A 60,948-nucleotide genomic window follows, 5' to 3' on the forward strand; every position below is an offset into this window, starting at 1 on the left:
CTTGAACGAGACCAGAGTCAGCAACAGATGGACAGGGGCTGCCAGAGAGCTGGCAGAGGCTGCGAGCCCTGGACCCTGGCAGGCGGGCCTGGGAGTGGTTTCCCGCCTGGTGGTATCTGCTCCTCCCAAGGACGGAGAGCCTCAGGTGGGACTCAGCCCCGGCGCTCTCAGCAGGGACCAGCGGGCCTGCCCTCACCCTTGGCAGAGTCGTCGTAGCCGATGTGCCTGACAGTGTCTCTCACCACCCGCTGGTAGTCCACCACGGCCGCGGACGCGATCTCCCCGCACAGCAGCACCATGCCCGTCTTGCACACCGTCTCTGCGGGGGAAGGGGACCAGTCAGCAAAGGGCCACGGGCCGGCAGAGGGAAGCGCCACGCCTCGACCTCTCAAGGCGCCAACAGGGAGGCTCGTGAGGAGCCATGCAAGGAAAGGACTCCAGAGAGAAGAGAATGATGCTAATAAAAAGAGTACATCTCAGCACAACTGCTATCTTCAAATGCTGCCTGGAGAGCTGTGCCTTGGAAAGAACTGGTCACGCCCGCGTTTTCATCTGGGGGCTTACTACGTGTGTGATGGTGAACTACTTATTCAGCCTCAGCGGTTAGAGGGAGATAATCCTAGGGCAGCAGTGCGGATTAAAGTGAGGCAGCAGTTGTAGAGTTATCATAGAGAACGCAGCCTACACACGCAAGACCTCGCCCGCCCCCTCGTTGCTAAACCTCCACTGCAGGCTCTAGGGAATGAGGTCCCAAACAAAGAATCAAGGGAGGCTACTTACAAAGAGGTGAGGGCAAAGCCCACCCTCAGGGACACGCATCCCTACACTGCTCAGTACAGGAGCTAGGCTGGCACTGGTGAGGGAAAGGTGGGTCTGTGCAGCGGGGAGGACAGGGGGCTGACAGTGAGGAGAGCGAGGCTCTGGTCTCCATGCTGGGTCCCTTAACCCATGATCTTGGCCAAGGCTCTGATTCGGTGTCACTCAAGACAGTCCCTCAGCCAAGTGAGGGGCTAGACCTATCACCTGTGGGGCCCTCCTGGCTCTGGAGTCCCCGACTCTCTGCTGTGCCGAGGTATTCAACACAGGCAGAGGTTTCAAGCTCAGCCCATTGAGGTCTCCAGCGGGGGGGATCAGGCGTGTCTTACCGCAGGCCACCTTGGCATTGGGGTCCTGCTTGAGGTGGGCATCCAGCACCGCGTCACTGATCTGGTCACAGATCTTATCTAGACAAGAATGTAAGAGTGGAAGAGTCACGGGAATATTAAGCCTAACAAACTGAAATGTTAAAATCATGAGATATTTTGTCAGTTTATGTATCTAATCTATCTACAAGGACACTTTTTAAATATAAGAAATCATAAAATAATTGACATTTTTATTTCTTCCCACTTCTGCCTTAATCTTGGACGATATATATTATAGTCATAGAATTCCCTAAAAAAAGAAATATATTCCAAAACCAGTTATAAGAGTCTGAAGCAACTCACAGGCAAGCACGCATGTGCACACCTGCACAAATCCTTCTAACTAAAACAGCATTTCAGGGGGAGGGTATAGCTCAGTGGTAGAGTATGTGCTTAACATGCACAAGGTCCTAGGTTCAATCCTCAGTACCTCCATTAAAACAAACCTAATTACCCCCACAAAAAACAAAAAACACCCCCCCAAAAATGTTTTTTAAAAGTTTTTTTAAAAAACGTGTATCATCCCTCAGCATATTCCCTTTAATTCTAACATGGAGAAATGACCGAGAAACCAAAGTTAAACTACTAATGATGTCGGTAAGATTAGATGCCAAGAGGTAAAATACGATGGGACAGACAGGTGCACGGTACTGCAGGTTCCACAAGACACCATGCAGAAAACACCACACCCAGTTCCGTGGCGCCACCCCTAAGAATTCCGTGAGAGTGCCTCTGTGCGTCGCTGCTGCTGCGCAGAACACTTTCACAAGCAGCTCTCACATCCTCCCCGCGGTCACTCAGCCTCCTGAAGGCCAGACGTTCTAACAGCTGGGTTTGACCTCCTCAATCAAGGTGGCATCTGATCTCATTCTTCTACTCTTAACCTGAAAGACTCCTCATAGGCTGGACGAGCACATAGACACTGGAAAAACGCACTCCTGCTTTGGGGTTGTGTGAACTGCCAATGTTCACAAATCCAGAATAAAAGTGACATTTATTTACACATAATACATCTCATTTAATGTTCAAAATACCAACAGACTCTGCTTTTAATAGATTAATAAGTTTTTTCCAGTTTTACTGAGGTATAGATACATAAAAATCTGCATATAATTAATACACACAATTTGGTGCGTTTGGATATCTGTACATACTTGTGTTACCATTACCACCACCAAGGTAATAAACATCCATCACCTCCAAAAGTTTCCCTGTGTCCCTCTAGATTTTTTTTTTAAGTTTTTAAATTAAGAATGCAGATCCATAATCAAGTGCTTGTGTGCTTGAAAGTGCATACTAAGTTCTGTAATTACAATATTAGTTAATCTAACGATGACTTCTGTCTCCTGCCAGTGGCAGATCCTGGTTATAAACCGAGATTTGTCTGAGCCCATCCATGCCTCTGCACCCTCTACCAACGAAGGCCTCCTGCTGCTCAAACACCCACTTTATCCCTGGCCACCAGGACTCCTGGAAGCCACCCAAATGCTGACCATGGATGACTCTGCTTGTTTAAAGGACACAGGCCACATGTTCCCAAGGCACACAGGGAAACTAGATAAGGGATATTAGGAATAAAGCCAGAGCTGAGCAAGGGTATCAAGATAGTTCCACAGACTAAGACAATGCCTCAGAGGGTCCTTCCTGAACTGTTTCTCCAGGCTTTTAAAATTTCTATCAGTATCACTTAGTAGCCTTAAGATAGCCAAGAGCTTTTTTCTTGGAAGTTGAAAAAGAAGTATTAATTTTATCTTTCTGATGGAGAAGAATTCAGCCCTGGAAAATGAGAAGCAGAAAGTCACCAAGGAAATGGTCTTACATAGACAGTTAATTTACAGTGGCAACTGAAAGGAGAATCAGACAAATTGGAGGGCTGTCATTAAGTAGACAAAACAGCCAACTGATTGACTGGAACTTTGGTTCTCTGTCCACCAAGCACACTGCTGTGTGTATGACTGGGCCGCGGGACACTGAGTGACAAAGCACCCACTTCCTCCAGGCAGAGATCCTATATACGGCTGTCTCCTAATCTATGTGTGGCCTTCACAAGCCATAAAGCTGTCCAGAACATGTCAGATGTAGCAATGGGTCTGAGATGATGAGTACAGTAAACCTAGAAACATCACAAGTTACGCACGGTGAAAGATGCTACTTACATTGAATTGAGCTAAGTCACATACAAAGCTCAATTTAAGCCAAGGTTTCTCAACAGCAATATTGACACTTGGGGCCAGAAAATTCTTTGTTGTGGGGGATGGTCTTGTGCATTCAGGATGTTTTAGAAGCACGCCTGGCTTCTACCCACTAAATGCCAGTATCACCCTACTCCCCCCACCCCTTGTATAGCCGTGACAACCAAAAGTGTTTCCAGACAGTATAAAATGCCCTTGGTGGGGAAAGGGGCAAAACCTTCCCTCAGCTGAGAACCAGGGGCTGAGGCATGTGGAAGGAGCAGTGTTTTGAGATGTCTAAAGCTGTGTTACATGGCATGGAAGTTAAATCTCCTTGGGAAGGAACAAGGATAAGGAAGATCGAAAAAAGGTTAGCCTTGGTGATGAGTTACCAGAAACTTCACATGATCCAAAGAATTTTATATAACTGCTTACACACATAAATCCGTGTGCCTGGCCGCTAGGGTTCTCCTAGACTAGCAGTTCTCAAAGTGTGGCTCCCACACTGGCGGTATCTGCATCTCCTGGGAACTTACTAAGACGCAAGTTCTTGAGCCTTACCCAAGACCCACTAGGTCAGAGTCTCTGGGGGTGGGGCCCGGCACTCTGTTTTAACAAGCCCGCTGGTGACGCTGATGCACCCTGACGTCTGAGAACCACTCTCCTAGAAACTGGAGGCTCCAACTGTGGTCTTCACAGCTGCCTCTCGTTTCCCCACACAGCAGTCCACCTACCTTTCAGGGACCAAAGAAATGGCTGGATTTTCTTCCAGGACCTAGAGAGCTCTCTCTCTCATCACCTGTTAGAATGCACTGCCGTTCACTTCTAAACTGCACATGCTTTTCCTGCAAAACTTAGTGACTCGTAGTCTTGTTTGAGGGAACATTGTTGACTTAAGCTGCTCATTGATAATAGATTAGAGTTTTACTCAAAAAAAAAAAAAACTTTCTATATAAAGTTTATATCTGATGAGCCATTTTCTATGCACAGTATGTCTGTCCGACGAACCGTGTGTTCCTTGTCGCAGCCCCGCCGCAAAGTGGGGCATGGGCTGCCGCAAAGACCCCTGGCTTCATTAACATACAACTTATTATTTGCTTAATGGGTGACTGTTTTACAAAATTACAAATTAATAGAATTTTAAAAATACTTCATATTGTTCCTCCCAAGATCCCTTGTAACAGTAACTGACACAAAACTGTTTTTCAGGCCATGAGGAGTGGGGACACCCCTGGTACAGGTCGCCATGGGCCCAGGACAACCTACTCACCCGGGTGTCCCTCTCCTACAGATTCCGATGTGAACATGAAGGCTCCTTCTTCAGCGAGAGAATGGCCGTACAGGCCATCCACCGGTCCGTTCATCTCTTCACACAGCTCCACTCGGCCTCTTCGAGGTAACAACTTTAATGCTGGGACTTTGCCTGAGTTTGGTTTTTTTTCCCTTCTCCTTTAAACCCAACGGGCTGGTCTTTGGCAGAATCACAGGGCTCACTTCTGCCCAAGAGCCCGCGAGCACGTGAGAGGAAGGTGAGGATGGGTGGGAAGGGAGGGACTGGAGACGGATTGGTCACTCCCTCCGACTGGTCGGAGCTTGCTCTTGAGTGAGTCCTATATATGGAAAAGTGAAAGTGCCTGGATAATCATGTGAGAAAATTGGAGGAGTCCATTTCCTGGGAGTGGGGGGGGGGGTCTTCTTACCTTGAGGAACTTCAGTCCTTAGCTCCGATCCCCAGGCCCTGAGTGTGTGGCCAGTGTGTGGTACAGAAGGCTGTGTGGAGTCCGCAGGACTGAAGCCCCCCTGGGACTCTGCTTTAGCTCTGCAGCTCATCACCACAGCGCTCCAAGGCCAACACCCCACGCTGGAGGGTGAGGGTCCATGCTTGCTCAGGGAACCAAAGAGGAAGCAGGAAACTCCTTCCCGGAGATATGGTTTAGGCTAAGCTTGCAACACAGGGTGGCCTTTGCTCGTGGCTGCCCTGCCTCCTCCCCTACACCTCGTCTCAATTGGGCTCTTCCCTCCTTCTGCCTCCTCAGAGCAAGAGCATGCACCTGTACTCTGAGTCAGCTTGGATGTTACACAACAGATTCATTTAGAGGAAAAGCTTTTGAGCCCACATTTTTTTGCTCATAGAAATCATGTAAACTGTCAACTTCTCTAAGACGCTGGCAGTCATGTTAACAAGCAAGATGTTAAAAAAGTATCTGGATGGGTTACAGAGAACAATGATTTTTGGAAAAGGACTCTTGAGAGGCAGATTCATGATGGGGAGATGCTCAGAGTCCAGTTTCCCAAAGCTTCCATACGATAAGTCAAACACCTACACATTCAGCCCTATACACTTGATAAACACCCTGCTCATGTGACTCCAGCATTATTTTTGCTTTGACTGAGAAAAGAAGCAGACAGGATTGTATCTTGAACCAATTCTGGCACTAAACTACAGCATTGCTCACTTCACCCTCTCCCACTCTAAAATCTAGCTGCATCCTCAGGTCCAAGGAACAATAGGGAATTGAGATCACAGAGAATGAGAATGGGTGGAGAAACTGGTTTCCATTAGAACACGGTAAAAAGTACTCAACTAAAACCTCACGCATCAAAAGTTGGACTGAGGGAAGCAAAAGGGAGGATGCAGTAACTCCAAGTAACAATTCTGGCAACCAAATGCCTTCTGTACTAATAAGATGAACACTTAAATTTTTTTTTCTGGTGCTCAAAATCTTGAGTTTTCCAACCAGTTAAGAGTGGCAGCACTATTCCTCCAAGGACTTAAAACTGTATTAAAGTGACCTCTTCTGGGATCAAGTAAGAGATTACACATATACATATTAAACCAGAGGCATTTCACAGAGTGAACTGGAATGCTCAGGCACAAGAGTGCTGAAAATTCAAAGAGGAAAAGGCCACTGGGAAGGGATGGCAAGATGAGGAATCAAATAGGGATTTTAGACAACATAGCCCTGTCCCTGTCAACACACAGGAATCCTCCTGTTTACATTTAAAATATTTCAACATCACAGTGCCTTTGTCAATTTCTTCTGGATACAACAGTTTCAAACCTGGAGGCAATGTGAGCTAATGTTTAATGTGAACTGTAGACCTTGGTTACCCTAGCAGTTCAGTTACAACTAAGCCATTCTGTTTTAACTTGGCTTTAAGAGCAAGATGAAGTAGCAAGTACTCATCAAGGCTCCGAGAGTGAGCAAGAAGTCAGAAAACAAAGCAGCCTAACTGCCCTCTGAATTTCAAAATGAGTAACAGCATCACGGGGTGAAGAGGCAGGAGGAGAGGGTGGGGGTGGGGGTGGGAGTCTTGGACAGAGAAGAGACACTTTCAGAAAGATGTGCAAGGGGCTTCTGCAGCCTGAACACAGATTCAGAGTGAGGGAAGGGTCTGGAAGGCATCTAGTTGATTACCCATCTTATATGAGTCACATATGACATCTCTGCTAAATACCAGGTCACCATATAATCTTTCAGCAGATAAATGTTAACAAGAAGCGCACAGAACATGGTGGATGGCAGCGCAGGTTTCAGGGCTGCAGTCCTGTTTTCCCTCTAACCTACTATGCATCCTCTTAACCTCGTTGTTTCCTCACCTTTAAAGTGGGTTAAATAATCGGCTACCTCACAGCATGGTTGTGAGGACTAAGTCAGATCACAGTAAGAGTTTAATACACTATCACCTAAGCACCTTCTATGTACATATACATGATTTGCTTCTGAAACAAACAGATCACCGTATATGTTATTTGCATTTTGCTTTTCCCCCCACAATATACTATGTCCTCTTTTTACACCTCAACATATAGGCAGACCTCATATTTAGAACTTGCATAGTACCTCCACAATAAGGATCTACTATCAATTATTTAATCATTCACTCCCCAATGGCTGGATACTTTCAACTTCTTTCATTATTTCATATCACCACCGTGCTGCAGAGAAGATACTAATCACAGGTATGCTTTTGTAAGAAGACAAATGCAAGGTCCTGGTAATGCTGAACCAGACCAAAGATTTTCCTTTTGTAATAAATTTTACCCAGGGTAGATAAAAACATAGCACTTCAGCCAAGAGTTAAAATAGGGGCATCAATCTGCCTGCTTCAGAGAGAAACAGCCGATCTTGGCAACAAATGCAACTATTTGGAGAGCTGAACCTACAAGGACTACGCGGCCCTAATTTGCCAGCATAAACTCCCCTACACACAGGCTGTCCCATTTTCCCTTACGCATGAATTGTCCTAATGTCCCTCCACCCAGCCCCACTGATTACCTAAGTCCAATCCAACGCATCAAAGGCCTACAGTTGGTCTCGCTTCCATGCAGCCTTTAACTCTGAAGCTCTGCTGACAAGCCTCTGAAGAAATGGGGCTTTGAAAATACCACTTTCAGTTAGACTCCCCCCTGATGAATCTCTCACGTAAACTACCCAGGGGAAGACCATGCCTCCAGTGAACAGCATATGTCAGCCACACTGATCAGTTTCAGGAAGGAGCGTGGGGGCACCTTATCTCACATAACACACATCTGAAGGCAGCAGAACTGGTGGAGAGCAGCTGGCCGAGGGGACCCTTTGCCCACCCCTGCACTGCCATGTCTGTGGGCTATGCCACAGGCAGGAGAGGGCAGTTTGATGACCTAAAACTCTGGATGCAGAAGTAGAGTGTGCATCTACCTCTTAAACGCTGTTTAAGTGCAAACATTTCTAAACTTCAGCGAAAAACACCTCTAACTTAAATGGCATAATAATAACCATATGGAAGATTTGCTTCTTCTGCCCTCATTAATTGAAATTAAGCATAAACTTTCCTACATATGTCATCCTGGAATACAAACAACTTATACATGAAAGAAAGACAAAATTAATTTAACACCACGTACTGAAGAGGCTGTGTCTTCTTCATTCTATAGTTTTGCCTCCTTCGTCATAGATTAATCGATCATATGTGTGTGGGTTTACTTCTGGGCTCTCCCTTCTGTTCCACTGATCTATGTCTGGTTTTTTGTGCCAGTAGCATACTGTTTTGATTACTATAGCTTTGTAGTATAGTCTGAAATCAGGTTGCATGATACTTCTAGCTCTGTACTTTTTTCTCAAGACTGCATTGGCTTTCGGGGTCTTTTGTGGTCCCATACAAATTTTAGGATTGTTTCTTCTAGTTCTGTGAAGAATGTCATAGGTATTCTGAAAGGGATTGTATTAACACAGCTACATGTAAAAGAATGAAATTAGAACAGTTTCTCACACCATATACAAAAATTAACTCAAAACGCATTAAAGACCTGAATGTAAGACTAGAAACTATAAAACTCCTAGAAGAAACCACAGGCAGTACACTCTTTGACATACGTCTCAGCAATGTGTTTTGGATCTGTCTCCTCAGGGAAGGGAAACAAAACCAAAAATGAACAAATAAGACCTAACTAAACTTAAAAGCTTTGGCACAGTAAAGGAAACCATTTACAAAATGAAAAGACATATTGAATGGGAGAAAACATCTGCAAATGGTATGTCCAATAAAAGATTAATACCCAAAATATATAAAGAGCTCTTACAACAAACAACCTGATTAAAAATTGAGCAGAAGACCTAAACAGACATTTCTCTAAAGAAGACATATAGATGGCCAACAGGGATATGAAAAGATGCTCAAAATTATTAACCATCAGGGAAATGCAAATCAAAACCACAATATCACTTCACATGTGTCAGAATGGCTATCCTCAAAAAGACAACAAATAATAAATGTTGGCAAGGATGTGGAGAAAAGGGAACTCTAGTACACTGCCAATGGGAATATAAATTGGTACAGCCACTATGAATAACAGTATGGAAGTTCCTCAAAAAACTAAAAATAGAACTACCATATGATCCAGCAATTCCACTCCTGGGTATATATCCAAGAATATGAAAACACTAATTTGAAAAGATACATGCACCCGCAATGATCACAGCAGCATTATTTACAATAGCAAGATATGGACCCAATCTAACTGTTCATCAACAGGTAAAGGGATAAAGAAGATGTAGTGCATATATATATATATTGGAATATTACTCAGCTATAAAAAAGAATAAAATTTTGCCATTTGCAACAACATAGTTGGACCTGGAGGGTGTCATGCTTAGTGAAGGAAGTCAGAGAAAGAAAGACAAAGACTCTATGTTTTCATTTATACGTGGAATCTAAAAAATAAAACAAATGAATAAATATAACAAAACAGAAACAGAGTCATAGATACAAAGAACAAACTAGTGGTTACCACTGGGAAGAGGAAGGAATGGGAGGAGAGGCAAGAAAGGAGAAGGGGATTAAGAGGCACCAACTACTAGGAATAAAATAAATAAGACATAAGGATGTAACGTACAGCACAGAGAATATAGCCAATATTTTATAATAATTTTAAATGGAATATAATCTATAAAAATACTAAATCATTATGTTGTACTCCTGAAACCAATATAACACTGCCAATAAGCTATACTTCAATTTAAAAAATTGATTCAGATTGTACATTTTTTGACTTTTAGGTAATTTCAGCATTATGTGAGCTTCATTCAGTAAAACGTCCAAATAAGCACCCCATAAACAACAGCTATTCTGCAAAGGAAGAAAGAAATGTGGAAAGAATTCATGGAAAAAGCAGAACCTGAGCTAGACCCCAAAGGAATTACAAGATTTTAAAAGGCAGCAGGGAAATAGGGAGGCTCTGGGGTGGGGGTGGGAGGATTTCAGCACCCAAGAAGCCACAGCATTTGTTAGAGTTGGTACACTGCCCAGACTCTGCCTGAGGGGTGGGGAAACCTGCGTAGGGAAGTAGAGGGCTGGGAAGCTAGGCAAGTCAGGAGCTGGGATTCAGAGCAGTAAGTAGCCCTGCAGAGAGGCAATAAAATGGGAGGTTCCACCTGACAAGAAAAGGCAGCTTCACAGATGGCATTTGCAGAAAGTATTTCAAGGCAAAATGTTGGCCACAGCAAACTGAAGCAAAGGGTGACACTTGGGACAAGCAAGAATAGACCAAAAGCCTGGAAAGGGAGAGGTTGGGGAAAGAGACATTGGGAGAATAAGGGATTTTTAAAGCTACCATGTATACCAGGAAATCAACAAGGTCAAGCACATGACCAGAGCCAGACAGATCCTCAGAACAGGCCTGAGGAGACCCTGAGTTCTCATCTGTGGCTGAACTTCAGGCTCCTGAAAACAGGAAGTCAAAGGTAAGGCAGAGTTGCAGAAGGCCTAGCTAAGCACTGAAGACTGCCCAAACACAGATGCAATCTGCAAAGACTGGGAGAGTATTTTTTTTCTTTTCTTGGCTCCAGGTATTTAAGGAAACTTTGTCAAAACACTAGATAACCACTAAGCTAACAGAACACAGACTTCACCGGCATACACCACAAAAGTACAGAACACAAAAATAGTTCAGAAAAGTATTAAACAAACAAACAATGGCCCACAACAAATGGCAACAGCAAATGTCAGGGAGAGGGGAATATCTTATTTCCAGAGTTGCCACATTATAATATTCAAAATGTCCATTTTTATACAAAAAGTTACCAGGCATGCAAAGAAACAAACAAACAAAAAATACACAACCCATATGCAAAGGGGAAAAAAGAAACTAATAGAAACTGTCCCTGAGGAACCCCATGCATTGCACTTACTAGACAAAGACTTAAAATCAACTTTTTAATATATTCTTGAAGATACAAACGATACCATGGACAAAAAATTAAAGGAAGCCAGAATGGTGTCTCACCAAATAGAGAATATCAATAAAGTGATCAACATTATAAAAGTGAACCAACTAGGAATTCTGGAGCTGAAAAGTGTAACAACAGAAATGAAAATTTCATTAGGGGGGGTTCAATAGCAGATTCAGGCAGACAAAAGAATCAGTAAATATGAAGAGGGGCCAACTGAGATTATTCAGTTTGAGGAACAGAAATAGGAAAGAATAAGAGAAAAATGAACAGAGCCAAAGAAGCATGTGGGATACCATGAAGTTTAACAATATGTGCATAAGGGAATCTCACAGGCATAGGAGAGAGAGAAAAGGGCAAAAAAAAACACTTGAAGAATTAATGCCTAAAAACTTCACAAATTTGATGAAAGACATAAATTTACAAATTCAAGATGCTCAACAAACTCCAAGCAAGCTAAAACTAAAGAGATCCATCCTGACACATATAGTCAAACTTCTGAAAAACAGAGAGATGTTCTTGAAAGCAGCGAGAGAAGCACCTCTTGACACATAAGAAATTGACTATGATATTAACAGCCAATTTCTTTTCAGAAACTGTGGAAACCAGAAAGCAATGAGGTAACATATTTAAAGTATTGAAAGAAAAAAACCCCTCCCAACCAAGAATTCTATATCCAGCAAAATTACCCTTGAAAAGTGAAGGGAAAATAAAGACATTTACAGATAAATAAAAACTGGAGGATTTTATCCCAGTAGACATGCCCTCTAAGGAATGCTAAAGGGAAGCCTTCAGGCTGAAATGAAAGCACACTAGACAGTAACTCAAAGCTGCATGAAGAAAGAAACAATGGTACACACATGAGTACATAGGTAAATATAAAAGGCAGTATTATTTTTTTATTTCATAACTCCTCTTTTTTATCTAAAAGATAAATGTATAAAATAATTATATAAATCTTTGTTAATGGAAAAAGTATGAATAAAGTTGCAATTGGTGACAATAATTACATGATAGGGAAGACAGAGTTATAAAGGAACACTGTCTTTGTATATATACTATTGAAACTATGTTGGTTTTAATTCAAACTTGATTGCTATGAACTTAAGATGTTAACTGTAATCCACTAAGGTAAGCATTAAGGGAAAAAACCCATAAAACATAGACAGAAAAAGAAACAAGAATCAAAATGGTACAACAAGAAAAAAGAATCAATCACAAAAAGGGCAAAAATGAAGAAGCAGAGGAACAAAAAGATATATAGAAAACAAATAGCAAAATGGAAGAAGTACTTTCTCATTTGTAATTATTTTTAATGTAAATGAGTTAAACTCTCCAATTAAAAAAGGCAGAATGTATTAAAAATAAAACATGATTCAACTATATACTGATTACAAGAGACTTATTTTAGATTCAAATATACAAATAGATTGAAAGTGAAAGGATGGAAAAAGATATTCTATACAAATAATAACCAGAAGAGAGCTAGGATGGCTAACCTAGTATGAGACAATAGAATTTAAGTCAAAAATTGTTATAAAATACCAAGGACTTTATATGCTGATAAAAAGATAAATCCACTGAGAAGACATTACCAGTGTAAACATATACACACCTAACAACAGACCACCATAACACATAAAGCAAAAACTGATAGAACTGATGGCAGAAATAGTGGAGATTTCCATATTCTATTTTCAACAATGAATAAAATAACTATACAGAAGCTCAATAAGGAAACAGAGGACTTGAACAACACTATGGACCAACTAGACCTAACTGATGTATATGGAAAATTCCACCCCAAAACAGAATGTAGATTATTCTCAAGTGCACAGGGAACATTCTCTCAGATAGACCATATATTAGGCGACAAAACTCTCAATTAAATTTGAAAAGATTTAAATCATACAAAGTACCTTCTTTGACCACAATGGAATGAAGACAGAAATCAGTAACAGAAGGAAAACTAGAAAATTCACAAAACCATGAAAATTAACCTGCATAATCTTGGATAAAGATGAATCAAAAAGAAATTACAAGTGAAATTAGAAAATACATCAATATGAAGGAAAATTAACATTACAAAATTTATGTTCTGCAACAAAACCAGTGCTCAGAGTATAATTTATAGCCAAAAATGTTTATATTTTTTTAAATATCCTAAACCAATAATGTAATTATACATCTCAAAAACCTAGGGAAAAAAGAACATATTAAACCTAAAGCTAGCAGAGGAAAAACATAATAGAGATTAGAACAGAGATAAAGGAAACAACAGGTAAACAAAACAGAATCAACAAAAGGAAAAGTTGATTCTTTGAAAAATCAACAAAATTGATCAACATTTAGCTCAATGGACTAAAAGATACCAAAGAGAGAAGACTTAAATTATTCAAAGCAGAAATAAAGTTAGTGACATTAGTGCAGACCTACAGAAATAATGATTATAAGAGTATACCATGAACAAGTGTAAGCCAACTGGAAAACCTAGATAAAATGAACAAATTTCTAGAAACATACGAACTACAAAAACTGACTCAAAAAAGAAATGAAAAATCTGAAAACAACAAATCAAGAGATTGAATCACCAATCAAAAACCTTCCAACAAAGAAAAGCCCAGAACCAGATGATTTCACTGGTGAATTCCCTCAAAATACTTAATTAAAAAATAATTAACACCAATTCTTCTCAAACTCTTCCAAAAAATAAAAGAGGAGACAACACTTTCTAACTCATTCTATCTGGTTATCAATACACTGACACCAAAGCTAGACAAAGCCATCAGAGGAGAAAACTACAGACCAATATCCCTTATGAATATAGATGAAAGAGCACGCAACAAAATACTAGCAAACAAATTCCAGCAATATATTAAGAGAATTATACATCATGACCAAAGGGGATTTATCCCAGCAATGCAAAAGGTGGTTAAAAATAGGAAGTCAATGTAACACACTACAGTGACAGAACAGAGGAGAAAAAAACACCACAATCATCTCATCTGATGTAGAAAAAGCATTTGAGATATCCAAATCTCTTGCATGATAAAAATACTAAACAAACTTAGACTGGAAGAGAACTTCCTCAACAAAATAAAGGGCATTTATGGAAAAGCTGCAGCTCACATTATACTCAGTGGTGAATAACTGAAAGCTTTCCCCCTAAGTTCAGGAACAAGACAAGGATACCCATTTTCACGACTGCTATTCAACACTGTACTGGAATTTCTAGCCAGAGCAAATGGGCAAGAAAAAGAAATAAAAGGCACCAAAATTGGAGCAGAAGAAGTAAAACCATCTCTATTTTGCAGATAATATAATTTTGTATACAGAAAATCCTAAGGAATTCACACAACAGTACACTAATAGAGTTTATAAATTAATTCAGCAAAGTTTGGCAGTACATAATCAACACATAAAAATCAGTTGTATTTCTCTATACTACCAATGAACAATGTGAAAAGAAGATTAAGAGAATAGTTCCATTTACAATAGCATCAGAAAGAATAAAATACTTAGAAAAAAATTGAGGCTGTTCAAGATTTATACACTGGAAACTACCAAAAATTGGTGAAATAAAGAAATCCTAAGTAAATGGAAAGACATCCCATATTCATGGACTGGAAGACAATATTGTTAGGATGGCAATACTACTCAAACTAATCTACAGATTCAGTGCAATCTCTGTCTAAATCCCAGAGGCCTCTTTTGCAGAAATATAAAAGCTTATCTTAAAATTAATATGGAATTGAAAAGGATCTCAAATAGCCAAAACAATCTTAGAAAAGAAAAATGAAGTTGGAGGATATGCTTCACAATTTCAAAACTCACTACAAAGCTACAGTGATCAAAATAGTGTATGATACTGGCATGAGCAAGATGTTCTTAAAACTGGAAAGCAATGCTAACTCTCCCAAATTTCTGGGCTTTCTTAGGCTGGTTTCTCATATAGAAATAAAAGTAAAATGTTTCATATTAAATGGCAGTGGGAGCTCCTAACTACAATGTTCAATTATATTGGGCTTCTTTAAAAAAAAAAAAAAAGGAAAACATTCGGTTTTATTCTGGGGTAATTTATAGTAACTGTGGGGAAAATGTTAAAAATACAGAAAAGAAGGAGAGGTTATAGCTCAGTGGTAGAGTGTATGCTTAGCATGCACAAGGTCCTGGGTTCAATCCACTTTTTTTTCAATCCACTAATTAAAATGATGGAAACAACCTAAATGTCCACTGACAGATGACTGTATAAAGAAGTTGTATTTATACAATGGAATACTATTCAGCCATTAAAAATAATAAAATAATGCCATTTGCAGCAACACGAATGGATCTGGAGATCGTCATTCTAAGTGAAGTAAGCAAAGAGAAAGAAAAATACCATATGATATCACTCATATGTGGAATCTAAAAAAAAAAAACAGGGAAAAAAGGATACTATGAATTCATCTACAAAACAGGAACAGACTCACAGACATAGTAAACAATCTTACGTTTACCAGGAAAAGGGGGTGGGAAGGAATAAATTTGGGAGTTTGTGATTTATAAATGTTAGCCACTGTATATAAAAATAGATTTAAAAAATTTCTTCTATATAGCACAGAGAACTATATTCAATATCTTGTAATAACCTTTAATGAAAAAGAATATGAAAACAAATATATGTATTTATATGCATGACTGGAACATTGTGCTGTACACCAGAAACTGACACATGGTAACTGACGGTACTGCAATTAAAAAATTAAGTAAATTAATAAATAAAACCTTTTCTGCCCCAAAAAAGAAGTATAGATACAAGAAAATTAAAATGGCACCATTTTAAAGAAAAAGAAAATACAGAAAAGAAAAATAATATATTATATTAACTCATTCACAGATTGATGAGTATAATTAATATGTTGGTTTATTTTCTCTTGAAGGAAATATATCTGTATGTCTATATAGTTATAGTCCCCTGCATGTATTACTTATATAAAAATTTAAGAGTTAAACATGTGAAATTCTAGTTCCAGATGAGATGGAATAAATACCATAAGCAAAATCTACACTGTCTCCCCCACTGAATGCAGCTACAAAATCTAGACAGAATGCATGGAGTAGCTATTTGGGGACTCTGAGAAGTAAACAGTAGTCGGAAAATAGGGGAAGAAGACCAAAATTCAAAGTACCACTGCAAAGGGAGTAAAGTTACCCCCGCCCCCTGTGCTCCGGACCCAAGGCAGCACAAAACTCAGAAGTGGGTACGGGGACACACACAGAGAAAGCTCCAGGAGAGGCCCACTTCTTGACTCAAGAGCAGGAAAGGGAACTCTTAAGTTTGAGAGTGTGAAGGGAAATCCCTTTTACTTCTTTTTCTTTCCCTCATTCTCTTCAGCCTCAGCCCCCAGACAATTCTGTGGTGATGAAATTGGCAGTGAGGGTCTGCAGGCATCCAAAATTCTTAGGGAGTGGAAACTCTCTCTCTGACTGGAGAAGCTGTGATTCCAAGAAAGTGGGACGAATCCCTATTGGTTTTTCCCTCCATATACCTTCTGCCACTTGGCCTCAGATGCAGGCATAGCCATACAAAGCGTGTGGCGGGCAGGCAGTAACTGAAACCCAGCTTTCTGGACAAAGGACCAAAAAGAGGAGGCCCAGAGAAAGATCACAGAGGGAAGAGCTCAAGAAAGAGATCCAATAACCATGTAAGTTGTTAATAACAGGGGAAGCAGAAACTCTGTGCTATCTCTGTAATAATTCTATAAATCTAAAAGTGTTCTAAAATTTTTTTTTAAAACCTAAATATTTATCTTGGCTCATTCACTTCTGTCTTCATTTATGTTGTTTATTGAATTATTTACTGAGCACCTAATATGTCCCAGACACTGCATTAGTATTTGGAGATACAAACAGCAAACAAATTCAGCATGATTCTTGCCATCAAGAAGCTGACAACACAGCAGAAAATGAAACCACCACCACCACCACCACTCAGGGGTTGTTAAGCCACAGAAAAAAAGTCACCACCTTTAACATTAAAAATTATCTATTTGAGTCTTCATTAGAGAAGAAAAATCTTTGAGAAGTTAAAGTCCCAGGCTGAAGACCACACAATCTGTAACTGACAACCAAGGAGCAAGATTTCCAGAGGAGTAAAAGGCAGCTCGGGAGCCTAATAAGGCCGGTCCCTAGAAGGAGCCCAGCCCCTGGCCTTAGCGGGAACAATCACCCTGAGTCTGGGCTTACCCCAGAGGGCCAGGTGAGCTGTTGGCTCTCTTGCAAGCCAGATGGTGATGGGGGCAAGACGTGGACAGGAGGTAACATGCCCTACTCGGGAGCTGTCTCAGCAGCGGCTGTGCAAGCAGGAAGGTCGTGGGGCAGCATGACCAGGACAGGCTCCACCACAGCAGCACAGGGATCCATGTATCCACCACCCTCCCACACTCACATGCCACACATTCATTCTCTGAATATGAACTAAACACCTACTGTATGCCAGGAATAGGGTCAGCCCTCCATTGTAAGGACAGACAGATATTCCTGGTGACACTAGGAGAAAATGTTCAAGGTCATGGGAAGAGCATTTACTGAATGAAACCTTCATAATATTTCCAGTGGTTCAGTGAGGCTGAGGTGTGGAGTGTGGGCTGGGGACCTGCCAGAGAGAAGACTAGAGGTGGTGGCAGAGGTCAGATTATGAAGGGCTCTGTGGGTCCTACAGGGAGTTTAGACTCTTTCTTGATGACAAAGGGAAGTCAATGAAGGGTTTTAAGCAAAAGATATGCATGGTGGGGCATGTGACCAGATGTAGACTTTCACAGAAACCATTTTGCCAGCTGCTGCTACTGTCCACTGTGGGGACTGGACTAGAGAGGGACACTACCCCAGAGGTAGAGAGATTACATGGCATAATCAGAAAGCAGAAGTGGGATTTGATACCTCACTGGATGTAGGAAGCAGAAGAGTGGGAGCTTCAAGGATGACTTCCAAGTGACTGACCCGGGTGAATACACGGGATGCCAACGTAGAGAAACAATGACAATAAACACAAACACTGTGTGTTCCCAGGATGAGTTAGACACTGCCAGGAGGTGACTGAGCGCTGGTACCCTGGGGAGGACTGGGCACTCTCAGTGACCTGGTCCAGTCTCGCATCCTGCAAATATTAGTGTTGCCTTTTATATGCATTCCTCAGGTCTTACTCAACAGGTCAGCATGCATTAAATGAGCCTCCAGAAAATTTAAAGTAAACATTCTTTGCAGATAGAAAATATGAAAATAATCCCGTAACCTGATAAAGCAATTTCTACAAGGATTTCTATAAATATGTGATTCTGTATTTAAAAAAAGCAATATTCTGAAGGATGTTATCACTAAGTAAACACTACTCATTTTACAAAAGCAAACGCACTAAGGTAAATATCCAACTGAAGTGAAGATGGAGCCAACGTGGGTGTGCTTAAAATTAGCCAGTCATTTCAGAGGAAAAAGCAGGAAGTTGGGTGGGATGGAAGCACAGCGTATGACTGGCCAGCGTAACCTTGGTGGAAGGAAGGAAGGGGTGGATTACAAAAGTCCAATTGTTATTACTGTCAGCCGGGGAATCTATTCCAAATTGCGAGTGCTTTCATGGAATCCTCTACTCAGCCAATAATAAGTTTGCTGTAGAACGACTTAGTACTTTTAAAGTTAAAAAAAAAAAAAAACTGAGTCAAATCTGTGAATCAATTCATAGCAATCAGTATGAATGTTAAATATACTATACATGGCTTCAAGAAATCAGCCATCATCTCTCAACTCTAAACTAAGAAGACAGCCAGGATGTATCTAGACCTCTGTCAGCATACCCCTAAAGATGGTTTGCACGCACATAACTTCCATTTTGTAATAAAATCATGATGGCCATAGCCAGTTATTATAAATCAGTTTTATTTTAAAAACTGAAGGTGGTCTCAACTGGCCCTACTGAATTTATAGGAATTTAAAATATCATGTACTTCTTTCCCTCTTAGTCAATTCATCATGAACTCAACAACACTGGTAGGTAGTCTGGGATGTGTATGGATTGACAGAGAACCATCTGACCTCAGTCTGCACTCACTTAATGGTGTTAAATCGCCGACCTATGGTTTCACAATACAGCTAAAGGGTATGGCAGAGACAGAAGTCAAGTCGCCTTTTTCCCGGAATACAGTTTCTCCACTACATAAATCACCATCCCAAACAACTAAACAGGGAGTTACAACATTTTAGAGTCAAAAATTACAGAGAAAAATTTGAAAAGAAACATGCACCTCAACATTCATAGCAGCACTATATACAATAGCCAAGACACAGAAGCAACCAAAGTGTTCATCAATAGATGAATGGATAAAGAAGATGTGTGCATGTATACACATACACACATACACACACACTGGACTACTACTCAGCCATAAAAAAGAAAGAAGTAATGAAATTTGCAGCAACATGGATGAACCTAGAGAACATCATAGTAAGTGAAGTAAGTCAGACAAAGACAAATACCATATGATATCACTTGTATGTGGAATCTGAAAAAAAAAGACACAAATAAACTTATTTACAAAACAGAAACAGGCTCACAGACATAGAAAACAAACTTACAGTTATTAGGAGGGGGAAGGGAGTGAGAAGAGATAAATTGAGAGTTCAAAATTTGCAGATACTAACTACTATATATAAAATAAGCAGTAAGTTTCTTCTACATAGCACAGGGAATCATATTCAATATCTTCTTCAATAAAGAAAAATTGTAGAGGAAGAAAGTTACAATCATAGGGGGGAGGGTATATCTCAGGGATAGGGCGCATGCTTAGCATGCACAAGATCCTGGGTTTGATCCCCAGAACCTCTATTAAAAAAAAGAAGAAAGAAAATTATAGCAGGCTGAGATGTTTAAACTGCAACAGGTTCATTTTTGGCACTTAAAATATCATTTCAGCAATATCATCAGTGAACATATTATGAACTAGAATTGTTTTTGTTATTCAATACAACTGATAAAATTATGCTTTAACCTGAATTTTTTTTATTGAAGTAGAGTCAGTTTACAACGTTGTGTCAATTTCTGGTGTACAGCATAATGTTTCAGTCATACATATACATACATATATTCCTTTTCATATTTTTTTCATTATATGTTATTACAAGATATTGAATATAGTTCCCTGTGTTATACAGTAGAAACTTGTTGTTTACCTATTTTATACATAGTAGTATCTGCAAGTCTTGAATTCCCAATTTATCCCTTTTCACCCTCTTTCCCCCCTAGTAACCATAAGTTTGCTTTCTATGTCTGTGAGTCTGTTCCTATTTTGCAAGTAAGTTCATTTGTGTCGTTTTTTTTAGCTTCCACATATAAATGACATCATATGGTATTTTTCTTTCTCTTTCTGGCTTTCTTCACTTAGTATGATGATCTGCAGGTCTATAATCTGATTTTTAAATTGTCGGTTTGATTACTGACTATACCTGAAGGAAATTAATTTGAAAAATCGAAAATAAATGAAAATAATTTTTAAAGATAATCCTTAAATCAGACTGAATATCTTCTCAGAAAGCATTAATTTGTTAAACAAAAGACAAAAAAAGCACAAAACATGAATGAAAAAAGGGCACGTGTAACTAAAATAAAACATTTTTGCCAAACAGTAAAACCATAAACCAAGTTAAAAGGCAACCCACCATCTGAGAGATTTCCCAACACATACAATCAACAAAGAAAGTCAATAAGAAAAAGACAAACAAATCAGTAACAAATATAAGCAAATATTACGAACAGGCAGTTCCCAGAAAAGCAAATCCACAGTCCAATAAACATGAAAAGATCTGTAACCAGACTAATAATCAGAGAAAATGTATATTAAACAACAAAGGAGCTACCCCATTACACTCCTGTGATGGGCAAAAATGTTGAGGTGTGACATTGCCAACTACAGGAAAGGAAACGGCACAACAGGAAGTCCACATCCTGCCGGTAGGACTGTCTAGTAAACTCACATGGCCACTGTGGAAAGGAATTTAGCAACGTCCAGAAGCTTGAGAAGGGGCACCAGGAAGCACACAGGGGGCCTCAACTCCCCTTTTCCAACATGTGATGCCTGAGCAGCTGCAGCGCCACCACCTGGGAGCTTGTTACAAGAGCAAATTTTCCAGCCCCAGCCAGGACGTACTGCCTTACCTGGTGCACTCACTCTAAGCGGCTCCCAGCAGATTCTGACGCACGCTCAAGATCAGAACCACTGTGCCAGAGCTGCTCTCACACACTAGTTCTCACCTGTTTCAAGAGGACATTGTCAGAATACCAGGGACAGACCTTGGTTTACAGGACAGAGTACCACTGAGCATCAAGGGACAGTGTATAGACAATCAGATTTCCTCAAAGGTACACACCTGCACAGAGATACACACAGAGATGTATGTATACAAATAAAGCATTTAAAGCAGTCTAAACAGCTGCCAATGGAAGAATGGGTACAGTGGTGCATTATACAGTGGAGACAAATGAAGTAGATATACATGAATCAGCAGAGATAAATCTTCAAAATATAATGCTGAATGAAAAACAGCAAATTGCAGAATGACAACTACAGTAGGATACCATTTCACACTAAGTTAAAACCTCACCCCCCAAAATCAATGCTATTTTTGAATAAGTAAGCAAGCATGTGTATGAAAACATGAGGGATGTATACCGGGGGAGTGTATCTACTGATCTCCAGATATGGTTATCTGTGGGCAAGAAACGAGAGGCATGAGATGAAGGAGGACAAAGAGAACGTCAGCTGTAAGATTTTCGTCTTTTTTGAACTGTCAAATATACGATTAAAAAGCTAGTATCTGTTAAATCTAGGTTGGGGTAAAAGATATCGCTTATAATATTCTGTGTACTCTTGTACATATTTGGAGTATTTCACAATAATAATTAAAAAATTTTAAATAGTATTTCATCACATTTGTGAATACCAGAAAACCTTATTTCTGTACAAAAAAAATCTTTCAATCCCATAGCTTCAAGAGCTAGGGCTTTCAAAAACTGAATCTTTGTGACATCTAGTGGTAGCAGAAATAATTACAATTTAAAACAATTAGAAACAAACTTGACCCAACGTATTATTAATATCTGATTTCTTGGTTTAATTAAATTTCACAAAATTTTTAAAGCTTGAGCTTTTGTTTTTATTTGTGTTTTCAGTGGCCTATACGTGCATATTTTAAACTTAGATGACACTGTGGAATGAAGTTATTATCTTATATACATTAACTACATGGCTCAGCCACCGGTATCCTGAAAAATGTATCAATCATGTCAATTCTAGCGTCTCCCCAAACAATGGTATCCCCGCCAGCCCACTCTCTGGGGCAGTGAGAGCAGCCAGCAGAGGCTCAGCCTCTCCCTTACACTCTGCTACACACCCAGCTGCCAGGGGTCCCTTCCTCCCCGGACCTGCGTATCTCTAAGCCTTCAGCGGCCCCACCACTGCTCTAGGTCCCAGGCTCTTGCTGTGGCCTTCACATCCATACAGTCAGCTTCCAATTTCACTTATAAAATGTTCCACACCCATCACGTGTTTTCTTTGCATCCCCTACTAAACTGTGAATGACTTGAGAGAAGGAACCATGCCCGGCACATATGTTCCCCATGAGAACCTGGAACAGTTTCTGGCACAGAGTGGGTACAAAATCAATGTCCACTGAATGAACTTCCACTACCACAGCCCAGGCTCCCACCTTCATTACCTGAAGCCTAGACTATGACAATAGCGTCCTCAGCCAAAACCATCCTAAATACCACCCATTAAACATCTTAAAGCATCTCTCTGCAACATAACACCACTTTCCTATCCCCCGTTCCCAGCAGAGTTTGTCAATGCACACTTCTCATTTCCATGCCCACCGCCAGTAGATACTGCCTCTACTTCTTAGCCTGGACTTCAATGTGCTTCACAATCTGGTGCAGATCAACTTTCCTGAACTTTCCTCCTACTGCATCCCTGCACAGCTCTGCTGTTCCTCAGGCATCCTGCGGGCATTCCCACCTTCACTTCTCCTCCTGCCCACCCACAATCAATTCTGTACCTTTGCTCTTTGGTTTTTGCGTGTTTTGTTTTGATCTCTCATTGCCATGAAGCTCTAAGTGACTTCTCTCCATGTAAAAAGTTCACGGCACCAGCTACCCAGCAGGTCATTTGGAGCTTGCATCACTATTTACCTACCTGCCTATGCCCTTGCTCCTCAGTGGCACTGAGCACCGCTCACACCAGTCTGTGCAGTCGGAGACTAGCTACGTCCTCAGAAGGGAGCGAACTAAGGGAGACTTTGCTGAAGTAAGGAAATCAGGTAAAGGGTGAGAGGCCGTTGATTATAACTGGGATAAGCCTTTGTAATCCTTAATCTGGAGGTAGCTGGCACACGATTCTGAATAATGTGTTAAACGAGCAAATCTTTTTTATACTGATGAGGGACTGGGGACATGACACCAGGAAAGTGACAACCTAAGAAACCTATCACCGGTGGCTTCAGGACATGAGAGAAAGAGGAGTGAGTATCCTGCCCACTGGATGGGACTAGGACTGTAATAACCACAAAAGGGTCAAGGATGGCTCCCACGTTATAAACTGGGCACTAGACTTAAGTAATGCAGCCACCTAGACACTGAAGAGGTGAGGAGGGGAGAGAGCTTCTAGGAAAACAAAGTCAACCTCTGCTTCAGATTTTTTTAATGCTGTTTTTTTAATGCTCTCAGCAGACCCAAATACACTCAGAAGTTAAAATATGTCGAACACAACTGGGCAGGAAGGCCGGCTCCAACACACGAGAGAACAGCTCTGAACAGCAGCCTTCTGAAACTTCATTTCTCTACAAATTCAAACACAGGCTCCTATCAACACTCCTGGAAACCCCCAGTAGAGCCTTTGGCATTAAGAAGTGCTCAGTGTTAGGCCCCTTCTCCCTCCATCAGCAACTTCATGCCCGACCCCTTCCCAGCCACGCACAAGCCCCCGCCTGTCTTGCCCCAGTCCTTACAGTGTGTGTTTAGCCCAGACTCTGGGCACTGATCTTTCTCCTAATTTCCAGTCAAGCTATGTGGCAGGGCCAGAGTCCTTCCTAAACACTGACTACCTAGTGGGGCCAAATCTTTGCAAAACCCTCTGCCATGAGCTACATCCTTTGCTGTCTCCTCTCCTTCCTTGACTACCCCCACCCCTCCTGCCCTGCTCCTGGCCGAGAATCCACACTGAAAATGCCACTCACCTCCTTCCCCAGAGCCACAGTGCTGCCACCCAGCTGAGAGTGAGCCTGGGAGCCACACACTCCACTGCTGCTCTCTCTGGCCTCCAGACCCGGTGGCCTCGTGACGGTCTACCAACCCTCAGCTCTAGGGCACCTCCATTACCCACTGGCTCTTCCATCTCTGAGCTTGTTACGGGCTACTGGAGAATATGATTTAAGAACTCTAACGAGGTCTCCACTTACTTAGCATAGTACTTAGCACGCAATAACGTAATAGTAGCAGTAAAAACTTCACTACTTACTGAGTGCTTACTAAGTGCTAGGCACTGCTGTAAAAGCTTTATGTGAATTAAGTTATTTAATCTTCATAACAACCGTAAGAGGTAGGCACCATTATTTTACTTATTACACAGATGAGGAAACAGGCAGAGTAGGCATTCCTAGTGTTCTTAAAATGAATCAACTTCAAGTGGGCCCACAGAGTTGTCCAGCAATCATTTTTTTCATCCATTCTCCCAGCAGATATTTTAAAATTCATCCTCACTCAAGTACCTGACCAACCTCGGTCCTTCTCTCCTCCTCTACCAAGAGGATCAGAGGCACACATTGCACATTCTACAAACACTACTATCCCAAATGTTCACCTTCACTCAAAATGTCTCTCTCTGTATTTCCTCCTCCTAGAGGAGAGAAGAAAGTAATTCTAAAAGTGCTTTCCTCCCTCTGTCATTTTGTCCCATGCTCAATTCTTCTGGAACCCTGCTCTAACCCTCCTGAACCACACCTTCTGCCTCTACCCCTCAACTCAGCAACATTCCTATTGCCAAAACACAAACAAAACCTTGTTTCCCCGCCACAGAAAGAATCCCTGCTCAACCTTGTAAACTTCTCAAGCCACCTCCTTTTCATCACCAAATTTCTCCAAAGAATAGCTCTACATCTTTTTCCCTTCTTTACCAAAACTCACACCCTTAGCCACCAGATCTGAATTTCACCTCAACATCCTTAATGAAAACTGTAAAAAGTCCTCAGAAGCCATCATGGGCCCTCCCGTGTCTCGAGGCTGGCATCCAGATTCTCCAGGATCTGGTCCCTAACAGTCCCTCCAGGCTAGTTGCCGTCACACCCTAATGAGTTTCACGTGTTCAAGACTTACCTCTCCTTTAAGGTTCTTGCTTAAGTCACACCTCCCTCTAAATTCTTACCTCCTATTTGTGCCAGTTATTAGTTCTTCATACACAACGCCTCAAATTATGTGTACACACAACTTATGCTTTGCAACTACACAAGAAGCTCTGTAAGGGCAACAGTCATGTCTTATTCCTACTTCCCACAGTCACTGCAGGGCAGGGCAGGGTGCCTAGGAGCAAACTTTCAGAGGCACTCATCCTCAGGGTCGTGTAACTGCAGGGCCAGTACTGAAACTTCACCTCACTTGCCTCACCCTGACTCAGCCCTGTAACTAGTGATGTCTTTGACATGGATTGAGAATGAATGAATCTATAAACCAATGAATCATTAAGAGATTAGTATAAGGACTTTGGGTGATGACTACTTAATCCTTGTTGGAAATAAAACTGGACATAACAGGCATATCATGCAATCATAGTCACAGAAAAGACGTCTGCTGAGGAGGTTCTAGGAACAGAAATAACACCCAGGAAGACTCTCCCCGTGTTTTCCACAAGCTGCTGTTGTGTCTGAATATAACACCCGGAATTATTCACTGCAGCCATACCTGGAGTAACCTCAAGATGAAACCAAGGGAAGAGAAAGACAGAGCCAAGAGCGGGTGGAGCTGGCACCCTCATCTTCCGTGTCTGTGGCCTGCCCATCCCCTGCACTTCTCATGGGAGACAATAAATCATTTGATCCATTAAGCCAGCTGAGTCAGGGTTTTCGATTATTTCAGCCAAAACAAGACTGATATGGCATCATTTTCCAGAAAGAATGGAATGGCAGAAGAGGAAGCCGGGCTATTTCTGCACCCTCCTCTCTGGCTTCTCCTAGGAGAAGGATGAGTTGGTCTGGGGTAAAGGCCCCATGTTCAGCCAGGCCTTCCAGCCCTTGCTCCTGAATGTCTCAGCGATGAGAACTGACCACAGCCGCTCTGTGCTTCAGTCTCGCATTGGAGAAGCAAGGCCGGCTGGGCTCTCCACCTGACACCGGAGGGAACTGCACTTCCCTGCTTTCCTCAGATCAGCCGGTAGGAATAAAACATCTGGTTCTGGCCCGGTGTCTGTTCAAAGTGCACTCTCTGATGAAGTCTTAGCACCTGTAAAGCTGATTCTTTGACTCGTATTTGGCCCCTCTGTCTGGCTTCCAACAGCATAAGAGAGACTAGTCATTAATTAGGTCCCTCCAGTATCCCCAAAATTTTTCTCAGAAAACAATCACATTAAACTTAATTGGGGAAGTTGACTATAGCAAAGGAACACTTTTTCATCAGAAAAAGTCTACAGTATTTGATCTTTGGCTTCAAGCCAAATGGTCTAAAAGGGACAGGACTTACCCTCACATGTGAAACAACTGAAACCAGGACAAAATACATAAAACACTTGTCAAGACAGTGAACGTACGGCAATAAAAGACAACACTCGGTCGTTCAAGATTCAGCCAAAGTGTCTATTTAGTGCACCTGTATTTTTGATGGCCTGTTCTACCTCAGCTTTTGCGATGAGAAAGTCTAGTTTAATTACTTCTGTTTAGATCCTTTATCTCTCCATTCTTTCATCCATTTCCTCCTCCTCTTGTTATCCTTGCGTTCCATGAGCCCAGATCAGTAGGAAAGTCTAGAATACTCAACCAAGCCTAAGATGTCACCTAGCAACAGAAAAGTTGGCAAGAACAGGAACCATCCCCACCCCATCCTTCGGGTGGGTCTAAAATAAGTCCTGCCGTCACTGGCATAGTTGCCTGCCCACAGACGACAGCCTGGCCCCAGGCCCCACGGGCAACAGGCATCTGCTCTACCTGCGAGTCACCTCCCTATGGGGACAGGAGCCTCTTCCCTTACACTGGCCCGTTTGCCTGGCACCCTGATCACCAGCTGAATCTCCGTTAGGGCCCTCTCCCCCGAGGTTGAGTCTGTTTCATCCCCTTTCTTATCCCATTCTCCCTCCCTCTTAACGCCCAGCTCTGGCTGGGAGCTCTTCAAACAAAACTAGCCCCTGCCACAGAACCACAATGATTCACTCTGACTAAGACTTTTGAGTGTTGGCTAACACCAAGATTGTTGCCGTCGAATCCCAGCACCAGACTGCACCCTTTGGAGGCTGGCATGGGCTGTGCTGAGCCCCAGATGCCCTCTGAGCCTGTCCTTCCATTCCACACCGAGCCCTCCACGATGGTGCCTGCATAGGCTGAGGCCTCAAAGGACACTCTATGCTACCTTAGACACTCCTGCCTGGGTGGAGTGAATGCAGGGCATCTGTGAAGGGGACCCAGGGTCCAGTAGCCTGACTAACACAGAGGTCATCGCTCCAGGGAACCTGGGACATTTTTTCTCAAAAAAGTACAGAACTGATATAAGATAACATTTCTTTTTAATGCAATCAATATTTTTCCCATTATTTTTCCCCTTTTTCTTTTCCCATTTAAGCAACAAGGCTGTTCTGCTCTCACTGCCTCAGGAAAAGTACGTTACAATCAAAAACAGAATTCTTTTTTAAAGAAGCCTCTCCCCGGATTTATGTTTCCACACCTATACCCTTCCAGAAGAACGGAAAGGACTCATAGCATAAATTCAGCTTTGGAAGAATTTTATAAAGGAATCAAGGTTCTTCCTAAAGCTCAAGGCTAGACCTGAAACCTCCAAGGGGCTGAGAGTGTAGTCAGGGTCCACTGACCACCCAGCGCCCATTCAAGGAAGCACTATGCATGGCCTATATCCAGTGATTTCTTGAACAGCAGCACAGTACTTTTGCCCACTGATTTTTTCCAGAAGAAATGATGCTTCTCTGTACCTGGGAACTTGGCATCCCTCCCCATTCCAGCCCCATCAATAAGCACGGATTAAGTGATACCACAAAGCACCACTTCCCAGCAAACTGGGGAAATCTTTGCTGTTCACTCCCAGGAGGAAACACTGTATCTAAAGCATGTTGGATATTCCTGAGCCCTGCACAGTGACAGCCTCCCGGACTAGTCCTTCAGCTCAGGCAATCCTGTTCTCACACAGACGCACTTACTCTTTTCAGCTCCTCTCCCGTTTGCCCCTTTTGGTTGCTCTGGGATACTCTCTCTCCTGTTCTCCCAATGGAATATATAAATAACCAGTGGCATTGGGGAATCCAAAACAGTATCTTAAGGCCACCTTAGAAGCCCATTTATAAGCTGTCTTTGGAAGGAAAACGATAGAGTTCAGGTTTGGAGGAAAAAAAATACAACTGGGGACCTCATATTCTGAAACTTGAAACAAGAAGAAAAATTTATTGTTCTTAGGTTGGTTGATCCTACAAATCTTGATCAATGTTTAATGCAACCTAAAAACAAAATAAAAAGTGAATATGCTTTAATAAAATTAAATTGTGAAAATGTACAAGCCACAGAAAATTAGTTTATGTAATTTCTACATGACTATGTAAGCGAAGTTTTTTTGATAGTTTCAGATTATTTCAAATAAAATCCAAATTCAAGATAATAATTTAATTGTGTTCTCAATGTATTTATTAACCCATCCTTCATTCTACTTCTTTTGCTAGTCTCTCTTATTGTTATCCCTATCTTTGTTGCTGGGGTCCCGTACTCACCCCTTAAATGTTGAGATTTCCCATGGTTTTGCCCTGAGCGCCCCACTTCACATTCTGCCTGCTCTCCTGGGTACCTTACTCCCTCCTTAGCTCCACTTAGCATATATGCCAGTGACTGCTGGATTCATATCTCCTGCCTGGACCTCTCTCCTGTCCTCCAGACCTGTATCTTACATCAACTGATCTTTGGCCATTTTCACCTGCAAACCTCAGAAGTCACCTGAAACTCAGCATGTCCACAACCAAAGCCATTATTTTCACAAAACCTACTTCCTCTTCATATGTTCAATTGAACGAATGGTAAAGCTCAAAAAATGGTGAAGAGTCCAGCTGCCCAAGGGGCTTCATCCTTGATTTCTTTCTCTCCCTTATCCTCCCAGCCAACATCGGATCCACTCAGCTCTCCCCATTTCTGCTGCCTGCTCCCTGGACAACTTGCATCTGGATGACTGTAATAACCCCGGTTCCACTCCTGCCCATTCAAATCCTCTCTCCACCTTCTAAAAACACATATTTAATCCTTACATAAACCTTTTCGATGACTCTTACTGCACTTCAGTCCAAAACCCTAACAAGACATACAGAACCCAGTGTGATCTGGTCTTTATCCACCTCTCCAGCTTCAAATCACACCATTCTCCTAGCTCCGCGGGCCCCAGCCATGGTACTGGACTCTTCCAGTTCCTTGAAGGCATCTTGCTCTCTCCGTCCGCTGGGCCTGTCTCATGTTAACTCCTTGTTTGTTTTTGTTTTTGTTTTTGTTTTTGTTTTGGGGGGAGATAATTAGGTTTTATTTATTTACTTATTTATTTTAATGGAGGTGCTGGGGATTGAACCCAGGATCTTGTGCATGCTAAGCATGTGCTCTACCACTGAGCTATAGTCAGGCTAATTCCTTATACGTCACTTCCTGGAGAAGACTCATCCAGGCCAGGTCAGGTTTCTCTGCTCTGTCCTCTCAGAGCACCTCCCCCACTGGCCCATCGACCCCCAAAGGGCAGGAACCCAGTCTGTTTTGTTCATTGGTATTTTCTAGCTTCTTGCATGTACCAAAACACAGCAGACATCTAATAAAAGTGTATCCACTGACTGATGAGCACCAAGTCCTTCCAGCTCCACTTTCTGAACAGCTCTTAAAAATACCATTTACTCCTTCAGGCCACCAGTGTCATTTCTCTCTAGATTACTACAAAGAGTAAAAATCTAGAGAGAAATCTAGTAGCGGGCCTCCTCAAATCTATTACTCCATTCTCTTCTACATGCTACAGCCAGATGGCCTTCCTAAAATGCAGTTCTGATCATACGGGCTTCCACTGCATTTAGGACGAAATATAAACATCTGAGCACAATGACAAGTCCTTTCGCAGTCTGGCCCCGGCTGTCTCCATCCCTCCTGGCCTCCCACTCTCTATTCTCCCCAAGCTGCGTCCTCACACTTTCTGCACTCTCAGCCTTCCACCCCACCACTGAGCGCCAAAGCTGATTTCCTTCGGGAAGCCTGCCCTGACCAAGGTTCCTCAGCTGGGCGGCTGTCCCACTTTGTCAGTGCACACTGACGATTAAGGTGACCAAATGCACCCTCTGCCAGGGCAGTCCCAGCTTACACCTGCTGATCTGGCTCAACTGTCAACAGCTCCCTCTTTCACTCTCAAAGCATATTGGTTTGGACAATGAATTACCTTATCACTCTAACAGTGACTATTACTTGCTTGTCCAGTTGTCTGTTTCTCCCCTAGACAAGGTCAAAAACTACCTGCTTCACTCATAACAGCACTGGGCACAATGTTTGGCACACAGAAAATATTGTATGTTTATTAAATAAGCAAATGTGCTTATATGCTGTAAAAGCATGCACTCTCGTAAGGATATTTATTTGGCTCCAGGGTTTGCTTACTGAGAACCAAAATGTTGGCCCCCAAAATTTAAGTTACTGATTGTTTACTTCACCACATGATTTTAAATACATATTTTGAAGAGATACTGAAATTTTCAAAACTTCACTGCAAAATATATATATCCCCCTCTGCGCAAGAGGACACATTACTACTTCAACATTAACTCCCAGCAACGTCCCCATCAGTGCCCACACACGTGTGCGGAGCCAGACATGTGCCCACGCACCCCCTTGGGGCCAACAGCACACTGCACAAAAGGGCAGAAGGCCAATCAGGAATATGTCAGCACCCAGGGAACTGGCTTTCTTTCTGTGAAGCAAAAGGCCCCCTTGCCAATCAACCCTGGCCTCAGATGTACTAGGCTTTCCCAAAGTTAAAAAAAAAAAAAAGCTGCTTTTCACAAAACACCTTCCTCAGACTACTTACATCAGACAGCATCGGCTCATCGAGTTCTTCCACTCTGCTCAAGTTAGGTGCGCCATATCGATCACTAATCTCAGCTAGCGTTCTGCCTGAGTCGGCTACATCCTACAGTCATAGAAGTCATATTCACTTTAAATGACTTTGAAATTAATGCATTAAGTTTCTTTCAGTTTTGATAAGACATTTCTAAATTACAGCATTAAAATTCAACATTGTCAATTAATGGGATGAAGCAATACCTGCTAATGACAAGAAAATTCCAGGAATAAACGCCAAAATGTGTTAAAAAGAATACACTCAGAAATTTAAAACATATCATTGTCAGTAATCATGTGGTCATTAATCTCACAATATTCTGTTTTTTAAAAATAAAAGCAACAAACTGAACGCCCTGGTTTGACCCACTTTGAGTTTCTGCTCTAAGGTACATCATATCTGTGACTCGCTATTACTAGAACACGCATCTGGACTATCAGTTTTGAAAATCTCCTGACTGAAAATGTAGCCACAAATGCATCAAAACCAAGCTTTACGTTTCAGGACGCTTATTCATGTTCCATAAAGTAGAATAATTTTTCTCCTCACCTCTCCATTTGAAGTATCTTCGCCCCTCACTGTATTTTCCGAGCTCATTCTCATCTATAACATATAAAAATGAAGAAAAATACTCTGAATATACTTTTCATTTTGATTCCATATTTAATTTTCAAGCATTTTTACTTCTATGTTATGATCAATTTAACAGCAAAAACATTGTCACTCTTAAAGCAGTGATCTGAATACACTTCATACAAAACTGCAATCTCATTTAATACTCTGTTAATAGAGAACTATCACACTTTGCCTATAGTTAAATAGAATTTCTTAAAAAATGAAATGAGCTGAAACATTAAACCTGTAGCCAAATTACTAGCAAATGTGAAAAGTGGGGAAAAAGCAAAAATTTTAATGAACCCTTAGAATAAGAGATTTTAAAAAGAACTTGCAATTAAGTAGAACTTTATACACAGCAAAGAAGTAGATATTTTAGAAGGAATTAATCTGGCCGAGTCACTATCCAATGCATGAATCCTCTCTGTGGTACCTGGGCAATGCCCTCTATAATCCTGAGCTCATGGGAGACCTCCTTCTGAACGTGAAAATCTTCTTCTAACCAAGCCAAACCTTGCTGGGGCCTCTATCTCTTCATTGTAAGGCAGCAGGCTGACCTAACTGTTCCTGGGCTGATTCATTTCGGCTGTCCAAAGATAAGCGATCTCATGACCACACAGACAGTCACCCTGATTATTTGGGACGTATGTGGTACTATTTTCTCAAGATCACTCCCCTCTCTTAGGTATGTTTCATCCCACAACCACATGGCTCTGGTGGGAAAGTCCGTGTTCTCATAGGATTCTGTCCCCCTTCAGCCAACAGATGGATACTTGACACAAACTAAGCCAGCCACAATCCTTCCCCAAGATTCTTAACTGAAACTCCCAAAAAGGAATCCACTCCTCTCAGATGGTAGGAGCCACAACATTACAAGACCATGATCCTCACCCACGTGCAGCAAACAAGGCCACAGTGAGAGAGAGCACCAGGGGCGAGAGCCCTGGTAGCATTGATGCTCTCGCTCCCAAAGGTCTGAAAGATCCAACTCTACCAGAGCCCTTCACAGTTCAAGTATACAATCCTTTTCCTCAATCCAGGATCTTTTCAATTTTTTTTTTCAAATGATAGTTTAAGTCTTGTCTTTGAAACCACAAGAAGGCCAGGACTAAAAGACATTACTGAATTTGTCTCTGAGCACGGGGTCAGGCAGTAGTACTTTGCAGGAGAAAGGAGTGGGATGATAAGCCAGTAGGAATATGGATTATTAAAGTTATTGTGGCTCCACCCTCTAGGTGGATCCATGTTGCAAATGGCAACGTTTCATTTTTTATGGCTGAGTAATATTCCTGTGTGTGTGTGTGTGTGTGTGTGTGTGTGTGTGTGTGTACACATATACATACACATATACCACACCTTTTAATCCAGTCATATGTCAATGGACATTTAGGTTGTTTTTGTGACTTGGCTATTGTGAATAGTGCTGCTATGAAAGTTAGGGTGCGTGTGTTTTTTCAAGTTAGTGTTTTCATCTCTTCCAGATATATGCCCAAAAGTGGGATTGTCAGATCACATGGTAACTCTATTTTTAGCTTTTTTAGAAACTTTCATACTGTTCTCCATAGTGGCTGCACCAATTTACATTCCCACTAACAGTGTAGGAGGGTTCCCCCAACTTTTAAAATTTGCTTTAAATAATTATGCTCTCATCCAAGCCATTAATAAATCTATGCTATAAAATCTGCTTCTGTTTTTAATTATGGAATAAATAAAGGAGTAACATTTGAGTAACACATTAGCTGTAAGCATATACAATATAGAATATTCAGTTGAAAAGTATAATTCAGTCACGCAAAAGTTTGGCCTGTAAGACACATCCTTTTCGGATACAAGGAAACACTGGCCAAACTGGAGGCTTGACATAAGAGAGACACAGTCAATGGAGATGGACTTTTTTGACATAAGTTACTGAATAGTTAATTTGAAGAAAGACATGAAGAACCCACATATATTAAATGTAAATTATTACTGATAGAATATCTAAGATGAAGAAAAGAGACATACTATTGTCTCAGAAATCAGAATACCCCCAATTGTACAAAGACCTAAACCTTCAGTATCAGCTACCATAATTAGGAACAACTATCTCTTGACTAAAACGTTGACAATATCAGTATTAGAGAGCTCTACTGCTCACAGAGCAGCTCCATACACACAATCTTATTTGATCCATACAACAGTCCAATGAGACATTGGTTATTATATACTGTTATTCCTATTTTTCAAAAGGTAAACTGAGAATGGAAAAGGTTATATAAGGCACACAAATGACGTGTGGCAGGTTTTAGACTACGAACCCCAAGCTGTGACAGCTGGAAGAAACAGTCCAAGGAGTCTAAGAGGCCTTAAATAAAACAGACGTTCATGAAGCCTCAAATCACCTTCTCCAACTCTTGTTGCACTCTCTGCAGTTCTTCTATTTTCTGTCTCTCTTTTTCTTGCGTTTCCAACTCCAGCTGGAATGCCAGCTGTTGCTGAATATTCAAAAATAAATAATCTGTATTAGAGTCAGATCATTCACAAGGAATTCACTCTATTAGTCTGAAATCTCCCAGGATATCAAGTTTATGCCCACCTAAATTTTAGAAACTTACAAAAATAAATGGCCACACCCACCCAACACATTAGCTTTTACAAATATTTCCTGAAGCATAAAACAAAAAAGGAAGCTTCCTTAATCGCTAATTTTGGAAAAGCACTATTTGTCTAAAATCAAGTCAGTTTCTCTATTCTTCTTGAAGCTACAAATGGGACTGCAGTGATATTTTTCTCATATAAAATCTCTTTAAGCGTAGATGGATCTTCAAGTAGCCAAATCTTGGCTGTAGAATAGAAGATGAGAAAATATTACCTGACACCAGAGATGATCAACAACCTATTTGGTCCCAATTCAACATACACCCTAGCCATGCCAGGACAGAGGTCAGCAGACAAAATCCTACAGGCCAAGCCTGAGCCAACGCCTATCTTTGTACAGCCCACAAGCAAGGAGTGGTTGTTATACATTTTTAAATGGTTGAAATATATCCAAAAAATAGTATTTCATGACACATGAAAATGATATGCAATTCAAATTTCAGTGTCTACAAATAAAGCTTTATTGAAGCACTGCCATGCTCACTTAGTTACCGTCTGTGACTGCTTCTGCCCCACCCAGCAGAGCTGAGTAGCTGCAGCAGACTATAGGTGGTGCTCTCATTGCCTCGCACTGTTTCTCAGCAGGCTACAAATCACAGTGACACCATTATAACAATGTTCCGAGTGCCACAGTATCAGTACACTGGGACTTTTTTTTTCCCAGTGCATTACCCATCACATCAAGACAAGTAAAAGTAGATTTTGAATGCCACCCTTTTAAGACACAGTGGAGTGCAGGATTATTTTATTATCAAATTAAATGGCGAAGGATGGTGTTTCTCACGTAATGACACTGTACTAAAAAAATACATTAGATATCAACATCATCAGAATAAGCACTCATCACAATATTCTTAACTCACATGAAAGTAAAGGTCAGAAATCTTCAGAATTATTTAATCAGAGCAGAATTTCTTTAAAAAAAAAATTAAAAATGAAACTGAGGTTGCAACAAAACTAAGTTTCCAAGTGGCTCATTTGTTAACCAAGCAAAGAAATACATTTATCAATGGTGTTTTAATTAAAACATGTTTGATTTCAGTGTCCCAAGAAAAATAAACATATTTAAGATTATTAGCCCTTTGGTGAGAACAGATGCTCAGAGAGTTGATGACACCGGGAGCAACATCAATAGTCAATTAAAAACAAGGCAAATGGTTTTGAGTGATTTCCATTGGCTGGTTTTCTTGATGAGTAAACAAATGTTCCCAACACTGCTCAGTTGTTGTTTATCAAAGGAGTCGATGCTGAGTTTGAATTGACTGAAAAATCAATCACTATGAACAGTCTTCATGGGACAACTACAGGCAAGAATATTTTCAAAGACACTGAGAAACATTAATTCAGTACAACCACATGTGACATCTGCTAAGACATGTCACGACCAATGGTAATGAATGTATGTATGGAACAGAAAAAGGCTTAGTTGGACAAATTTACAAAACTGGTGAAAATATAGTTTAAAGCCTAGAAGTTTTCATTGTATGATTCAACAGCAGCTACTCTGTAGAAAACATTTGACTCCATCGTGCTACTGAGCCAGGAGTGCTGAAACCGATCCCCCTAACACCAAGCTCCCTCACTGAGCCTACGACTCATCTATCTAAAACTTGATTCCATTTCTTGTCCCCATGGACCTCAATCCTGTGCTAACTGAACACTAATCAACCAGTCAGAAGACTAAGACTGCTGTTGTCAGTAACATCGTTAATGTACTAAAACATAGCACCATTAACATAGACACTCGGGTTGTTTCTCCAGGGCAAGATGAGCTAACAGACCCCTCAGTCAAGGCCCGCCTAGCCAGAGAATTGTAAACCGGGGACATCCTGACCCCAGAACCACGATTAAGAAAGGTCACAAGATGATGAATAATCCTAGACTCTTGGCTCTTCCCCCTAAAGAAAACCCCTCACTCAAAGACCAAGTTGTAGTGGGGCTTGTCTCCCACTCCCTTGCTAGACACCCTGCAATGAACACTGTACTTTCCTTCACCACAGTCCAGTGTCAGTACATTTGGCTTTGCTGCACGTTGGGCAAGCAGACCTGAGTTCAGTTCAGTAACAGTGTCAACAGGGACCTTCATTTACCCTTATGAATTTAACATCATCAATTCTGTGAATTTTTGTCAGAAATAGAAGCTGAATATATCTTGACTTGCCCTACCACCCAATATTTCCAGGGCTTAACAAAGGTAATATTTTATTATGAATTTTTGAACTGAGGGCCAAGACTGATGTTTTTCTGAATGAGAAGAACCATTTTCAACCACAATTATCAAACATTAAATAGCTTTGGATATTAGCTTCTGCTGCAGACTTAATGATTTTTAATCAAGTCAATCAAAAAGTATAAGGCAAAATGGCACTTATACGTAAAACTTACACTGTAGGAAACAAAAAAAACTGTCATTTCAACAACAACTAACACTGTCTGAATCCCAATGTCAAGCTGCTTTATACACTTCCCATGCTGTCAAAAACCAAAACAAGAAACTAGATCTCCATTCCCACACCAATTTGTGGCAGATAAATTTTCCAAGCTCCGAGTGTTTTTAGGGTTTGATGTAAGTGAAAAGGAAACTTCCACGTTTCGAAATCCATTTAACTGTGTAACTGAGAAGCTTTTACATACCTTCAACTGGAAGTGATTAATCTAAAAGATAATGATATGCTGAAAGACAAGTATCAAGAGAAAAATCTAACAGAATTCTACAAATGCTTTCCAAGAGATAAATATGCTCAAAATTATATGCACATGAACTGATACCAATATTTGGTAGGAGTTATCTGTGTGAAAAGATATTTTCAAAGATGAAATACATAAAATCTCACTACAGATCAGCATTAACAGATAAACATTTTCTATCAGTTTTGATGATAGGAAACATTATCTTTGAACTCCAACTAAGTGAAATGTTATCTTTAAAAAAGGAATGTAATTCTTCTCAGCAGAAAGCCTATATTACAAAGAAAAAATAGTATTCATATTATTTTTTTCAAATTTTTACTTCATCAATAAAACATCTGTAGAAATTTGTTTTCTCTCTTGCTCTATCTACATAATATATAATAGCCTTAGTTTTGCCTCTTGACCGGCAAATCATAAAATATCTTTAAGAAAGAGTTTGCTAAGCTATAATTTCTCACCGTCTGTCCAGTGCCACCCCCTATAAACAAGCTAATATAAGCTCATTCCACTAAGAGCATTTTAAAATGTAGTTTTAAAATGCATTTTAAAAAATAATAGTTTTTACAAATAGAGATAATAAACAATGATTACGAATTATTCACAAAGGGCTGTTAAAGGTAATTTCTTTATATTCCTATATTATCCCAGGGAAGATAAAAGTGATGGGTTAGGTAGCAGAAATGCAAGAACATATTATTCAATCAACTTTCAGACAGTGGTGGAGGAAATAATTCTAATCTCTCAACAATAATGCAAAGTGCAGTTGTTAAACACCATCCACATTCGTCAACAGAACGTTTCTTAACATTTTCAGGAAATGTTTGAAAGCCAATTGCTTTCTTCACACATGAGTAAAACCATTAGAAAATATTCAAATAAAAAAGCTTTTACTTCCAAAATAAGCTCTTCAGTAGAAAACAGCAATAAAGATGATTCCCAGTTCACAAGGACCCAGGCTTGCTGGAGAGTGCTTAAAATTTCAAGGACTTCCAAGTCAGCAGTACTATGAGGACACCTGCTCTCACAACCAACAGGCAGGTGAGCAGACTCCTGACCCTCCAGCTACTTGACTCAGGGGGCATGGAGAGGCCCCTCTGTTTTGCTTCATCTCGGCCTCGCTCTCTTTTAGGTTCTTCTCAGCTGGTCCATCTCTCCACACGCCCCTTCTCCTCCTCTCATCTATTTCTGCCCACCAATCTACTTCTTTAACTGGCTATCACATCTTCTGCAGAATATCACTTATCTTCCACCCCCAATACGATGCTTAGGGTCTGATGCACAAGGGATGGTTTCACATTGATACAGCTAGAAAAATGTTTGGTTTCTAGTATTACCAAATTTTATTTAAGCAAGATAAAGAAGATGAGTCACAGAAAGCTAAGTATCTCCAAACCTGTGATCTAATTATCCTGGGGAAGGAGAACTGCTGAAAAGTTCCCCTTATTCTGAGAGACACGGGACCGATGCTCGCTCCAGGAGCTGGATGAGGCAGGGCAGATCCTAACTCATAGTCGGGGCTCCTGCAGCAGATGCTCACCCACCTGGATGGTCGTTTGACATCCAACTCAAAACCCTGCAACTTCCCCACAAAAATAAGCCAAATGACTGCAAAATGAAGACTCAGAAGCAGCAAAGGCTTCCACAGCGTATCCATCTAAAGTGCCCAGAATATTCTAGCCCAGTATGCAGGATGGGAGGTGAGATGGAGAAGCTATTTTTCATGTCTGTATTTTCCTTTTTATCCACACTCCCAAACAGTAGGCTTCCTTCCTTTTTACAATGAGTAAACTGGAATTGAGGCTCTAGAGTTAGGTACCACACGGTACCTAGGGGTGACTTAAACTTGGTTTAGAAGCTCTCCATAAATTAAATTAGTCCAGAAGCCACTCCAGAACTTTCCCCTACATGGTTTATACTCCAGGACCTATCTCTTCAACCATTCTCATACCGACATCTTTAGCTCCCCAGTCCTGCAAACCCAAACCTACTTCAGTCAAAAGGTCTGCCTCCTCCGTATCTTTACTCAGATATCTAGGCCTAAGTGGAGAAAATCACATACTCACACCAAAAGGCCCCATTATGAATGACTGGTCTCAGGGAACTCAGTGCTACCAAATGATGCTAAGTTTCGCTGGTCAACCCTGCTTCTCCAAAGGCACCTTTTCAAACTTTCACCACTCTCCCCGCACCTCCTACCTCACCACCTCATTCTTGGTGGATAATCACAGTTCCTACTTAAAAAAGAAACAGTCACACCAAAACTGCTTTCAACTTTGTGCCACAAAACCAACACACCACCTACTCCCTGCTCTCCTCTCTCCCTAATCAAAGAAGAGCCCTTCCACTTGCCTAACCTATGTTCCAGATCCAGTTTCCTCTTGTCTCCATGGAAAGTTGACTCTAGGAATCATTCCCACCATTTCTTTACATCAGCCACTCCCTCTCCACTCTATTCCTTAAAAAACAAAACAAAACAAAACAAACTCCTTCTCTGAAAATCTCCTTGAAAGCATTACCTATACTCACCATCTCCATCTCCCCTGCTTTAACCCACCCCACACACACCGCTCCCAAGGTCACCAGCAGCCTTAAATGAGCACTTGGCAGTTCTGTTCTCACTTGACCAGTAATAGACATGGTTGACCACTCAGGTCTCACTGAAAATGCTGTCCCATTGGCTTCTGTGACAGCACACTCTTTGAGATCCCCCACTCACTGCTGCTTCTCCTCCAGCAAAGAAGCCACATACAGACATAAAGATGAAGATACAAGACATAAGAAAGCCACATCTAAGCAATCAGAGATGAGGAGTTTCTCAGCATTTACGTTGCACCACCCTGAGGCTGACACCACCAATTTCAGCCACTGCTGAGCTCTCTGGTCTCACCTGCTGAAACAGGAGCTCCTCTGCTTTAAGCTTCTCCATAATTTCCTGCTCCATCAAAGCTAGTTCTCTTTCACGCTCCAACTGGGCCATTTCCTCTTGTCTCTAGCATTGTTTAAAAAACATTAAGTGACTAATTAGAGCTAAAACCATTTGTAAAAACAATCTTGAAAGCATCTTCATCTCTAATGAAAGGGAAAGGATTAAACAGATTATAGTCTTTCCATTTGGAAACTGTAATAATAATCTGGAGAAACGTGTATTTCATTTAAACAAAAAGCATGAAATTAAATTACACATTGAATATGATCACAATTATGTAGAAAAAAAAATCTCCAGACAAATGTGTAGAAAAAAAGCCTAGAAGAAAACACCTAAAAATCTAAACAGAGGTCTTCTTTGGATATTGTTCTCTTTTTTCTACTTTTTCATGTTGTCCAAGTTTTGTATAATAAGCATACTATTTTTATACTAGAAAGAAATGATAATACGGAAATTTTTTTAGAAAGTAAAGAGGCTGGACCAATTATTTTACTCTTCTAATTTTATAAAAGAAGATCCACACATACCAGTTGTTCCATGGTCAAGTTTTCCTTATACTTGTATATCCACAATGCTAAGTATTCTATTGGATCCACTGGGCGCATCCTTGCCACTTCTGCAAGACCCAGAGTTAGACATGTCCCAAGATTCTTTTGAAGATACGCCGACTCCATTTCTAACTGCTAAACAAAAACTTCTAAAAGATGAACGTTTTGTATTAGTGCAGGAAATTTTCAATTAAGGCACAAAGTAGAGTGCAATGAAGCCAGCAAAGCATTACCTCCTGTCACTAGTCATGGGCACCTCCCATCAAGGATGGCATAAGACAGCTGGCTCCAGGAAACTTCTAGCAGTTTCCAAAAAGTCTCCACAGAAGTTGCTACAACTAAGGCAGTTCCCAAATCTTGAAGGACCCTCAGTTCCAAGAATCAGAAAATGGAGACTGTCATGATCGACTGTGAGATGACTATATGGCAAGCCATGCATGTTTCACTTAATCCTTACAACATAGTTGAAATGGTATCATCAGTCCCTCAGATGAGGATGCCCAAGCACAGAGGATTAAGTGGTCAGCCCAGGATCACACAAGTGGCACATGGTGAAATGAAATTCATACTCAACTTCTAATTCCAGAGTCATTACCCTAAATGATTTACTAAGATGCCCTCCTGAGCAATGAGTCATTTTTAGAAAACACCATGACAGTCCACCTGAACAGCAACAACAAGTCCATGAATCTCATGGCCAAAGAATACAAAACTTCAAAAGAACTGCTCATGAAGCCCCTCAGGCTCTGGCCCCACTTTTTTTCCCAGGCTCACCTCCAGATATCCCTTCTGCCTCCTATGTACTCTGGGCTCTAACTACACACAGCATCCTGCCATTCTGCTGATCACACCTTGCACATTTCCATCTCCATGACTTTTGCACATGATTACCCCCTCAGTTTCAGCCTGGAAAATATCTCCTCACCTGCAAGACATCAAGCATCTCTCATTCCCCACTGCTCTGGCTAATACAACTGTCTCCTAGGCAACGCAAAGATGTTCCCCGTTCCCTAAGCAGCTCACACACAGAACCTGTCACACTAACAGAGCATTATCTGTGTACGCACATGTCCGTTCTCCCACTGGAAGGTAAGTTCCTCTAGCTCCTCAAGGAGTGTGTTTCAATCACAATGCTGACACAGCTGGCTCCCCATGGTGGTGAGTGAATGAGTCTTTCCATTCTCCCAGTAATGTCCTAGTCTATTCAGTTATGAACATGGACAGAAGTAATCTTAGATGAGAGAGAGAGAGAAAGAAAAAGAAAAAAAGAGAGAGAGAGAAAGAGATGCAGCAGCCACTCTATCTCAGGTGCTTTGACAAAATGAATCATCTTGTGATCAGTTTTTTTAACACAATGTTTGTTGAATGTATTCACTATTCAACCAATATAGATTGAGTACTTATTACATGTCAGCATGAGCAATGATAGTGGAAAGAATGCCAGTGTGTCTAGACCTGTCCCTGGACAAATGCACCCAACATTCTGCATAAAACTTCATGAACAATGACCTCCTGAGTTTCATCCTCAGACCCCTAATAGTGCTCTTTCTCATACGATGGTGGTAGAGTACAAAATGGTATAACTCCATGGAGAAGAATTTGGAAAAATCTAGAAAGTTACATATGCATTTACAATTTGACCCATCAGTCTCACTTCTAGGATCCTATCTTGCAAAAATCTGAAGTGATATATGCAGTTACTCTGCACCATTACTTAGAAGAGCTAAATTGGGGTCCCATCCAAATGTTTATCATTAAAGGACTGATGAGCTACAGCAACAAAATGGATTAATGTGTGGCTATAAGAGAGAATGAGGAAGATCTCCAAAATAGAGAGTGAGCTCTAGGACATAATGTGAAGTGGGGGGAAAAAAAAAGCAAGACGCAGAAATTGCATATACTATGCCATCTTTTGTATTAGCAACAGCAGTGGGGAAAGGAATGTGTGTGTGTATATATAAATGTAGTCATAAAAGCAAACTCTAAAAACTGGCACAAATGAACCTAATTTCCCTTATCAAGCTGACACTGGTGTCTTAACCACACAGAGAACAGAATGATTACAACTGAGTATGGAACACAGTATCTTTGTTGTATTTCTTCCATGGGATAATATTCGAAACTCAAAAATAACTACATTGATAGCTCAATGTCATTTGAAGCAGAGTAACATTTAAAAAGAGAACAGGTTCCTTGCTGCTGTTGCTGCCCCAGAAAGACTACTACAAGAGGTCCGTGGTCGGTAAGGGAGAAACTTCAGATTCAGGACTGGTCTCAGATCTACGCGCATAGCATCGCATTATGAGAGGAACCCAGGTGAAACGCGGAACCCAGGTGAAACTCATTAACCTCGCTTGGCTTTTTTCCTGCCCATGAACTGGCGACAAAACCCATCTCAAAAGCCTATGGTAAGGAATATTATTTTTCACCGACAGGCATCTTGGCTCAACGTAAGAAAACCCCTACCCACAGAAACAGCTGCCTCAGGCCTGGAGAAGCTATCACAAGAAATAGAGGTTCCTGAAATTGCCCTAAAAGAATAAAGTCTATTAAAAGAGCGAGAGGGAGAAAAAATAAAATAGCTCTTCATTCGCAGAAAAACAAACAAACAAATCAAGAAATAGAGGTTCCCGCTCATGCTTGGGAGAAAGCTAGCCAGCCAGAGTGCGAAAGGCAGGGTTGCCACAATTTTCTAAATAAAAATATGGATGCCCAGTTAAATTTAAATTTCAGATAAACCACAAATGATTGTATTATACTATACCTGTACTAAAAAGTGATTCCTTGTATCTCTCAAATTTAAACTTAACTGAGTATCCCGTATTTTATCTGGCAACCCTGGATTCCGGGCCCTTCGTTTGCTTTCTACCCGGAGTCCGCCTCCCCGGCCCTCTCCGCCAGACGCGGCGCCGCTCACCGAGGGGGAAGAGGAGCCAGGCGCTGAACTAACCTTCTCTCGGCTTGGGGAGCCTGGGCATCGTCGCCTGAGTCCTACACCACTCCGAGGTCCAACGGCCAAAACCGCCTCTCCCCGCCGGAACGCAGCCCAGCACCAGGAACCGGTCTTCCCAAACCGCACCTGCGCCCTAGGTGCGCGCGCCGGACGCATGCGCCTATCACGAGTCGCGTCCGGTCGCTAGGCAACGAGCGCGCATGCCCCAGGTATGGGAGCCTGCCCCCTGCAAAGAAGGGGCGCGCGAGTTTCGCTGAGCAGAGGTCGGAAGACAGAAAAGATTCAGCAGAGAAGAGGGGGCGCGCGAAGTGTGCAGGGTGCCCGCTGGAGCAGGGACCACCAGGGTAGGTGAATAGAGACGTGCAACCTAGAGGCTGTGAGGAAGGGGCAACCCAAAAGATAAGTGGAGCGGGGCTGGCAGGCGTGTGCACACTAGGAGAGAAAAAGGGCAGAGGGCTGGCCTGGGGTGAGAGGTACTGCAAAGGCTGCCTGTGGGTGAAGCCTCCGCAGCCTTGAGTCAGAGGAGACTGTCCTACATGGTGACCTGGTATTTTCCCGACTTAGCATCTTTGCACTTGTTGGGGACCTCTGCTTGGGTCCTGCCCACTGAGGGGTGCGGGGGAGTGCACAGTGTGAGAGCTCTCCGTTCAGTTTTATTTGGGGACTTAACTGAGAACTATAGCCCTGGAGACAGCTGCTTTATTTTGGAAGAGGTAAGCTGGGAGGTCAGCATATATGTGATTTTGGAGCAGGATTACCCACAATCAAATACATATCTTGGTAGAAGGTTCCTGCTAGTCACTAGGCACAGGTATCCTAGTTAATGATTTTAGAGCTTTTCTAAGTATGGGAAGATGAAAAAATTGAGTTTATAAAAATTTCTCCTGAAAATATCTAACTATCTGAAGGCCTTTTCTGTCAGTTTTCCCAGAGCCTCATTCATGATCTCCACCCTGAATTCCTTTCAGGGTGTGTTAATGACTCAATTAACCGCAGTGGCTAGTAACTCAATCCCCGTAGAGCCAGATGGCCAGCAACACTGACATTCTGTAGTTGGCATTTCTTTCAAAATGAGCACAGGTGCCCCCACCTCCAAGAAGCCTCCCACCCTCTTGTCAAGCCCGAGCCATTTGCAGTCTTCCCTGGCCTAGTCATTTGTGCACGGTATTCAGCTGGCATCTCCCGTTTTCTCTGTTAATTTATGTGTGGGTCAGTGCTGGGCAGGAGATGCTCACTAAACGTTGGTTAAGGTAATTAGTGCCAGCGTGGGCACTGCCGGAGGGAAGGGAGCATGAGCCCACAAGCATCAGAGCTCTCCCTAATTAAATCAAGAAATATTTGCTGAGCATCTACTATGTGCCCAGCACTAGACATATAGTACGAATAAAGACAATCTCTATACTTACCACCCCGCCTCCTGAATACAAGGCCATGAGCAAGGAGGACCAGGATAAGCAGACCCTCAGAGCAGCTCTGGGAAGCTCTGAAAAACAGCCCCCTCCTCATTGGTGAGTGCGGCCTGAGATGGTGGGGAGTAGGCTGTAAAACTGATCCCTTTGGCTCCTCCCTCTCCAGACCTCACATGGTGGCTCTGTTTTTCTGGCTCTACTGTTTTCACACCAAGTCTTAATAACGGCCAGGTCAACAGATTTTGTTGAGATCATTATTGAAAACGAGCCGTTTAGAGAAGATGCTTTCTCCAAAAAGGGTCTGCCACACCTACTGCAGTGTGGCGTGGCGGCCACCCAACACCAGGCAGTGAAGAGGCTTCCTGGGAATACAGAGTTGGTGATTCTGCCCTCTGGGAAGGGCAGTTCTATGATGATAAAGACAAGCAGACCTGTAACTGTGTATCACCTGGGGATTTTGTTACAATGCTTATGCTCAATCTGTAGGTCTGGGGTGGGACCAGAGAATCTGCATTTCCAGATGATGCACTGCTGCTGATCGTGGACCACTCGCTGAGTAGAAGGGGTGTAGAAGATACTTTATTCAGGTGCATTGGTTCAGATGGGTCACAGATTGGCAGAAGTCACCACCACACCTCCCCATCCCCATCCCCATCCTCCATCACTACCCCAAACTTAGTGAGTTTAAACACACATTTATTGTCGGACACTTTTCGAAATCTGAAATCCAATGAGTCTTTCAGGGCTAAAACCAAAGTGTCAGCAGGACTAATTCCTTCTGGAGGGTTTAGGAAGAATCCTTTTCCTTGTCTTTCCAGCTTCTAGAGGCCACTTGTGCTCCTTGGCTCATGACCCTGAATCCCATCCCCTTTTCTCCCTCTGCTTCCATCAGCACATCTCCTTCTACCCTATCTGATCTTACTGTTTCCTTCTTATAAGGACCCTTGTGATTACATTGTGCCTACCTGGATAATCCAGCATCATCTTCCCAAATCAAAATCTGTAATTTAATCACATCTGCAAAGTCCCCTTTGCCATAGAAGGTAACGTATTTCATGGGTTCCATGTATTAGGACGTGGACAGCTGTGGGAGCCATTATTCAGCCCTACCACACTGTGTATCCCCTAAGGACAAGGACATTTTGTTAGTCAAATTTCAATCACCAAACCCAGGAAGTTTCACCTTGATGCAGTTCTACTATGTAATCTACAATTCACATTCAGTTTTCCCAACAACATCCTTTATAGAATTCTATTTTCTGATCTAGATCCAATCCAGGATCAATTTTGCCTGGAGTTAGGACTGTTTAGGCTCCTCTGATCTGGAATGGTGCCTTATCTTTTTTTATCTTTCATGATCTTGTCATTTTTAAGAGTTGCAGACTCTCTCAATTTGACTTTGATGTTTCCTCAATCAGATTACAGTTTTTCACCTGGGGCAGGAATCCAGAGAAATGTATTATGACCCACTAAGAAGTGCATCACATCAGGAGACATGTGACATTATTTTGTCCCTTTATTGGCGATGTTTACTTTGATCACTTGGTTGTGTTGGGTTTCACCAGTGTAAAGTTTCTGTATTTCCTTTTGGAATTAATAATTTGTGGGAGAAACTTTGGGAATACATGAATATCGTATTCTCTGTTAACTATTCACCAAGTTTTAGGGTTCATTTATAACTGTTTTATACTATCATGTGATTACAAAGTTATTTTTTAAGTCCATTATTCTTTCCACATTTATTAATTGGCATTTTACTTTAAGAAAGAACTTGCCTTCTTTCCCTTTCATTTATTTATTCTTATATGGACTCATGGGTTCTTATTTTGTTCAATTGGTTATAATCCTTACAGTCATTATTAATTTTGGTGGCCAAATTGCCCCAGATTTGGCTAGTAACAGCCCCCTCAAGCTGGCTCCTGTGTCCCCAACCATTTTACTTTTTAAGCATTTTCTTACTTTCTGGGTCAATAAAATGTTCCAGGTTTATTGGCCTCTTCCTGCCCTGACCTTGGAATTAGTCATTTCTCCAAGGAACCCTGATTCCTTTTAAGTGGTGAAGGCTATTTAAAAGCAAATTCTGTGTGTTCATTGCTCTGAGGTGTTTTTGCTTCTAGACCTTTGAAGTGGAAAGAGCTAGGAATTTTTTTGGGTCCCTTTCTATCTAATCTGTCTATTTATCTTTCCCTCCTTAAACTGAAAAATACCTCCGGAAAATGTTAATGTTGGATCTAAGCCTTTATTATTCACTTTATTATTAGCTCTTTTGGAGTTAAGGTATGTAAACTTCAGGAATATGGAGATGGTCAAGAACAGATGGGGGGCTAGGCCATTTCATGCCACAATCTTCCCCTGTAATAGCTAATATTTATTAAACACTTAGTACGTGCCAGGATGTGTACTTTACCTGTATTTATTATCTCTTTTAATCCTAACATTTGTGAGATACACACTTTTGTTGCTCTATTCCACAGATCAGAAAACCTAGGCTCAGAGAGACTGGGTAACTTGTTTAAGGCCACACAGCTAATAAATGGCAGACAGGACTGGACCTTGGTCTGTCTGATCCAGGAGCCTGCGTTCCTACTGCTGCACTACACCTCCACTCCTAATTTATGGCTAACTGAAGCTTCATTCCCTCCAGGTCATAATATCTGATTAAGGGTAAATCAGGGGCTCAACTCAACCTAAAGCAGTTTCTTGCTTAAGCAGTAAAGAGTGGAATGTCATGTCAAGTGCTGGCAGAGCCCCTGGCCAGCAGTAAGTAGCTACAATGCCTGGCATTTTCCCTCCTCAGGGCTTCTCAGTGGTCCCCTGTGAGATATATAAGCCTGTTTTATCTATGTCATAGATGACTGAACCTCCAGCCTCACAATAGCACAGTTTGCTGGGTGCTCAAAGCCCCTCTCAGGACCTCCTGCCTGCTCAGTCACTTCCTCCCTACTAAAGGATAGAAATGTGTGGGTAAGTGGAGGCCTCAGCCACTCTTAAACACCAATCCACCAAGCTCCTCTCAGGCCTGATAATCCCCAGGACCTAGTTTCTGACCTAGGACAGCTGGAGAGCTTTAGAAAAAAAGTCCATTTGAATGTAAGAGCTATTGGCAAGTACACATGTATTTACTGGTTCTTTGGGGGAGGGTGGGCTCTGGAAACATCTCATATTTATCCTAAAGTGAATCTGCACTGGTCAGAATGTGTCTATGTTTAAAGTCCCATTAGATTTGTAAAGTAGTGTGACCCTGTTTTGATGTTTCCCAAGCCCACCAGGATGGAAACTGAATACCTGAAGAGGTGTTTTGGGAATTGCCTGGCCCAGGCGCTGGCAGAGGTGGCAAAGATTCAGCCCAGTGACCCCATCGAGTACCTGGCTCACTGGCTTTATCATTACAGGAAAACAGCGAAAGCGAAAGAAAAGGTGGGTGTGTGTGCTGGGTTGGCTTGGGGAGGGCTTTCCAGCTTTCCTAGAGTAAATAATCTAAAGTCCAAGGCAGGATTCTGGAGCTGGCCTGGGGAGTCTCTTGGTTTACTCCACTTGTGAGGATGGCGTAGGTCCTGAAGTGCAGGGAGCCTGGGGGCTAAAGATGGAACTCAGAGGAGTTGTGGAGTGGTGGGTTGGGAGCTACCAGCCCGCTAAAGCTAGTGAGTTATAGGAGCAAACCCAGGAGGCCTGAAGGGCCCGGGGCCTGTGGTCTATCCCAGGGAGGGGTCCGTGCTTCCGGGGGCTGCCCTGATTCCACTCTGTCACATCACCCCAGGAAAGGCAAGAGAAGATCCAGCTGCAGCAAGAATATGATAATAGCCTCAAAGAAACCAAAATGGCAGAAATGCTGAAGCAGGAAGAGTATGAGATTCAGCAGAAGTATGAAAGGTGTCACCAGGTAGGGAGGAGGAGCTCCGCGTTGGGCACACACACATCCCAGGGTGGGTACTGGGAAATCCACAGGTCAGCTCAGCCACAGGGCCATGGGCACAGAGGCTCGCATCAGCCTACTTGTCCCTCCATATTCATATGTTTACATGTAAATCATACTTACTGACAGTCCGTGTCAATGAAGAAAAGAAAATCCTTAAAGACAATTCCATTTTAGATTGCAGGGAATACCTTAGATGTTACTAGTTTTAAAAAATCAGATTTTAAAAATATCTAATGCATCAGTTGGAACAAATATATTTCCACACAAGATCCTTTGAGCCCCTTTCAAAAATTAATATTTTTCTGAAACCAAATATGGTTACCAGTATATACTTCAGGTATATTATCTTATTATATGCTATTTACGTAAGGATTTTATTTAATATATGCCATTTATTTATGGATCAAGCCATAGATGTCTTCTCTGTGATGCTCTAATAGTGGTCATGAATTATTAACTTAGAAGAACCAGTAAGTCTAATCTTTTTAAAAAAATTTTTTGCATAAAATATTCTTGCATCTCAGGTAGAAAACAAAACAAATTGCCTTTCCATTATCATAGTAACTATCTGAAATAAATGAGGAATAAATTATACAAATCACAGTATTTCATATTTCTTTGCCAATAAATGGTTTGTTCTTCCCAGCCCCACCCCACCATTTTTTTTCTTTCACTCTATAATTTTATTTTTTTTAACTGAAGTGTAGTCAGCTTACAATATTGTATCAATTTCTGGTGTACCCCCATCATTTTTTATAAAAGAACATGGCTACCTAACCCATGGTAGAAGAGTCAACCTTCCTCTAGCACAGTGGTCCTCAGATGGAGGCACTGTTTTCTCCCAGGTGGGGTGACCAATGAGTGGTCCAAGTTTGCCCAGGACTTTCCTGATTTTAGCACTGAAAGTCTGTGTCCTGGGAAACCCCCTAGTCCCAGGTATACTAGGACTGTGGGTCACCCCACTTGTAGGGGACATTTGGCAGCGTCTGGAGACATTTTTGGTTTTCCAGCTGGGGTATGTGTGTGTACTGCTGCCATTCTATTGAGTAGTGGCCACGAGTGCTACTAACGTCTTAACGACATGCAAGACAGCTCACTACAACAAAAAATGTCAATAATGCTAAGGCTGAGAAACTCTGCTCTAGCATTTGACTACTCAAAGTGTGGTCTTTGGACTGGCAGCTTGGGCATGATGGAGAAAACTGTTGGAAATGCAGAATCTCGGATCCCACCCGAACCTGACAAATCAGGACTGGTGACATTTAGCATGCTCCCCAGGTGATCTGGATGCACATTGAAGTTTGGGAAGTGCTGCTCTATACACTCATTGTTTATTCTGATTGTCAGCATGAACGTATGGTTTTCCACGGGCTCCAAGAGCTCTGATTAATTACAGAGCTGGTTTCTCATTGAGACCCAGTGTCATCACGGGGTCACCAAGAGCCTCTCTTTCCAGGCTGACTCTTCTACCCAGGGGCTCCTGAAAGCATCCTTGACCTCTGATAACAACACATCTCAGATCCATCTTCTGCTCTCCTGCACACAGGAAGGAATCTTCTCCTTTTTGAAGAGACCTGTTTCAGATCTTGTTAGTGGAAAACAATATTGAGAGACCTAAAGCAGGCCATGGGTTGGTACATCTGAGCACTCTGGAGAGAGCAGTGAGACACTAGACAAGAGGTTAAATAAATAAATCTTTCCCTCAAAAGAAAAAAAATGGCACTCAAGTAAGTGTGAGTGCAAGGTCCTCCAACAGAATCCTGTACAATTAGTGGATAAAAGAAATGAAAAGAACAATTGAGAAAGACACAGTTTTTGCTTTGTAGTCAGACACTCTTCTTTAACCCTTCATTTTCAAGGGCACTAGTGCCATGTATCACTCACAGTTTTAGTTTTGAACTCTATTTTCTTAGAGACCTTTGGACAGTTACAGAAGACGTACAGCAATGCAGAAATCCAAATTGAAACAGTCAATGAAATATGTTAGGAGACACAACCACATTAATATTAAGAATCATCAGAAGTAGAGAGTTGTTCTGATGGATGGCATGTGTTTCAACGGAATCATTTTAAAATGAGGGTGGGAAGTAATGATTTGGGAGCAGGAACTGGAGGTCTGAAGAATTTGAGCCTTCTGGAAGGGAGCACTGCTGGAAAGGTAGGGTCTTGGGGAAACACCCCATTTCTACTGAGGCAGGGAGTGAATTCTGCTAACAACCAATGAGCTTGAAGGATGACCTTGAGCCTCAGATAAGATTGTGGCCCCAGCCAACACCTTGATTTCAGCTTGTGAGACCTTGAACAGAGACCCCAGTTGATTCATGCCTGGATTTTACTGTGAGATAACAAATAGGTGTTGTTTAAAGCTACTAGTCTGTGGTCGTTTGTTACACAGTGATAGAAAATTAGTACGTTAAGCCTTCTATGTTAAAATGTGGAACAGCGGGTGCTTAGTCTATTCTCCACCCTGGCATGCCAGAAGGAATTAAATAAAAGAGTATCAGTGACAGTGGGTCATCATGGCAGTTTCCCTAGGGATGGGAGGGGTTGTCTTAAGGAGTATTCACATGTTTCTATTCACCTCTGTTGTCACTCACTGCTGCAAATGATTTAGGCATTTTCTCTCATTTCTGCTCATATGAAAACACAAAATTAAGATGAATTTACCTTGTGGGCCTCCATTGATTTCTTGCTATCACTCAATGGCTCTTTGATAATGAAGTTTCCCTTGCCGTCCTGGACGCTGTCTTCCTCAGATGCCCGCTGAGTCAGCTGGCTTTATCCCACAAGAGTTTACTTGACACAGCTGAACTCATAACATGACGCACCAGCCAAATAACCCTGTGCCAGGATCATCTGGAAAGATGGAAGAGAACAGCACAGTATTAAAATGATTTTCAGTTGTATTTTGAAACAGCCCGCATTTTCACTGATATTACGACACTGTTGGGTTTCCATGTCCGTTTTATATTTAATACCCAATTTTGTAATCTTAAAGGAAAACATGATGTTACACAATTTCAGCTGAAGCATCATTAGAAAGTAAGAAGTGATTCTAAGTTCTTGGGCCTATTCTGTGTCCTGGGTGGACTGAGAGTGTCCCTGTATCCTGGTAGGCTAGGGGAGTGGACACTAGCCCCTGGCCAGTAACTGCCAGTCCCACAACAAACCTGATTTCACTTTGAAAGGAATCTTTTAAGGGAGTATTTGTAGTAGCTTTCTAACTCCAAGGTGGCCTTGTCCCACCACACAGGCAGCGTACACTTCATTTTAATATTGGTTTTAAAACACAGCTAAAAACCTAGGTTTGTTTCTGGGACAGAAGAAAAAGAAAAAGTTGCTCTTCTAAGCCAAACATTATTGTCTGCTAATGTCTAAAAGTGTCTCCCACAAGATGTCAGATCTTTAAAATAAACTTGGAAATAAGTACTGATTTGCCATTTTCAGAGCCAAAATTCAGACCTTCTCAAGCCCCTCAGATGATATACAGAAAGTTTCACCCTCTGCTCTAGCATCTCACAGAAAAGCCAGGGCTGAGCTGGGATCTTTGGATTTCCTTCAGGCTGAGGGGAAGGGGCAGTGGCTCAAGGCTGCCCTGTCTTGTGGCATCACCCTGCCTTTCCCTTTCATAAGCAGTATACACTTAGCACACCTACACCTGCTCTTCCCTGTGTCTTTTTGTTTTTTTATTTTTTTGCTTTTTTGGGGGGGGGGGTGGTAATTAGGTTTATATATTTATTTTTGATGGAGGAACTGGGGATTGAACCCAGGGCCTCATGCATGCTAGGCATGTGCTCTACCACTGAGCTGTACCCTCCCCCACCACTGTGTCTTTATTGCAGGAAAACCCACCACCATCGTCATGCGACTGAAGCTAGAAACCTGGCAGCCATCGTGGATTTCCCCTGCCTCCACCCTCCTCATCCTATTCAGTGACCAAATTCTCAAGTTTACTTTAAAATTTTTTCTTGTATCACATGAGGCAGTACAGGGTAGTGGTTAAACACCAAGAGTCTAGAATACTAGAAAGGCAGATCCCAACAGTAAACTGAATTATTGTCTGTAACACATTTCCACCTCTCTTATCTGACAACAAGAAAGAATTTTCCATAGAAATATCATTCTAAGTGATACTAGGTTACTGGGCTAGCCTATAGCAGCCTGTTCAGACCATAATGTTTATGAATGGTGGTCAGGACTCCCACTCTCTGGGGCTCTGTGGAGAGCCCATTTCCAGCTCAAACCTGGGCTAGCCATCCACACCTGTGAGCAAAGAGGGGCCACCACGGTAGCAGTGGGCTCCCAAGTTCTGAGCACTTTCCTTAATCCTGGCATATATGGGGTCCTGTATGTGGCAGCATTGGATTGATTTCTGTGTGTGAGTGATGGGGAAGGCCAGTGGAAGTGCTTATCCACTCTTGAGAGTAGTAGTGTGACCTTTGATAGACTTGATCTGCCCACGCTAAGGCCTGGCCTTATGGTTGGGGAAGACAAGGCCGTGAGGGCAGCAGCTCTGGCTGGAGCAGGGCTGGCTTCATGCATGTGCAACCTGTAAAGTCACACAGGAACCACATTTGGAAAGGCTGCACCCTTGGTTTGATGCACTGCTGTCACCATCTTGACGTACAAAAGTTTGAACAAGGCAGCCTGCATTTTCATTTTGCACTGGGCCCTGCATATCATGTAGCCAATCCTGAGCTACAGAAGAAAATACTCTTTTGAATAATTAGTACCTGGTGATACCACTGTTATATTTTTATGTAGACTGTAAATATTTTTCAAGAGGTTGAATAATACCCTGTGTGGAGGGGGATAAATCCCCCTTTTCTGTCTTTGGAACAAGAACAGGAAGAATGACTTTGGGGAAGACAAATGCAAAAGCTGTGATATCACAGATATTTTCAGAATATGAGAATGAAATGGCTTAAATCAACTAAAAATGTGGCTATAAGAAGATACTTGTCAGCAAAGAAAAACTGGCAAGTGACTTTCCAGGCAGGATTAAAATTTATGATTTGTACGAAGAAAGTTCAATGCTTGAGCCAACACTTCCACCAGGATGACTTACAGCTGAGTCCTGCTGCATGTCTCAGTAAAGGGAAGGTTCTCTGGGTCTTTCTGTTTTCATATTCGAGTTCTATTTGTCAAGAAGAAACCCATTCTGATGCCTTTCAACCTAAGGCAAGTCCAAACATCCCAGAGGGAAGAAGGTCCCAGGAAGTGCTCCCGGAAAGCAGACCTTTGGAAGCCATGGTCAGAAGTCATCCAGACACTAGATGGAATTTCTTGGGTCTATCCTCCTAGAAGAAATTTTTAGAAAAGAAGAAAAAGATTTATTGCCTTTGTCAAAAAGGATGGCCTCTAGGACTAAAATGACAGCATCCAAAGATATTGTCTAAAAATATCCCACTTGTAGATAAGTTTAGCCAAAGTGAAATGGAACAATCAAAAATATCAGGAGAAATACAGTTCACAGATAGGGGTTTTGGGGGCAAAAATTGCTCCACAAGAGGCACCAGAAAAGAAGAGCCCACGTATACAATGCCAGAGGGAGAAACTGATCAGGGACCATTGCCCCTAATGATGAAATCCGTGTCTTATCTTCAGCCAGACTGCAATTGTTCCCCATTGCCCCAAAAAAGTCACCACTGGCGACATATTCCAAGACCATAATGGGCCAGAATGAATTACTTCCAGCTCATTTGTCTGAAAAACAAACTACATGGATGCAACTAGCTGAGGTGACTGTGCAAGAATTATCACTAGGGGAGATAAATTCTGCAGATGAGCCCAGGCAAGGAAAACCCTCATGAATAATGGCCAGTAGCACGCAATTTCATGAGCAAAGTTAGCCAGAAAACTTCCTCAGTATTCATCACTGTCGCAGTCAGTGCTTAACACCAGTGTTTATGAGACTCCTCAGAAATCAGTTGCTGAATAAAAAGATTCTATGAATAAAACTAGCTGCAAAATAATTAGTCCAGGAGGCCTGAGCTCCTTGGATAAGGATATTTAAGAAATGGCTCTTCAAAAAGCAATGCTTAAAAATATATATATATAAATAAAATACATATTAAGTTAATATATATATATTTATATATATAATTTTTTTAAGGATAACTAAGGCACACTTTCTCAAGTGACATCAACTGATATCACATCAGTGAACAAATGTAAATGGGACCCAATTTCCCAAGCAGTTCCTTCATGGGAGTTATCATGGAGAAAAGAGGTTGACCAAGACATGATTCCTCAGAAGTCTATTCAGGAGCATTTCAGTCAAACTGACATAAATCCAGAGGGAAATTCCCCAACAATTTTGGTCTGAAAGAAGCACTCCCAGGGATACATTTAGAATATAGTTACCGAGAAGATGGCCTTAGAAAGAGAAGCTTCCACCAATAGGATTGGCCAGAATAGCAGATGTTCAGAAAGTTCATACAGAAAAATAAATAATGCCCAAAGATCAAGATGTTTCAGACAAAACTCTCAAAAGAGGCAGAATCTGAAGAATGGTTTGTTGACTCAATGAGAAATGATAAAACTAAGAAAATCTTGAAATCCATAGAAATTAAACCATTGTATAAGGGCAAGCCCCAGGGTAGGGGTTGTTCGGATTACTCTTCAGAAGTAGCCAGGTTTACCTAAGAGGTGCTTCAGGGTAATAGCCCTGAGATCATGTGTTTGGGCACATTGGTACCTATCACCAGATCCTTTCAAAACAAAACATCAAAGAAATGTCACTGTCATGGGTAAAGCTACCAAACCAAAAAAAAAAAAAAAAAAAACCCTTAAATAAAGAACAAATTTCTCAGCAAATGTCATCACAAATAATAGGATGTAAGTCTAGTCAGATAATGCCATCTGGAGATAAAGATATTCAAGCATACGGTTAGTCAGGATAAAAACCTTGCGAGCAATCCTTCAGGAGAGGAACAAAGACATGCTTTGAGCCAGGGAATTCTCCCCAGCAAATGCTGTCAGAAAATCTATGGAGAGGATCCAACTCAGGCAAGTTCCCTGGCAAACACTATCCGAAGGAAGAAAATCTTCAGAAAAAGTAGCCAAGACAAAATGTCTTAGGAATCAGGAGCAGTTTGGAGCAAGGCTGAGCTGAGAACTGAGCTCGCAATGCCATGTGCTTGTAGCCCATCAGAAAGACGAGCTCGGCCCATTCTCCCCTGCAGAAATTACCTCTACTGAGGTGAACTCCATTCTCTCCACTAATTTCTTTTCAGGAAGAAGAGATGGCCAAGGTGAAGCCAATCCAGGCCAGTAGTGCCCCGATGTCATCTTGTAGCGCAAACCCGGCAGTCAGGGTCACCCACGTTACAGCTTCAGCAGCTCTTCCCTCTGTAGTCTATGACCCATTTCTGAATAGCCTTGAAGGCATGAAGATTTTCTCCACTTCAAGGTTAATTTGCTTACCTTTAGGGCTTCAAGAAGAATCTTTTCAGAAGTATTCACAAGAGCTAACTCCAGACTAAGAGTAGCAAAGATGGTACCTCTCAGCAAACAGAAATGAAAGTCACAGCATCCAGGAGTGAGGTCAGTCAGGATGAAGTGACCCAAGAAATGACTCCCAAAGACTTTCCGTCTAAAAGTAGTAAAGTTCCCACGGTGTTTCTTCCTTCAGAGACAAGACAGCACGTCAGAGGGGATGTTTACTGAACTGCCACCAGTTTTTGGTGGTAAAGATATTGGAGGTAAAGCTGGTTAACAGACACCATTAAGAAGAGCTAAAAGAAGTGTCATCACAAGAGGCAAATACCCTGGAGGCTGTTCGTCAAAACTGAATTGCTCCTGTTACCGTACCACCAGTCTGAGTCAAATTCCTTTTTGAAAGTGGTTATTTTATAACTTTTCCACCATGGTTGAGGGATATCCCTTAGACACAAAAACTGATGGTGAAATTATCTCCAAAGCTATTTCTCAAGAGATTTTCAACCAAAAATATAGTAAAATATCAGGTCAAAAGATCCATCAAATACTTAAACACCAGAAGAAAAAGACAAATGACTGCATTGGTACCTGATGGATAAATGAGAGGAGCATAGCCCCTTAGCTCAATGAATAACGGAGACAAAATAAAAACAAAGAATTGATGATAAAATAATCCAAAGAATGCGCAGAAGACCTAAACAGATGTTTCTCCAATAAAGACATACAAATGGCACACAAAAAGATGCTCAATATTGCTAATTATCAGAGAAATGTAAATCAAAACTACAATGAGGTATCACCTCACACCAATCAGAATGGCCATCATTAAAAAGTCCACAAATGATAAATGCTGGAAAGGGTGTGGAGAAAAGGGAACCCTCCTACAGTGTTGGTGGGAATGTAATTTGGTGCAGCTACTATGGAAAACAGTATGGAGATTACTTAAAAAACTAAAAATAGAGCTACCATACATCCAGCAATCCCTGGCATATATCTGGAGGACACTCTAATTTGAAAAGATACATGTACCCCAATGTTCATAGTAGCACTATTTATAATAGCCAAGACATGGAAGCAACCTAAATGTCCATGGACAGATGACTGGATAAAGAAGATGTAGTATATGTATACAATGGAATACTACACAGCCATAAAAAGAATGTAATAACGCCATTTGCAGCAACATGCTTGGATCTAGAGATTATCATACTAAATGAAGTAAGTCAGACAGAGAAAGACAAATATCATATGATATCACTTACAAGTGGAATCTAAAAAAATGAGACAAATGAACTTATTTACAAAATAGAAGATGACTCACAGACATAGAAAACAAACTTATGGTTACCAAAGGGGGGGGATAGAGATAGGAGTTTGGGATCAGCAGATACAAACTACTATAAACAAAATAGATAAACAACAAAGTCCTACTGTACAGCACAGGGCACTGCATTCAATAGCTTGTAATAATCTATAATGAAGAAGAATATATATAAATGTATAACTGAGTCACTATGCTGTACACCAGAAACTAACACAATATTATAAATCAACTATACTTTAATAAAAAAATTTTAATTGATGATAAGATTGGTCAATTTCTACTTGATTTTCACCTCAAGTGAATTAATTGAAAAGCAAGCAGCATAACCTAAGGATTAAGAGCGAGAATTTTGGCCTCTACAAGCCCTGGGTGCAGATCCAAGCCCTGGCACTTACCGGCTGAATGGCCATGAGCAAGTTACTTAACTGCTCAGTGCCCCACGTGCCTTCCCCCACTAAAGTTAGGATACTAATAAGCTTTACTATGTAAAGTTTTTGGGGGGATTTCCATGAGGCAAGTGGAAATTCAAGTGCTCAGTGAACAGCAGTTATTGGCCATATCTCTCCAGCTTAACACTGGCCTCTGAAAACCATTACAGTAAGAGTGATGATGCATATTTTAAGGTCTTATTCCACCTATTAATTCAGAGTTTTCCCTAGATGATGTTTGTCATCCCTAGCGGATTCATCACGTGAGGTCACACGGGACACCACGTAATGCCTCTCCCACTCGGTGAATTTGCCCCCCAGGCCTCCACTCTCTGAGAGGTGGTTTGAAGGTTTCTGCTGCCACGTAGTCACCGCTGCCTCGCACCTCCGTGGCTGCACTGCTCACCCTCGAAGGGCTAAAGCAGCACCACATTGTCCAGAGGCGGAGGCCTGCGCTGTGGGCCGTTCTGGCAGAAGTGGACCTCTTGCCACTTTACGCCACCTGTTTTCACCTGGTCCTGAAAGCAGGTTACTGTCGCCTCCAGTCTGGAAGAATTCTCTTTGGAAAGAGCTTTTCCAGCTTCTGATGGCAGCCCCTCTTCTCCCACAAAGGAGGTAAGACATGAAAAAGAGCTTTTAAATTTATGAGGCTGTTTAAAGATGTACGTACAGAGCGGTTCATCAAAACTGGTTTATAAAAGTGAAAAACCCAAAGCAGTAAGAATGTCCACCAATAGGGAGAGTATTGTACAGCTAGATGATCATGTGATTTTTGTACGGGTATGAATACGTGTGTGTGTGTGAGAGAGAGAGAGAGACAGAGAGACAGACAGAGAGACAGAGACTGAGAGAGATGTGGGAGAAAAGGGATTTAAACAATGCTGTAAAAAAAAAGGGGTCAATTTCTTCTCCTTACTCCAAAACTATTTTATTAGACTTAGAATCTACATGACTAAAAAGAAAGCTTCTCTCCTTTTTAATAGTTCTTCCTCCTGCCTAAGTAGTGCCCTCCAAGTATCCAAAGGAAGGGGAAAAGGAGGAAAGTACAGACAGGACTGGAGGTTGCTGAGCCCAGCCTTGCCCACCACCACCACCAGGGGGCAGTATCAGAGAGACAAGGGCAGGTGGGCAGGAGAGCCGCTCCAGGTTTCTGAACTGCCCAACTTTCCATCTAACAGTTTTGTTTTATGTAACTGACTCAATGAACCCCAGAATCTTGCGGTATTCTATCCCAGATTCCAAGCTGTTTAGCATCTAACCGTTTCCTGAAACAAAAATATGAACATTTCCCAAAAAACTTGACAAAACAAAAGCAAAACACAGACTGACAAAATTTTTGAGCTGATTACGAAAAGAGTACGTTGATTTGGTACTTAATTTCTTGTGGATTTCAGAGCTGGATAAATAGATGGAACAAAAGGCATTACTGGAATTCATCGTGGAAACATTGCACTATGACTCTTATGCAGCCATTAAAAGCAATAATGTAGAAAGATGTGTTGGTGTAGCAAATATATTATCTTAGGGCAGGTGTGTGTATGTGTGTCTATGCATAGAGAAATATACAGAATTAAGTTCATTTGAGTGATAGGAATACTGCTGAATTTATATTTTGTTATTCTTTCCTATATCACTTAAACGTCTTTATAATAATCATGAATCTTCTATAGAATTAGAAAGAAAGAAAGCTATTTTCTCCATCGGGAAAATAAAATTTTTTTAAAGTAAAATTCGTCAATATGAACCTGAGAGGCTCCATTTTTTTTCAAGTGTGAAATGTACATTTAAACTTGAGCTTTCACTGTGACTGCTAGATGGTATGCTTACTTCCCAGTCTTTGTGTTTCAAGAGAATTCTTCCGGACCAGCCTCCAGATGGGACAGTGATGGAGTGCACTCTTTGGATTACTTGCTCCACCAGGAGGAAAAGTGACCTCTCTGGTTGCTGAGATTGTTAGGTGCCTGCTAGTCTTGGGCTCACATTTCTCTGCTGGGCAGGGTGAATGTATTAAATGTCACACTGTTTGGGACTTTCTTTTCTCCCTGGTCTCCTGAACCTGTCGGTACTTGTCAGAGGCTAAGCAGGTCTTCAGGTTCTTGGTTTCAGCTTCTCCACCTGCAATTTGGTGGGAAAGTCAGGCTCGTGGAAGGAGATGGGAGATGCTACCACAGCCTTCATTTAGCTGATTACCTAGCTCTCTGAACATAATCCTAAATAAACTATCACTCCACTGAAATGCCAGAAGAACCCAGGTGAAACTGCTCTCTTGTCAAAACACTGCCCTTCTGGTGATTATTATTAAAATGTCCTTTGTAACTGCCATTACCCATTGCCCATGGCTAGTATAATGATCACTAATATAATCATCATTAGCTAAATGCTTTATCTCTTTTCTTCCAGGCATAGTCTTTTGGGGGGGGGGGTCTCACACTCAAGAAGTCAGTCTCTAGTTATTCCACTCAGGGAACATCTACCTCCAACCTCCACTACCCTCTGTGTTGCCTAAATGAGTTAATTCACATAAAGCATCTAGACTAGTGTGCCTGGAACACAGGAAACCCTCAGTAACAGCAGGTGCTGGGATGCTGTTATCTCTGCTGCTGCCGCTGTTGTGTTAGACCCACATAATTCTCAACCTGCATTTGTGAAACTT

At 41.6% G+C, this 60,948-nt stretch overlaps 3 protein-coding genes across 3 annotated transcripts in view; 1 reads left to right on the forward strand and 2 right to left on the reverse strand.

Annotated features, from left to right (window-relative positions):
• MAT1A (methionine adenosyltransferase 1A) overlaps window positions 1-5,269 on the reverse strand; it is a 17,717-nt gene extending 12,448 nt beyond the window's left edge. The window contains exons 1-4 of the mRNA XM_010963107.3: window positions 5,056-5,269; window positions 4,626-4,965; window positions 1,146-1,223; window positions 197-319 (exon numbers count right to left, since the gene is read on the reverse strand). Coding sequence (XP_010961409.1) covers window positions 197-319; window positions 1,146-1,223; window positions 4,626-4,719 — 295 coding nt within the window. The 5' untranslated portion in view covers window positions 4,720-4,965; window positions 5,056-5,269. The remainder of the gene's footprint in view (window positions 1-196; window positions 320-1,145; window positions 1,224-4,625; window positions 4,966-5,055) is intronic.
• Window positions 5,270-28,625: 23,356 nt separating this feature from the next.
• Window positions 28,626-43,908, reverse strand: DYDC1 (DPY30 domain containing 1). The gene is made up of 7 exons (XM_010963106.3): window positions 43,773-43,908; window positions 40,802-40,971; window positions 40,236-40,337; window positions 34,402-34,494; window positions 31,955-32,008; window positions 31,373-31,474; window positions 28,626-28,784 (listed from the first exon to the last, which is right to left on the reverse strand). The coding sequence occupies exons 2-7, from the start codon at window positions 40,946-40,948 to the stop codon at window positions 28,755-28,757; spliced, it is 528 nt and encodes a 175-aa protein (XP_010961408.1). The 5' UTR covers window positions 40,949-40,971; window positions 43,773-43,908; the 3' UTR covers window positions 28,626-28,754.
• Window positions 43,909-43,955: 47 nt separating this feature from the next.
• On the forward strand, window positions 43,956-59,987 carry DYDC2 (DPY30 domain containing 2). The gene is made up of 4 exons (XM_010963105.3): window positions 43,956-44,119; window positions 48,446-48,601; window positions 48,942-49,064; window positions 52,943-59,987. Exons 2-4 carry the CDS (start codon window positions 48,455-48,457, stop codon window positions 52,970-52,972), a joined length of 300 nt encoding a protein of 99 aa, XP_010961407.1. The 5' UTR covers window positions 43,956-44,119; window positions 48,446-48,454; the 3' UTR covers window positions 52,973-59,987.
• Window positions 59,988-60,948: the final 961 nt, after the last annotated feature.

The sequence above is a fragment of the Camelus bactrianus genome, chromosome 11 (assembly GCF_048773025.1).
Source record: "Camelus bactrianus isolate YW-2024 breed Bactrian camel chromosome 11, ASM4877302v1, whole genome shotgun sequence".
NCBI classification, from domain to species: Eukaryota; Metazoa; Chordata; class Mammalia; order Artiodactyla; family Camelidae; genus Camelus; species Camelus bactrianus.

What these genes read in the sequence shown, in the direction of transcription:
- DYDC2 (XM_010963105.3), top strand. Translation starts at nt 48,455, where the DNA reads ATGGAAACTGAATACCTGAAGAGGTGTTTTGGGAATTGCCTGGCCCAG. An exon ending in CAGCGAAAGCGAAAGAAAAG is followed by an intron (nt 48,602 to 48,941) that starts GTGGGTGTGTGT and finishes ACATCACCCCAG; the next exon opens with GAAAGGCAAGAGAAGATCCA. An exon ending in AGTATGAAAGGTGTCACCAG is followed by an intron (nt 49,065 to 52,942) that starts GTAGGGAGGAGG and finishes TCTTTATTGCAG; the next exon opens with GAAAACCCACCACCATCGTC.
- DYDC1 (XM_010963106.3), bottom strand. Translation starts at nt 40,948, where the DNA reads ATGGAGTCGGCGTATCTTCAAAAGAATCTTGGGACATGTCTAACTCTG. An exon ending in ACTTGACCATGGAACAACTG is followed by an intron (nt 40,338 to 40,801) that starts GTATGTGTGGAT and finishes AAACAATGCTAG; the next exon opens with AGACAAGAGGAAATGGCCCA. An exon ending in TGCAACAAGAGTTGGAGAAG is followed by an intron (nt 32,009 to 34,401) that starts GTGATTTGAGGC and finishes TATATGTTATAG; the next exon opens with ATGAGAATGAGCTCGGAAAA.